Raw genomic sequence first — 71571 nt, 5'->3', positions numbered from 1 at the left:
ACTTTTTTGTAATCATTAACAACTGATGTGTGGAGCCCTCCACCCTCCCCCTCCCCCCCCCCCCCCCCCAATTCAGATCCTCATCAAACATTCATTCAGAAAGGGAGAAAGCAAACATTTACAGCTTCGTGGTCTAAAAGCGTAACAATATATACTCTGTGAAGAAGCAAGACTATGAAATAATAAAAAATTAACAATTACTGTCATGTAGAGCACCGACATTTCCGTTTTGAGATATTTTTCACTGCATAAAGCACTTCTCTCAAATGTCCATTAACGGTTTCAAAAGTGACCGTTGTCTGTCTTGGAGAGGTGTCCGTCTTATAAAGACAATAATCATTTGATTTCGGTTCGTTCAGATTGAAAGTGTGTAAACTGTATATTCTAGTTAAGAAATTCGTTACCAGTAAATCCACTGATACTATTTGTAGTCATTCGGTCAGTCATTAATTCGAAAACGAGATTTTATTTTTAACAAAAAAAAAAACAGAAGTCCAAAGACTACTGCAAAGCTGATTAGAACGTGTATTGCTTTGAAGAACAACATTTTAGCCAGTGAACAGGCCTTATTTTTTTCCCCAAACAGAGAGCCTGTTCACTGGATACAACATGTCGGCTGGCTATACCAGTCTTCTTTACGTTAACAGATGTTACTGAATTTATGATAGGAATTAAATATTATATAGATGGAGAATGTCGCCAAAAAATTAATATTGTTTAAAAGAGAGAGGGGGACATTCATTATTGCGACATCCTCCATCTATTGTAATTGCCATTATAAACTCAGAAACAACTGGAAACTTGTTATCAGCTTTGCAGTAATCTTTGGACTTCTCGATTTTTGTTCTTGATATTTAAGCTGATTAGATCTCGTTTCTAGAGATCCAACATTGACAACCAGCAGGATCATTGTCCACGGTTTTTGCGGTTAACTTCTAGTTATCATTTTATTTTTAACATGTTCAAAAACAGGTGTTTCTTGTTGTTGCTTAATTCACCCGCAAATCCCATTTGAACAAGTCACCCTCATCAGACAACCTTAAAAATTATTTCATTGGCCTTCTCAACCTTTCCGCCATAATGGAAACGACAAGTCCCTAGGAACTAGATTGGGCTTTGCTTTCCTCAATTTTGGGTCCTTGGTCAGGCCTGGTAGCCACGCACTGTATAGACCACTACAGACTACAGTTTTTCGTTGCTTTTCGAAACACCTGTTCGATGCTAAGCCGCTATTGCTAACATGTGATTAGAATAGACCTGAACAACTGCTTTCATGAACCTTTAATCATTTTTCTCTTATTAAAACAAACATGAAATAAGCCTGACAGAACAATGAAATGATGACATGACATTAATTCAAGAAATAGAGGAGTAAACAACTGTTAATGGTGCACAAAACTCACTCCAGAAGCTTTACTCAACATCATATGCCTTATTCAATGTAAAAAAGGTTTGCAATAATTATTTCCAGAGGAAAATAACTGTTAATTCACAAGGATACCGATTTTGTTTTAGGTTGCTTTCTGCTAGTGATTTTTACCTGGGTAAAAAACAGCTATGTTCAACCTATAATTATAGATCTATTTCAGAGAGACCCTGATTTCAGATACGTTTAATTTCACTGGTTTGCCTTGAGAAAAATTTCTTCAAAATGTGAGCGTTTTTTCTATCATGTAAACAAGTTCAGTAGGATACAATTAATTAAACTCATGGTGTAGGTTGGGATGGGAGCCTTAATTATAATTTAAATTGTTTTTGATTCATCAGCTGTCATTTCAAATTTCATACTGTTTCATGGCTGTCTGTTAGTATTTTTAGGAACTCAGGTCTCAGTCTAAAAAGCGATTGAATAAATTCGTTTTTTATCACCTAAAAGTTTAAAATTTGGACCAATATTTCCCGGCTTATGCAGCTGTCTGGTTAAATCCGACCACATGAACCGAAACGCATTGGCTCAACCAAGTTTTAGCAACACCTCATTATCAGGCTATTCACGCGCATGCTCCGTAGTACATTAATGAAAGCTTGTCGAATTTGTCTCAGTTTCCAACAGTAAATTAATGGATTTAATGTGGAGTTAAGAAACAACAAAGTCAAACTGAACAGGTCAAAAAAACCGCGAGAGGTGCCTGTTGGTGAGAAGAGAAAAATAATTAAGGCAAACACGTTCGGCAGATAACAAATTGAAAAAGCAAGATATATCAACAATGCTCCGATTCCAAATGTTCTCCTACTTGCAGCTGCAGCGTATCTCATTTCAGCTCCGCTATTTTGAGCTGTTATAGCTTGGAGAGAAGCTTGAATTTGGTTCGCGTGATGGCGTACAGCTATATAAATCTTGTAATTAAGGGCCGTCATAAGTAAAAGAAAAAAGATATAAATAATTACAAAAATTATGTAAAGAATTTGTGCCGAGATCCACAGTCTCATAAACGATAACACTGCGCTGAAAGCCCACATAGAAATAACCGTCGCAGAAACACGTTTGTGGGTCACAAGTTCCTGATATCTGAGGTGAAGGTAAACAGCTAGGAATCTATCCAAACTTAAGAAAGTTACTCCGAGGAATGAAGCAAAACCAAACAGATTCAGCGTAAACCTTAAAAATTGGTCGCTTATGTTATAAGCTGGATTGTTTTCCGTTTTTTGCTCCTTTTCCATGACAAGAGTCGCAATGTACGAAGGCTGCACCATCAAACCAACACCCAGATCAGAAACAGCCAAACTTAAGAGCAGCGTTTTAAAAGGTCTTGGTAATGATGAGACTTTTGTTAAGGCGTAGATCGTCAAACAGTTCAATGTAACAGCGGTGTAAGATAAGAAAGCGTTCAAAACACAAGTGGTGATGTATGATGAGGTCATGTCCTTGTTATTTTCCATCGTCAGAGATTTTGCAGTTAAACAACATTGTACATTTGAGTAAAGGATTTGAGGCGCAAGGACTCCGCTCGCAAAGCTCATATATATAAAATTCAAATATTCATCGTTTCAGAAGTTACTAAGTCTCCCAAAGTGAAAGGTTTTCGAGCGGTTTGCAAAACTGGCTGTTGTTTCAGTTGAAATAACGAACGGCAAAGGCCACAAATGTTCGGCAGTCTAGTGTTTTTGAAACGTAGGAGATCGAGGAATGAACTAAACCTCTTGGTCCTTTTAATTAATCCCAGTTCTGATTGGTCACTAAACTGCTATCTTGACCTTGCGCTGGTTAATAGTTCATAAAATGGGCTAAAATTAATTTTCTCGGTTCCGTATTGACTGTTAGTCAACTAGCGAACTAACCGGAGACACGTAAAGACTTGAGCAGGGATTTAAAGTTTTTATATCGAATTAATCAACTTGCTATTAAGTGGAAAATCATCCCTTCATAACCCTTCCCTAAAAAGACGGAGAGGGAAAGCTATCACAACTTCAATTAAAGCAGAGCCAAACTGTTCTTTTTTATTCTTTTTTTGTTCTCCCTACATCAACCCCCCGATGTAACATCTTCTCCTCACATCAAATAGTCACCAGGGAATCCGTGGAGGCACAAAGCAAATGAAAGAAGGCCGCTTTTCACGGATCCTCTCAGCAAACAATTCAAACTGAGGAAGAAAAAGAATTTTTGAAAATCTTGACAATTTTTTTGCGGCTCATTTCGATCTTGTTCGATGTAACTGACAGTTAGTTTGTTTGCTTTGAAGATGTGATCTTACAGTTGATTATTTCAAGATCAAAAAGTAGATAACTTTATTTTAATTTGTGCTATGGTTTCTTCCGTTTTTGTGCTGCAGTTAACATGCAAAACGTTTCAACAAGGCTGTCGCGCCAAGGCGTAAAAATAATCGCGACGGGAGTAAATATATAGAGTTTAAATATTTTCCGAAAAAACCTGTGTTCGAATATAGTATTCACAGTCAGCAGTTTAATTAATTAGGCCTGAATGTCTGAAAGTCGACATTACGAACTGTATAGTCTTTTTAATGACTAACTGGAGTTTGGCCTAGCTTAATGTTATGTTTTGCTTCTTTTTTTTTTTTTTGCCCCACTTTGTTAATGGTTAAGCTCAATTATCAGCAGCTGCATGGGTAAAAGGTAGAAACCGAGTTGTCAAACACGTATTTCTAGTTTTAATTTTTCTATTGCTTCAAATAACAAATAATGCCTTTGACACCTGTCATTTACTCAAGTTTCTTGCTCACATTAATGGGTTTTCATTGCGACTTCGCACACTAGTATCCGGATGTTTTGACAAACGGAGATTTTTTCTCTGTTGTCAAAAAAATACGAGTGCACACGTAACTTCTTCAAATCGTTTTCGCAAGTCTACACGAAAACGCTAAAACGATGGAACTAAGATTGAACACCTTACAGGGTACGCTGCGTATGATGTATGACGTCATGGTATCGAAAACATCTGTTTTCGTCCGTCCACACTTAAACGATAAGCCGGCGGTTTTCAAAAATCTCCTTTCTGGAAAGCGTCTTTGAAAAAGATGCGTTTTTGGGGAACGTTTTCACTGGATACGTGTAGAAGGTAGGTCAAACAGCAGTATAAAACTTGTTCTCGTTTTTAAAGAAAAGGTATACCTGTGAACAGGGCCTAAGCCTCCTTGTTATTTGGACATCGCCTAAATAGAGTAATCGAGTTTGCCTGTTTTGATTCAAAGTTGCAATAGGCACGCAATACGTGCAAACGTAAACAAGCCAAGCGACGCGTATGTCTGCTGCGCGCTGTGTCACAACACAGCATTTATCTTCGTTACATACGACCCACAGATAACGCACGGCAAACAGATCGGCAATAGAAAACAAACTTGTTGGAAAAACAAGGTACACTGAGTGAAACAAACTATTAAATTATTTAAATTTTCCCTTTGGAAAATAATAGTCTTCCCAGCACACGGTGTGAATGGTTTGGGTTATTGTCCGGAGTTTGACAATATTTTTGCTCTCAGTTGTCGAGCGCCAAAGAAGATGTCTCGGAAAAGAGGTGATTTCTTAAAAACGTATTGAGCAAAATGACCTCGTAAACAAGGTGAATTCTTTCACGGTCGAACAGTAAAAGGGGCAGAGTCCAACATCTTCAAGTGCAAACCGCGTTCTATTTTCAAAACCCTTGGGTTAATTAGATTAAGTCGTATTCTCTCATACACGAACCACGAAAGAGGCAAATTCCAAAGCTTTCAAGGCAATCTGCGTGACAATACAACTCCTCGTAAGGGCCTGATCGCATGAGCCGGGGAAGCAATGGGCGTGAACAGTGTGTTACCCGCTGTCCTGTTTCTCGCTTGGTTCATTCGCTGGGCAAGCCGGCAACCGTGATTACTTGGAAAATTTCCAGCCGGTATCCCGGCATCACAATACTAGGATCCCAGCTAACCGGGTTGGCTCGGTTGTCATATAATCGCAAAGTTGATTTTTGTTGCGTTTAACTAAGGTGCCGGGATCTCTGCAAAGCAAGCCAGCCCGTCCCATGTAATCAGACCCTTAGTTCTATAGCCAGATTTTACTCCCTTCCCTTGACCTCACCGATTTTTCAAAGCCCCCGAGTACACACACAAAATTTCAACCCCCCCCCCCCCCCCTCCCCCGTCAACGACTTCACAACCCCTTCTCTATATTAAATGAACCTTTGGCCTTATCCATGTTCTCTCCATACAAATGTTATCAAAAAATAAGCGAAAAGCAATCCTAAACAGAAAGACTAACGACGATTAAAATAACTACAAGTATGTTTTCGACTATTGCTAAGACATTTGACAACCACCACTTCATTTCGACACACAGTAACTAAACTATTCCTTTTAAACCAAATTAGCACTTCCACAACAACCTCACTGCAACACCTAAAATCACTTTTGCCTCCCAAAAGAACTATTTTTTGTTACTTCATATTAAATTCTACGAGAAACAAGTTCCTCTGATCAACAAACTACAGCCATTATTTTACCAATTCACGTCCAATATAACTCCACGCCTTCCACTTCACGCATCTCTACCAACTCCTAAAATACACAACGCTACTGCTCTACTCACAAATCCCTAATACGCATAAAAAAAACTTCACACACGCCTAGTACATCGACGCCCAAATATACGCTCCCAAAGAGTATTGTTTGTTTTTTTTATTCACGTCCAATATAACTCCACGTCTTCCACTTCACGCATCTCTACCAACTCCTAAAATACACAACGCTACTGCACTACTCACACATCCCTAATACGCATAAAAAAAACTTCACACACGCCTAGTACATCGACGCCCAAATATACGCTCCCAAAGCGTCTTGTTTGTTTGTTTTTTTTTTAAAAACGTGTCGAAAGCTCAGCATCCATACTAATGTTTTCTTATCGTTGTTTACCGTTTACACGCTCAAACACGTATCTTAGAATTTTATCTTGCGATCGTCTTTTTTGTCAGGCGATTCTCGGATATCAGTTTCCTGTTTCAGAGACCGTTCGCGGGTACAGAAATAAAGAATTAAATAACTAAATATTAAATATCGGCAGTGTTCGATAGGGCTTCTGTTCACACACAAGAACGGTTGTGGCGGCGACGAATTTTGTGATGGAGGGAAGCTGCGCCTCGCCGATCTCAAAAATGGAGCATCAGATATCGGATAGGTTTTTTGCCACGCACACACACGCGTAGTACATCGACGCCCAAATATACGCTCCCAAAGCGTCTTGCATTTAAAAAAAAACGTATCGAAAGCTCCGCATCCATGTAAATGTTTTCTTATCGTTGTCTACCGTTTACACACTCAAACACGTATCTTAGTATCTTATCTTGCTATCGTCTTTTTTGTCAGGCTATTCTCGGATATCAGATTCCTGTTTCAGAGACCGTTCGCGGGTACAGAAATAAATAATTAAATAACAAAATATTAAATATCGGCAGTGTTCGATAGGGCTTCTGTTCACACACAAGAACGGTTGTGGCGGCGACGAATTTTGTGATGGAGGGAAGCTGCGCCTCGCCGATCTCAATAGTGGAGCATCAGATATCGGATAGGTTTTTTGCCATACTTAAGTGTAATGTAAACACCTATTCGGCCCGTCGCGGAAGTAAATCGGTAGAAGCGAGTACTGGAACCCACTGAGACGGAAGTAAATAACCCGGAGAGAGGACTGGAGTTGAGTGCACCAAGCCCTCTCGGCCAATCGTGCCGCCACGATGTTCGATGTGATTGATTGATTGATTGATTGATTGATAAATTGATTGATTGATTGATTGATTGATTGATTGATTGATTGATTGATTGATTGATTGATTGATTGATTGATTGATTGAGTTGAACCACTTGTGTCGCCCCGGCCCGTTGTTTTTTTACACTATACCGGATATTTTTTGGTGGTGTTACGAACATTTTTCCTTTTTTTTAAAGCTTAGTTTGGATTGATTGTCCTATAGCGCTAGCGACCGTGGTCTAGGCTCTCCAAGCTCATAGTAGCTTTGACCTCAGCGTTTTTGAAAACGGTTTGTTTTGTCCTCTTGGTACATCTACATTTTCCACTTTGAAGGGCATTTTCTGAACCCCCCCCCCCCCTCTTTATTTGTTTTACGGCGCATAAAACTGTGTATTACTGTGTAGGGGGCCTAAGTAGTATAGGGTGAGCTGAATTATCCTTTTTGCGGGGAATATAATTTGAGTGCGTTGGATATCGCCAATGACGACACACGATTTGATCTTTATCTCACAAATGCACCCACAACGTATGAAACGTAATAGGCCACTCCACTTCCTAGTTCCAAACCGCCTCACTTTCAAAATAAGGCCAAGTGCACAACCTTTCTTGTGAAAATGAGTTTTATTTGGCTGAGCACTCAACCTCGTTTTGATACCGAGGCCTGGGGGAACTCGGAAATGGCCTATTATAAAATTAGTGAGCCGCGCGTATTCGTTCATGCTGCATTTACTGTCCCGACAACAGTCAAGTGTTCTTCTGGTTTCGGTTCATTAGTTCAAGTTGTGTAAACTGTGTATGATACTGAAATTCATTACCAGTTCACACTATTTGCAGTCATCCTAAAACGGAATTTATTTTAACGGAGATTTTCAAAAACAGGGTATTTCTGAAAGACTTTCGTCCTTGGGCCATCGCAGCCTGAGACTTTTCATAATTCCGTCGCACTTTGTAATAAACTAAAAAAGTGATTCAACTTACTTAGCAGTCTACCACCTCTTTGAAACCTCTAATTTTTCTGGACCCCCCTATGACGCAACTCTTGTTTTCGGGCTAGGATCCATTGTTGACTTCGTTTGCTGTGTTTTGCAGTGCTTTTAAGTAATTTGTTAACTTTTTGCTGTCTTTTTGTCTTGTATTCACTATTTGAGTGTGAAAAAATTAATAAAAGCTATTAAATTACAAAAAAAAACTTTGCTCGTTCATTGTTTAACCAACCAATCCTGTGAGGCTTGTTATAGCTGCAAAGCGATTTACTCACTTGGTACATCTATCTTTTAAAAAACGTGAATGGTGCCCCCTTATCAACGGTGATGATTTCATTAAGCACGTAACTTACGAAAATTGCTTTTATCTCCACTATAGTTTACGCTGGTCTTGTAACTTACGAAATTCTGTTATACTTGCCCCTCAATATCATAAAAAGGTGCTCTGCAAGCAATGGCCACTCGGAATGTATGTATATCACTAAAAACATAAGTGATGTGCTTTGAAACCCGGAAAAGCTTCCTACTTCTGACTAAAATATTTTAGGTGATTCCATAGAAATGCCTTTACTAGGCAAAGGTGTTCATTTACTTACCTACAACCTTTTTCGAATCTATCGTCCCTCTAGCAGTTCTTATGACCCAAATTATTTAAATCATAAGAGTTCCCTTGCGTTCGTTCCAGCGTTTCCTTTGCGTTGGTACCAATCACGGGCCAGTTATTGGTTAAAGGTGCAATTTCTTTGGCTGTTCGATTCTAACCTTTTATTGGTTTACCTCCGGTTATACAAAGGAAAAACGTTCTTTCGTTAGGAGGGTAATGAAGATTACTCTCGAATTGTTTGAAAGACATGATAAATATAAAGGTTTCTACCAAACAAGTCGAGATCAAAGTATTAATTATGGCTTCTTTGATAAACTACTATATATACATAAAATGCTCCTTAAAGTTTTTTGAAATAAAAACGTAGCCCGAAATCAGCAAAACTTTTACAGAATGATATAGAAAGTTAGGTAAGCTTTTTTCTTGAAGAAATTTTGTACTGCTACGATATTTTTCAAAGATTTTAGCGAACTTGACAATTGAAAAATATTGTAATTCATTGTCACTTTTGCCCATTATTCGTCATCTTAACTTCTTATTGCTTTCTTATCATTTGTCAAATGCTGTTTTTCGAAATAAGAAATATAGCTGGATATTTCTTCCCGACAGCGCGCGCTCTCATTGGTTACTTCGAGGTCACATGACATCTAACAATGAAACTGTTACGTTTTCTAAGTTATGTTGCTTGGCTTTTAAAAGCATGCTTAAAACCTCGATACCGCTCTTTCAGCAGATTTATGTTAGTCTGTACGTCGAAATTAAACAACAACAAACAACTCAGAAACGAGAGTTTTTGTGTATTGTCCGACAATAAAAACGGCTGTGAAAACCAAACAAGCCAACATATTTTCATGTCTTGACGGAGATCAAAGTCATAAAAGCGAATGATTGAATGTGATAACTTAAGTTTATTAAAAAGGGAGATGGAGTTACTATAAATTGCAACAGCTTAGTTTATTATAAAGTGCTACACGATTTACTATAAATTGCGACGGGTATTACAAAGTGCGAAGAATTTATTACAAATAGGCCCTTCCACGGTCTTTTTTGTAACTTTTGACATGAACCAGTTAGAGAAAATCCGTCGGCACCACTGGACAGAACGTCTTAAAATTAGTAAAAATTGCCAAGTTTGAAGGTTATACGTCTTAAGCGAGGGAAGTTATAGCTCAGCAAAGTTGAGAAAATTTACACACGTTTGCATGGTGGGGGGTAAGTTTGTTTCCCCCACCATATAACTGTCTGAGAAATTTCGCGACTTTAAAGAGCTATTATATCTTCGTTAGTTTTCAACAGATAACTTTCAAACTTGGCAATTTTACTGAATTAAAGGCGCTCTTTCCAGCGGATTTTCTTTGTCTTGTCCTAGTCCTTTCGGGTGTCGACATCTGGTCAGTTTGCCTGCGTGAAAGGTTAGGTTGCGTGTGCAGACAAAACTGAAAATTCTAAATAAAGGGTGATTAACTTTATGGGCTAAAGTGCTCTTAAGACTATCTGTGACCTCTACAAAATACCGCTCATTTTGCACTGTTGACCTGCTTTGGCAGAGTTAGAATGTCATTTCGTGGGTGTAAAGAGTGTTTTGTTTAGCTAAGCAAAGTTGAGAAAATTTACGTACGTTGGTATGGTGGGGGGGGGGGGGCAAGTTTCTTCCCCCCACCATGCAAATATCTGTGAAATTTCGCGACTTTAAGGAACTATATCTTCGTTAGTTTTCAACAGATTACTTTCAAACTTAGCAATTTTACAAAATTAAAGGCGCTTTTTCCAGCGTATTTCCTCTGACTTGTCCTAGTCAAAAGTTGAAAAAATCGTGGAAAGGCCCATTACGACAAGTACTCAGTAAATACAAGGTGCGATGATTATTACAAATTGCCACAGTACTAACATCACTGTTATTTACAACGATACCGATTTCGTTAATATGAGCTCCTTTTTGCCAGTGTTTTTTGACTGAGGAGAATTTAACTATTTTCAGCCTTAAAGTTTCGATCTACTTTAAGACCTTTTGTCTTTTTGCCTTTAAATTTCTTAAAATTGTGTGAGTTTTCTATTATTAAAACAAGGCTAGTAGGACGAGTAATTAACTAAATATCTAGGGTATCAGGAGGGGATATGAGTATCAGCTGCCATTTTAAATTTCATCCTATTTCTCAGCTATCTGTTAGTATTTTTAGAGCTCACAGCTGTCTGGAAAGCGAATGAATAATCTGTCTTTTATCAGGTGAAAGGTTTTGTAAAAAATTAGACAAATTCCCCTCAAGCAGTAGTCAGGTAAATCCCATTAATAGTTTCATCCAAGGTTTCATTTATTTATTTTGCCATTAACCGCATAATATGCATTTACATTACAAGATGGATTATTTTACAATACATTAAAGATATTAGACACTTCTCTAAATAATTTATGTTACAAATGCAGGTGAAAATGGTTTTGGCAAGGAAGCCTATATAGAAGCCTGGGGCTTATGAGTTATCAACCATAGGATTAATATAGGGTACACCATTTGAATAAAATTAATGTTCCTAAATGAAAAATGGATTATTACAAAAAGGAAAAGAATAGAGGAAGTATTTAGCTCAACAAGGAGAATATATATGTGACTGAGAAAGACGTCTTTTGCCAAACAAACCAATTCTTCTGCTTTGAATTTCACGACTTCGCGAGTTAAAAAAATTAGCACCTTAGCAACACCCCGTTGTCAGGCTGTTCATGCTCTGTAATACTATATTAACTACAGCCTGTCGAATTTGTCTCAGTTTCCAACAGTAAATCAAAGGATTTAAAGTGGAGTTAAGAAACAACAAAGTCAAACTGTACAGGTCTAAAACAACTGTGCTTGTTAGTGAGGAGAGATCAATGATTAAGGAAAGGACGTTTGGCAAATAACAAATCAAAAAAGCAAGATATATTAATAATGCTCCGATTCCAAATTTTCTCCTACTTGCAGCTGCGGCGTTTCTCATTTCTGCTCCGCTATTGTGAGGTGTTATGACTTGTAGAGTAGCTTGAATTTGTTTCGCGTGATGTCGTACAACTTCATAAATCTTATAATTAAGGGCCGTCATAGTTAAGAGAAACAAGATGTAGATAACTACAAAAATTATGAAAATAATTTGTGCCGAGATCCACAGTCTCAAAAAAGACAAAACTGCGCTGAAAGCCCACTTTGAAATAACCGCAGCATAAACACGTTTGTAGGTCACAAGTTCCTGATATCTGAGGTGGAGGTAGATAGCCAGAAATCTATCCAAACTTAAAAGGGTTACTCCGAAGAACGAAGCAAAACAAAACAGATTAAACGTAAAACTAAAGAATTTGACAGTTATGTTATAAGCTGGATTGTTTTCAGTTTTTTGCTCCATTATCATGATGAAAGACACAACACGCGAAGGCAGCACCATCAAACCAACACCGAGATCAGAAACAGCCAGGCTTACGAGCACAGTTTTTAAAGTTGTTGGTAGTGATGAGAGTTTTGTTAAAGCGTAGATCGTTAAACAGTTTAGCATGACAGCGGTGTAAGATAAAAAAGCGTTCAAAACGCAAGCAGCGATGTATGACGAAGTATTGTCTTCATTTTCCATTGTAGATTTTTCAGTTTAAGAACAATAAAGGAAAAACGCCGAGAAGACTGTTAGCCTCAAAAAGCGAAAGGTTTGATCAACGGGCTGCACCGTTTCTGCAATTGAAGAACGAACAGCAAAGGCCACAAATGTCAATCCAGTGTTTTTAAAACGTTGGAGGTTGAGGAACTCCTTGACTTGAACCGGAACTCTATGCCTCGTATTTCACTAAATTTCAATATGAGTAAACCTATCGAACATCCCATTTTTATATTGCTGTCTCTACCAGAGGGCAAGAGTGTCGAATTCCTGTTATGATTGGTCAATAACCTGCCATCTTGACCTCGCACGCTTGGTAAATAACTCATAAAAATGGGCTCAAATTAATTTATTCGGTTCAATTTTGACCGTTGGTCATTTCAAAAGCTTAGATTAGTAATGGTAACAGGACTGAGTGGAGTCCAATTCGGTCTGTAATCATAACTAAAAAAAAAAATTCTCAAATCTGATTGGCTATCAACTGCCCTGATTTCAGTCTTAATAGCTAAGGACAGTTTAATAGGACAGTACGAGACATCACGCGTGCGCTTAAATGGCTTTTTTTTCACAGCTGACAAATTGAAAAAGACCTTGAAATTTCTTGTGCTTTGATTTAAAAAAAGAGCCTTATATATCACCAATTTTGTTAAAGTTATGAGTAACTGGTAACAGAACTTCGTGTCATCCAATTCGGTCTGTAATCATACTCGTGATTAATCAAATCGGACTCCCGCGGATTTTGTAAATCACTCGTATGATTACAGACCGAATTGGACTCCACTCAGTCCTGTTACCATTACTAAATCATAACTATAACAAAATTCTCAAATCTGATTGGTTATCAACTGCCCCGATTTAATAGGACAGTACGCGTCATGCCTAAGTAATTGGGCAGTACGCGCCATCAGGCGCGCGCTTGAAGGCTTTTTTTTTTTCACTGCTAATAAAGAAAAATCTTGGAATTTCTTCTGTTTTGATTTTAAAAAGAGCCTTATATATCACAATTTTTGTTAAAGTTATAATAAATTATTTTAGTAACAGAACTTCGTGTCTTCCAATTCGGTCATGCCATGTAATCTTACTCGTAATTAAACAAATCGGACTCCTGCTAAGCGGTCGTCCGATTTTGTTAATCACACGTAATTATAGATTTAGCCAGGACTAAAAGCGAAGCTCTCTTTAATATTTATAGTTTCCTGAAAGAAAATATAAAATTGAGCAATTTTATAAAGACAGGGTGAAAATAACGACAACGGCAAAAAACAATAACAATAAACCTAATAAGCAAAAAAAACAACCTTGCACGTGCAGCACACTTTTTTCTAATTAGCTAAAAAACAACTTTGCACGTGCAGCACACTTTTTTCTAATTAGCTAAAAAACAACTTTGCACGTGCAGCAGACATTTTTTGTACATTTCCTTGCCGTTCCTTTGCACGACTCAAACGTGAAACTTCTTTTAACTTCCTATTTACACGTTATATGGAGGAAATGCTTAAGTTCCTGTTCACTCTGCTTTTCACGGCCGCTCAATTTCACTTTGGTAGCAGCTAGCGTTTCTCGTTTTCTAACCGCCGCTATATAATTTTCAGGTTTTTCTTCCAACGAAATTGGTCTCCGTTGTTATTTATATCTCCCTTTAGCTCTTTCCATTTTATCTAAGTCAATGTAGACATTAAAATTAAGTGGAAAGAAAGACTCGCTTTTTTTGTTTTTTTTTCTCTCTTTCTTAAAGTCCGGGCGGCCATCTGATTTACCGCCGACACGAGTGAGTTGCTTGAAATGCAAAATTTCACCTCAGCTATAACATACGCCTCCCCCGACGGGCTGACGTCTGACTCCCTTCCCCTTCCCCCAGCGTCTGTACGGACGGGAGCTCGTACGCTGACGTCTCATAACCAAATTTTCTCGGATGGATAGATTACCAAATTTTGTTAGCTAGGGTGCGCCGCTATGATTAAAACGTAAATTAACGAGCCGGAGACTTTAAGTCCATTTATAAGCCCTTCTCTTAAAAAGACAGACAAGGATAGCTATATCACATCTTTAAAACACACCTGAAAACAGAGCCAAACCGTTCTTTTTTTATTATATCCTTTACTTTCCTTAGACTACCCCCAATGCAACAATTTCTCTACATCAAAATAGTCACTAGGAATCGGTAGCAAATGAAAGAAGGCCGTTTTTACAGATCCTCGCAGCAAACAAAATTCATGAGTTATGGTTTCTTCACTTTATCTACAGCAGACAAAACATAACGTTACAACAACAGCTCACAAGGCAATTGCTAAAGGAATCAAGTAGAAAGCTCACGACGGAGTAAACATATCGAGTTCAAATACTTTTCGAAAAAACATGTGTTTGTATATTCGACAGCCTCCAGTTTAATTCAGCCTGAATGTCTTAAAGTCGACATAACAAATTAACAGGTTTTTCTATTAAATGACTAATTGTAGCGTAGCCTTGCGGCGGTTTTAATGTTTTGTTTTGCGCTACTTTGTGAATCGCTTTGTTCAATTACCAGCTGTTTTGTTTTTAGGGATATTTCGACGAGTTTTACTTCATTTTAATTGGTCTTAATTGCTTCAAATAACAAATAATGCCTTTAGCACCTGTCCTTTAGGTTCCTTGCCCACATTTAATGGGTTTTCATTAAGACTCCTTGTTTTGCTGTCAAACAAAAAAAGGGTATCGAAAGCTCCGCATCCATGGTAATGTTTTCTTATCGTTTTGTACCGTCTACACACCGAAACACGTGTCTAGCGATATGCTTTTAGGCTATTCTCGGATGGGTCCGATAAGTAATTTCTGGTTTCAGAGACTTTCGCGGCTAAAAATGTTTTTTCATTATTATTTTCCATTATTTGTGAGGCCAATTTATTTAGTTTTTAAAATACTTGTTGTTATGGTAACCACTTTATACGATGATACAGTAACACTAGTCCAAGCCATTCCAATTTTCCTCTCGGGATTATTTGCGGTCCATTTTCTAAATCATTTGCGGTGTGGGGATCATTTACGACACTAGTGTGCTCGCTTTAGTAGCGCAAGCGATACTTCCGTCTATTCTCACGATTCACTAGCTTGTAAACATATCATTTATGAGTGGCTATAATGTGGCGTTTCCAAAACCTTCGGTTTTGCCCCTCCACATAGCCTCATCCCAATTTTGGGGACTCTAGTTTGGAGAACGCCCTCGAAAACCTCAATTATCGCTTTGGTGTCGAAACTAGACAAAAACACGCAAAACTATAAGCGTTTACAAACGGCCCCACACTTGAAAAGTTTATTTCCACTGACGCTTTTTCGGCTACGCACGTTAACCCACGTAAATTCTAATCACGTAAAATAAAATAGAGGAAGGATAAAAAGTGCTGAGTTTAAACGAGAAGTTGAGCGCGGTTCAACTTTTTACGCTTACATTGCCTCTATTTTATTTGCGAACGAAAATTTTACTCACGTACGCACGTAAAAATTACGCGACACTGGAAATCAACCTTAAGTGTGGACGAAGTCTTAGCGCTCATGTATAATTTAAACACGGCGAAAAGTACTATATTATTCCTGCATATCATTGTTGTGGATTAAGGACACCCCGGCGTAGACAAGGAACGACACGGAGTGTCTTTTGAAGGAGAGCGAACACAGATCTCTCGGGAGGCCGGAAGGGGGGGGGGGAACTGGGCCGTGAAATATGGCGGACTCTCTTACTCTTTACTGACTGCGAATGAGGGGCTGTTTAACGCAAAAGTGGTTTAAATACTGATGCAAAACCAATCAGGGGATAGCTTGGGGTATACATTCCCTTTTACCTTGATATACATGGAACTAATGACTTGCATAATAAAGTATGTTTACTAGTCTTACCGAACTGCAAAATCAGATGCTCCATATTTCTTTCTTACTAAAAGTGAATACAGCTATTTCGAGAAAAATTGTCGAAAAAATTGCACGCGACAATTCCGAAAGGTATTGCGGGTGGTTTTGAGTTCACCGTTTTTCAAAGAAATTTGTATGTTTGCGAGTGCTGAAGGAAAGCAATAAAAGTAAGTTCGACAGCTGCAATGTCGGCAACAGTGTATTGAACATATCCCATATTACCTTTCGAGAATGTCGCGTGCGCTTAAAACAGCTGTATACAGGGGGGGTGGGGGGAGCTACTTCCCATACATACTCTTAAATGAATCCAAACGATATTCTCAAAGGTTGCAAAGGGATCATCATGGGTCTTGCCAGCCGATTTGAGTACTGATCATGCGCATTACGCCAAAAACAAAAGATCAACGGTTTTTGAGAAGGAGCAAAAACATGGCGGTCGAAGGCGGGACTGTTTCTCAGTATTGTATTTATTGATTTTATCAATGTCGCTTTTCAGTGTGTGGTTTCTCTAATCTTTCGATGTCCTCGAGCGGTGAAACGTGTCCAGCACGCGTTGGTTTAAGAATTTACACGGCTGCAGTGACTCTCGCTTGCGTTGTGCAATTTCAGTACCAAAGGACAAATGCGATATGCGAAAAAAGCAAAGAGGAAACAAGACGCCTTATCCTCAAAAAGCAACGATTTCGGATTTAATAAATATGATACATCTCTACAGAAAAACGACACGTCATGTAGCGTTCATTCATTCATGTTCCTTTGAGAGTTCTGCTTGAAGTATTCTTGTTGGAGGTATCTCCAGTTCTTGGTTTACCTAAAAGTAGTAATACAAATCTAGTCACTTCCATCATAGTGACTTAGCTGCTTACAGTTTGGCATAGCAATTTTCCATTGGTAAGACTAATGCTTGAAATAAAGAAAACACAACAGACGTAACCAATGTAAGTGTGAGTGGGTGTGAGTGGGATTTAAGAACAGCTAAGGAAACGTGTGTGATTGGTTTAGCCTTAGATAATGGCGCTCAAGTAAAGCCGTCTATTTGCTCCTCAAGGAAAATCGCTTTTTGTTTTAGAGAAAACTACGTCAAGTAAAAAAACATGTTCCTCATATCCGGATCTAATATTGCTGTCGTTTTTCCCCCAAAGAGGGCGTCTAATGAATGTTGAGGATATGCCTTGGACAAGACGCCCACATAAACTAAGGCCAGTTTAGGGGCAGAGGAGCTCTTCTGGTTTAGAATTTAGAATTTAACTCGGCGATAACCGAATCCACAACGGAAACAAGCAACTTCTTGGAAACACATATGTTGGCTAAGGTTTGCGCGTGGAGTCGCTAGGCTTTAAAAACATGTAAACGTCAAAAATTACTGAAATGTGATTTTTTACAGTCAAACCTCCGCTAATGGCCACCTCTCTTCAACGTCCACTTCTTTTTGTCCTGGCGGACAGTCTATTTGTTGACTCTACTAAGTTTAAACCTCTCTACAACGGCAGAATAACCTCTTAACAACGGCCAGTGTTTTCAGCGACTGACAAAAAAAGTCCTAACTGGTCACAAAACACTCCTACCTCCCCATAACGGCCACCTCTCCACAACGGCCACTTTCTTTTGTCCCCAAGGTGGCTGTTGTGCAGAGGTTTGACTATAAAAACTAAGACGATACTAGGATAATGCTCAGTACTGCTTACCCTAGAGTTCACATACTGATGGAGTAACATCCTTAGCTCAGCGTTCTGAAGGAACAAAAAGGAAAACATTTGTTAACGAGGCTATGTCTAGTCTGCTACACAGCCGTTTTTAGTGTCGTCACGCAACGCTCCTCCCCACAAGCGAGGGACAGGAGTGTTGCGTGACACGCTATTTGCTATCCTTCCACCCTAAAACGTGTCTTTCGCATAAACTGAATTTCAAAAATAATGGTCGCGTTTTGTTATTTAAGAATTTATTCAGGTATTGAAACTGCTTCCTGTCGTTTGTTACAACGCATGGCAAGGATGGACATGGATTGAAACTTAAAAAGGAAGCAAGGTAAAGACAAAAAAAAGAATAGAATCCTGGATTAGCACTAATCTGCTTTCCAGGAACCGGGCCCTGGGTGAACAGAGACAAAGTGGGGTAAAGTTTCTTGTCGAAGGAAACAACGCGACGGGCGAGGCTTGAACCCCGGACCTCTAGATCCGGAATTCGAGGTGTTACGATCGTTCGGCCATACACGCCTCCATTACGTTTTTAGCCTCCCCCGCAGACGTTCTTCGGGATTCGTCACGCGTTCCTGCCCCAGTGGGGCAGGAACGTGTAACGAACCCCTAAGAACGTCTGCGTGGGAGGCTATTACGTTGTTATTTTTGCATTATTTTACGAATTTTGGATTATACCACTGTCCTCACCTGTTGTCTGAGGGCATCTGTTTCTTGTATCAGTGATGCCCTTTCTGTTAACACTGCCAGATATTTCTCAAACCCATCTAGCAAAGCTGTCCATACTCGCTCTTTCTTCACGTCGATTACCGAGGACATCTTTAGCCAAAAGCTTTCGTCAAGTCTGTAGAAATAATCAGAATGATTTAAACAAGTTCATTTCTCATTTTAAAATGTCACGAAATGAGCAACACTAAAATGCCGCCTAGATATTATGCAAACTAAGGTTAAGGATTTAAATTGCCGGTGAGGGGAAATCTCTATTTCTTATAATCTCGTTGGCTTCTCGGAGATTTCCCTGCCACAGTCAACTTCCCAGCTGTTAATCTATTTGATATGCTTTTCCCGATACTTACTGTAATTATTTTGCGTGGCAAAAATAATAAAATAAAATAAATAACCTTGATATTATTGGATTTTTTAGTAGATTATTATTATTATTATTGTTATTATTATTATTATTATTATTATTATTATTATTATCAGTTTGAATTTATTTATCAGTTTGAATTATTTTTAGATAGTTTTATTTTTTTATTAACTTTTTGATGCTTTTTATAATTGTTATTAGTAGTTTTTAGATAGTCATTTTACGACAATTCTCTTTCGTACACAAGAAGAATGTACATAGGGTATATATTTTAAAAATAAAATAAAATAAATAAATAAATAAATTATTATTATCATCACCATCATTATTATAATAGCCAAATCAAGAATAAAGGTATACGTACGTTGTAATTCTTCCAACTTCAGTCCCAAGCTTTATACTTTGACGCTTAGTCTCCCTTGAAAGAAAACAAAAAAGATGCGGTGACGAATCTGTGTTTTTCAAAGTGGAAAAATTAGGATTTTGTCCAACTGAAATAACGACACTTACTTTTGGGGCTGGCGGTTTTCTTGCACAAATTGCCTTAATGATTTAACAACTTCGTTCGGGTGAATAAGTTGTGTCATTTCTGTAAAAGAATTAAGAAAATAAAACATTCTTATTTTACTTCACGGAACAGACCCAGAAAGTGGTGTAGAAACATTTCAACATACCTTAAAACCACCAGATGTATTAGCCTGTAGTGCAGGCGTTTTATTTTCCATGTAAGCGTACATAAAGTATAGTGTATTGCCTTATTTGGGTGGGCCGGAAGCTCTAAGAACGGCTCACAGGATTGGTTTAGAAAACAATAAATAGCCCTAACCAAAACAAAACTAACAATGAACCCCAACTCTGAAACAACAGAGCTTCGGGCCAACAAGAACCTATCAAATTAGAGGCTCTAAAGAGGTTCTGGCCAACAGCCTTATTTGGCAAATGCCATCAGTCGGTGGGTATATAGCCTGAGAAGTTGGCGGTTTAGAGGAGTGCAGATTAACTTCTGAGCGTTGTACTGTTTTGGCGGCGGAGCCGCGAGAAGATTGGGATCAAGTTAACTCGTAAGAAATTATCCCCGAGCATAGACTGTTCACAGTTCCCCATTTTTTCGTAAAATCGTCAGGATCAAGAGCTTACCTGTTTTGGAAGCCATCTTTCACATGTACCGAGGGGGCGAGCATCGGGGTTTAACCGTCTCCATTAAGTAAATTTGACACTCATCCAAGATGGCCGCCCATAACGCAAAGCGCTCGATCTCGACGATCTTACGGAAAAATAGGGGACTGTGATTAAACTACCCCGCGCATAACAATCCCGCTAGCTATGCAGCCCAGGACAGAATAGGGCTGTAAAAAAAACGCCCTCTTCAACTCTGACCATAACCTGAGTGGATGATAGTACTCGCGTGCAACCAAAAACGTCCGATGCAGTTTGGTAACGTATATTTCACCACATACCACATAGAACTTACTTTGACAAAATGAAAGGAGGCAGTTTTAGAACATTGTCTGTTATGCCGAATCCCAAACATTTTTTAAACGGTGCTCAACGGTGGCCTGACAGAGTTCGAGTCCACGGAAAATAGGGAGTCACTCAATCTAGCCTGTGCGCAAAATAATCTTTATATTTTTGTATTTTGCTGAAAAGGTAGAAAACGCAAAACAACAACGGCAACAAAAAAAGCCAAGTTTGTGAACAGGCTAGTTATAGTCGTCAACTTCACAATTGATTGCTTCCTCGTACCTTATCAAAATATTGTAATAAATGCTAAATTTACTTGCTGAATCAGATTCTGAATCGAAATAATTTGCCTTCAGAATCTTATTTATCAGGCTAATGTAGGCTAGTTTGTGAAAAGGCTTGTTACCTTGTAACCTCGTTGGTTTTCAAAATATTGTAATAAATGCTAAATTTTCTAGCAAATCAGATGCTGAATTGAAAAAAATTTCTTTCAGAATCTGATTCATCAAGCTAATGTAGTTCAGTGTTATAATCGTCTACTTTACAATTTATTGCTTCCTCGTAGCTTTTCAAAACATTGTAATAAATGCTAAATTGTCCTGTTAAATCAGATCCTGAATTAAAATAATTTCATTCAGAATTTGATTCATCAAGCAAATGAAGGTCAGTGACTTCAATGACTCTTTTTATACCACTGAATGGCTTTTATCTGTAACCTCGTTGCTAACATTTCCATATGCTGGGAATTCAAGTTATTTCTGCGCTACTTAATTTCCCAATTCTAATTCTGTCTCCTCCTCCTCAGGCCCTTCGAATTTCACTCGGAGGCGAGTGGGAAACTCAAGTGACTGGTAACGAAACGCAAGGGACAATGGGAAGGAGAAGGAAGAGAGGCTACTACTTCCCACCTTCCCTTGCGCCCAAATTTTCATCGAGAGAGAGAGAGAGACGTCTGGGTACGAGGCAGGTTCCCGGCACTGTCGCTTAATAGGGGGCTTAAGCAACGACGACGGTGACGGAAACGAGAACGTCGAAAAAGCAATTGGTTTACTGAGACTAGCTAAACAACATCCTTGTACGTGCATCAAGCTTTTTGGTACATTTCTTTGCCGTTGCTGCACGAGTACGGCGTAAAATGGCTAATTTCACGTTTTGTGGAGGACGTGACGTGACTTTCTTTTCCTTTTTTCTGAACTTTCAGACAGTCTTTCTGAATTGAACTCCAGAAAAATTTGCCAACATTTGACGAATTGAGGGAGATGGAATAAGAGCGAAGAATTTTGAAGCAGGGCGAATTTACTTTTTAAGTGACGTTTTCGTCGCCGTTGCCGTCGCCGTCGCCGTCGCCGTCGCCGTCGTTGTTGGTTAAAGCTCTCCAATGTTAAAGGAAATCCGTGGACACGTTACCTGACAAATGAGCTTTGACTGATGATGAATCACTGGCTTTGTCATCTACGCTGTAAACAACAGAACCTTCGTCATCTTTCTTCTCTGCCTCATCCATCCCGACAGCTTTTTCCTCCAAACTTCCTTTCTCTCCTTCCACGTCTTCCTTCTTCACATCTTTCTCGGCTCCTTGCGCCGCCTGCTCTCCGTCCACAAGCCCGGGAACTCTGTTTAGGAAGTAGCTGGACAGTAGATAGATGTCGTCCTCTGTATCTACACCCATGGCCTTCATTAGACAGGAAGGGTCACTATAAGATTCTGGAAAACTACATACCTATCCATCTCCCAACCCAAAATTTTCCCTTAAGTCAGAGGCCCAAATGTATGGTTAGGGGCTCCTGGTGAAATTTAGCTTGCGTGGCTGGCAGTTTTATTTGGCGAGTGTTGCAAATGAGTGAACCCGCGAGACAAAAAAGAGGAGTCTGCAAGAAAAATGAAAACCGTCCTTTCCGCTTCTCACGGCTTCGCCACTCGCAATAACAATATATAAAAGAACAATATATATATATATATATATATATATATATATATATATATATATATATATATAAAACATGCAAAACAGTATGAAAAAAATGAAGGCTACAACACAGTGTGCTACCATGCCATTCAACTTTGACACAACATGTTGAGCGCATAACACCATAATGAATGAGAAATTGTATATTGGGGGTGTGTGGGTGGGTCGTGGGTCTGGCAGAAGAATCTAAAAATTCCAGACTCCGTAACAACTTTCTTACCGCAAAGATGGCGTCAAGCTTCATTAGCGACTGCTCATCTCTTTCAAGAGGTGCAAGAAGTTTGGTTAGTTTGGACTCCACAAGAAATCCCTGTAAAAAGAATGACAGTATTAAACAGTATTTTAAGCCCTCATACTTATGTTCTTCGCGTTTTACTGTGCAGTCCTTTCCTATTTTTCGGTGGAATGACCTTTAAAATTTTGCATCCGGAAGCTGCTAAGCGGTACTTTTCGGGGGGAGGGGAGGGGTGGCGTGCGAAGGTTTTTCCAAAGAAGACTTTTCAGGAACATGCTCCTGATAATTAATTATCTGTGCACGGAAAACTAGCGTCTTTAAACGTCACCCCGTGTGAGGGAATACGAATTCCGGAACCCAGAAAATGTTGGCTTGTGAAATCTGGAATCCAGTAGCTGGAATCCGGAATCCAGGGCGTGGAATCCAGAATCCAAGACTGTCTTGGATTCCCTTACACGGCGCGATTAACAGGCAGTCTTATTCTTAACATGGGTTTAGGACATGCTAAGAAATTCAAAGAAACCCCCTCACACGATCATAAATACCCTGTTTCATGACTGAACGGCTCAAGAAGACATACCCGATTGAATGGTGCGTAACTACGTAAGTTCTTTTTAAGACGGACACCCGTTGGCTGACCAGCATAGTAGAAAATCAAAGAAAATGGCTGAAAAAAGGTACGGGCCGACTCCATGTGTCCGTATAAAGGTGGGGTTTGCCTTACAGAGAATCGAAGGAAATGACCGAAAAACGTGAAGGACCCTTTCTAGGTGACCGTTTTAGGTTTTTGTCTGCCTTGTAGCAAATCAAAGAAAATGGCTGAAAAACTACAGGGACCAACTCTAGGTGTCCGTTCTAGGGAAGAATGAGGGAATGACAGCAGTTTCAGAAAACTTAGCTCCACCAGGGAGGGTGGGGCGATGTCCCTCACCCCACTTGTGGATTCTGTGCGTATATACTCACTGCCTCATCGCAGATCAGCTCTAGTATAGCCTTGATCGTTTTGGATGACAACCTTTTTCCCTGACCGATCTGTCCATCTTGTTGAAATTCTCTAACGCCTGAGCCTTGTTCTAGATCATCCTCTCCTTCATCTGTTCCAGCTATAACACAAACATGTCAAGTGGAAAAGTAAAATTAAAATGTTTGTCAAACCATTTTACATCATACGCTCACTCTAGTTAACACAACGATGGCTGTGTACAACGATGATGATGATGATGATGATGTTGATGATGATGATGATGTTGATGATGATGTTGATGATGATGATGATGTTGATGTTGTTGATAATGATGTTGATGATGATGATGATGTTGATGTTGATGATGATGATGATGTTGATGATGATGATGATGTTGATGATGATGTTGATGATGATGATGATGTTGATGATGTTGATGATGATGATGATGTTGATGTTGTTGATAATGATGTTGATGATGATGATGATGTTGATGTTGATGATGATGATGATGATGATGTTGATGATGATGATGATGTTGATGATGATGATGATGTTGATGTTGTTGATAATGATGTTGATGATGATGATGATGTTGATGTTGATGATGATGATGATGATGATGATGTTGATGATGATGATGATGATGATGATGATGATGATGATGATGATGTTGATGTTGTTGATAATGATGATGATGAAGTCTTTATTGCAAAATAACACCCACAAGCATACGTGCGAGTTTAAAAATTTATATCAGAATAATGTATACTAAAATACAAGATGTAAACTGAAAAGCTAAATAACAATAAAACGACATCTATTAATAAAACTGATTGCTTGAACCTTTCAGTCCTAACAAGCGGCAAAACTTATACTAATCATGACTCCTGTCTCTTAGTTTCCGCGAACGCTTCATGGGGAGAAGATCATTTAAACAGTGATTGTCAGTGGTCACCTTGTTCCAAAAATCCAAATCCATTTGTCGTATCAAATCAGTTATAGGAGTGAACTTAGCAGTATAGCCATGTTCGACTGCACGCTTACAAAACCTATCTATAGTATCTGAGAAAGGTATTTATTATTTTGCCCAAAATCAAGTCCAAATATTGTCCGTCCCAAATAAAACGTACGAAATTAAACTGCCGGATTTTTGGAGAGTTAAAGTGAGAGTAAAATAGACCTATAATATCAATACTGATGTGACCTGAGTTTCCGACTGCAAGTAGATGTTAGAATAACAATTATAAAAGGAGCAGTAAAGGGTCACCTACGCGATCTTGGGGGTAGCAATGAAAATTAACGTGTATTAAAAGTTTCGTTACTTAAAAAGAGGCAAAAACCGCAAATGGTCCTACAGAGTTGGTGATAAATTGCAAAATTTCCTGCTTTCGATGTGTGTACAAACCCATAAAAATTTATGGCCAATTCAAAATCCGAGATTTCTACAACCAAATCGAACAAACCATGCAGCATTTTATTCGCTTCTTCAACGGCTAGTTTCGTCAATGCTATCAAAAGTCAAAATTTAAGTGGCGAGAGGTAAAATAGCGCGATAAAACACACATACAAGTATAAAAGCAAAACTGTTGGAGTGCTGTACAACAGGTCAATAAGAGCTAGTATCACTCGCAACAGGTTAATAAGAGCTGGTATCTCTAGCAACAGGTCAATAAGAGCTGATATCATCTAACCTCCTGACATGATCTCATGCGCCATCTGAGTAGCTGACATTTGTTTCCTTTTGGGTCCAGCAGTTGACTCCACTGGCCTGTTCATAAAATCTCTGTAAAAGAAGTACTACATCACCGAAAAACAAGCAGCATTATCAAAGCAGACACTAAGCAGTCTTAGCGAGGTGGAAGTAACTCAAAAGTTGACATTACCACTGGGCTGATCCAGGTAAAATTGGCCGAGTTATATTACTTAGCACTTGCTCAAGCAATTTGGTTGAAGATCTTGCACAAACATTCAAAGATTAAATTTGACTTTCTCGCAGAAAGACCCACAATGAAGTTTAACCAAATTTTTTGACTGTAGTCTGCGTGGCAGGCGTTTGAAAGGGAAGGGAAAGGGAGTGTAGAAAGAAAAGCATCACCTCCAATGACACCCAATATTTCCTGAAGTTTCCACGCAAAATTACGCGAACTAATTGACTTTTCAGTTGCCTCCGCTGTGGGGAGGGGACTGAAGCAATACGACTTCCCTAAAAACGCCTGCGCGGGAGGCTACATCCGTTTAAACTGATCGGAGCTTATCTACTAACTTTCCTACGATTTTGCGGAAGTTGAGTTTTCCACATTTTATTCCCAAAATATTGCGATTTTTCTTTGCATTTGCTTTCGGTATGGAGACAAAACTTCCCTTAAAATTTTATAAAAGCACGGCGACTCCATGTCATCGGACTTCGATTAGACCCATCAGGGTAACTAACAGTTTCGAATTAGAAGAAAAAGCCACCTACACCTTCCAAGACGACCAAAGTTCCCCTAAGACATCCAAACAGATAAAAAGCTGGCCTTAACTTACAAGTCACGGAACTTAAATAGGTGATTTTGCTGCAATTGATGACATCGATGGAATGTAGTGAAAATGAGACACAGGCCATTAGATAGTACTTACAGATCCGGGGCTTCCCACGGCAACCCCAGCTGTTGCTCATGTATAATTCTATCCTCCTCTAAAACACTGTGTACCAGTTCCCTGACTTGCTCCTCATTCATGGCCCAGATGTCGTGGAACTTCTTTTGATCTGTCGTTTGGAAATGTCTGAAAAGGAAGGTCAAATAGTGGTACTGTCCTTTATTCCACAAATAGGGAAAGAGTATTGCTCATAGAAACCCAAAATTATAAACGTTAGCGGAGAATATTTTTCCCACCTCGACTTTTTCTGAAGTTCTCTAAACTGCTCAGTAATTCTCTTGTAATCATCTGTAAGAGCTTGGTTGTCTTCCCTACCAAAAAGCCAATGAACAGACACTTAGCCTTCTTAAACCCAAGTTTAAATTATACTTTCCCAAAAACCACTGACAAGTTGTTTCACAATTTTACCTATATTGCTTTTCTTGCTTGGCTAATTTCTGTTTTAAGTTATTAAGCACATCCTGGAGCCTGAAAGAAAAACCACAAAATTTATTATAACAATTGATGATTTGATGGAAGATCGTCTAATAACTTTAACTATCAGATACAGAGTGCACAGAGGGTCAGGACAGAGTGTAATATTCTAATATTATTAAAGAATGGAGACCTAGTGATCTTCCGCTTCTGCTGTGACTTTGTTATCGTGTTTTCTTCATCTCGTTTCTTCAGGACCTAAAACAAGTCAAATAATTTTTTTAGAAATGACTGTGAGTGAACTTGATTATGTGGGCCTGACCTTTTAGTTAAGGGCCATTGTGCAGTGTAAATTCTACCTTGTTCCAGGCGTTCAGATAGAAGAGTGCGGCAGTCAAATGGTGGGGACCGAGTTAAATCGTAAAAGGGGAGAAAAAAAGGAGGGGAGAATTGGGCGAGAGCAAGGGAACGCCTGTAAAAAAAATTCTTAACTTTGAGCACCCTGAGCCTCCCCTTTTCCTATTTCCCCCTCAATTTTTTCCGGCGCTCTACTATCTGAACGCCTGGAACAGGCTATGTAAATTGCAAAGATGTTGTCAGTGTCTGTCTCCAATTCACAGCTGAATTTTATTTATTTTTATTTATTTATTTTATTTATTTATTCCTCCAATTCCTAGCTGATACATAGTTATGTAAATATAACTGAGAAAAATAATATAGTAACAGATAAAGATTTACAATGGAAAAAAACGCGTAAAACAGAAATACAACACTCAAATTGAATTACATTGTATATTGGAAGGAGAGGAGAGGGGCACATCTAGATAAACTAATATTGTGCCCCTTAAAGTTATGTATAACAAAGGACTTAAGATTATTAATAAAAAAGTAAAGGAAAAATGACAACAAAAAACGCGGCCATCATGCTCGCTGACCGCTGACCAAATTCAGGCTTGTTACAGCCACGTAAGACGAAGATTTCCTCAACTTTTGATTATAATGTACTCTTGAAGATTAACATTCTAGAGAGTTTGCGTCCCAAAAAACTAGCAGACTTTCCTGTACGGTAGTCTGTAGTCCCCTAGGCAGCCATTTTTGGTGTTGTTGCATGACAACCCAGTAAATGACTGCAGAGGAGAGTTGTGATAGACAGACTTAAGACTTGTAGATTTTCTTACTGGGCATTACTACTCTTAAAGCTCACTTGCCCATGATGGGCAAGGCTCCAACTAAATCATTTGCAAAAACAAGCGAGCAAATTGGTCCTGGACAAGCCTTAATTCATTTTTTGTTATTGAGCTCTGCTATTTTAAAATGTGACATGATTGTAGGCTAGCAGCAAGCTAAGTCAAGTATCAACTACCAGTATTAAAGTCAGTTAGTAGTTGGAAAAGACTGCAAGATACGAGTGAAAGATAATGCCAGATCGGGAACTCCTAAGGTGGAGTAGCATACCATTTTTTGACAGCAGTACATGTGTATGTTGTAGTACCAAAGTGCAAATTGAACTACAACATGTACACTTTGGACTCACAGATCAGAATTGGAAGGCAGAATGACAGTTAACGCTATTCAACCAAATTAAATTAGATCACACTCTTTAAGCCAATAAACAGCATTTTCCTTAACATCAGAACAGCTTATAATGAGAAACAGGTTTTACATCATTTGACTGACCTGAAAGTTGTATTCAAGTTTTTCTTGGTTCAGCTGGTATGTGGCTTTCATCTGCTGAAGCTGCTGCTCCAAAATCTAAACACCAAGAAGGAAAATAAAACTCACCTTCACTCCTGAGTAGTCTAAATCTATTGAACAAAACTGTTTTTCTTTTGAACTGCCTGTGACACCAACTAAAAAACAAATTTCCCATGCATTCACCACCCTTTAAATTCACCATAATATTGCTTTATATCATTGTGTATATAAAATACATATGGCCATTCCAGTCCTAGCAGTATACGCAAGATGTTTGTCACAGGAACCTAGCTTAGTGGCCTTAGCTTCCATGAGTCTCCTGTAGCTCTGTGGTAGAGCATCCATCCTTGGAGACTCAGGGGCAGTTAGTCTAGTAGTAACCAGAAGGTCCTGTGCCCCCCTCCCACCGGTACTCAGATTTGTTTCTTCCAGGCTGCCTGTGTCACTGATGGAAAAAACAGCTTTCTATAATATGGATCATTACTTGACAAGTGTACCCACAAAATACTTAAATGGAAAGGACAGTAAGGAATGGACAGCAAGGTTGAGCTTTATTAAATAAATTAAATTGTTGAGAACCTCCCAAAATTAAACCTACGGGATACAAGGTAACCGCTACTTCTATTTTGTACAAAAACATAAACATTCATTGTGATGGAGATTTAAATGGCAAACACAGGAGACCCACCTGTACATCCGTCTCCAGTTTGATCTTCACCATGTTGTACTCCTCTGCATCTTGAACCCTCAAAGTCTGCAACTGATTTTCATGATCTTCAACTCTTTTACGGCGTGACTCCATATATTCTACCTACAATATTATACAAAGCAACGAATAGGTCAGCAGCCAGTTGCAAACCTTGGACAATGGCGTGTCTTGGATTTTGACGAAATTTTTCAAAAGAGTACCGGGCCTGTGGAACGTGAATTTCATGACTACAACAAGATTTCCTGTGATGGTGAGTACTGCTTTCTTTGTTTAAAAGCAATGGTTCTAAAGCTATGGATAAGATTTGTGCCTAAATTGGCTTCACCTCTTGTTAATGTAGTATGACGTGACATAAAATAATAATATTGCTACAGTGAAAGGAAAATAATATGACAATTGATGCACTCATACTCGCATTTTTAACTCATCATAACTAAAACTAAAAAAGTGGTGAATCAATAGTACACCAAAATTGTTTTGCAGCTCAGGGGTCACAGACGTTACTTTTTGGGCGAAGAAAAATTGAAGTATATAGGTAATAAAGTGTTGTTGAGGGGGGAAAAAAATGAAGACTGGAAATACTATACGTCTGCATTCTCGGGCAAACCTCTTCCTTGCAATCCAGCCCCTATGAATTTTTACCATTAATACAGTGTGACAGGTGCAGCCCAGATGACTGTATAGAGGCTCATGGCCGGATTGGAGTGATTGCCAACCAGCACGGGAGTGAAAGGAAATGTATAAGAACTCTCAACCAGTACCTCTTTGTCGCGTCTCTGCAGCATGGAAGTATCCCATTTCTTTCTGTTGTTATCAATCAATTCAGCCCTCTCAGTAACAAATGCTTTCTGCAATTTAAAATGCCTTCTTTGAATAAAACCATTTCCAATAACTTTGTTTCTACCAAGCCATAACAATTCTGTTCATGACACCAGTCAGTTACAATGAGACTACAGTTAATTATAATGTAGGTATGCAGTAGCCTAAGAAAAATTATTCTTTTATTAACCCTTTTTAAGTGTATACCATACCCAGTATTTTCTTTTTCATTTGAAGCCTACCGTTTTTTATACTTTTTTTTCTTATTCCTAGGTTTAAATTTTTCTTACTGATGGTATATTGATGGTCAAATCTGTTAAAAACAAACCTCAGTCTGTGTTAGTTCTTCCCTATAAGCTTTTGTTAGCTGTTTCATCTGTTCCTCCATCCTCTCTACCATGAGGTCAACATCTTCAGCCTGATTAACAAGCACAAAATTAATAAATGAACACTGCAACAATGAAATGAAAAAGTAATCACCCCTACAGTGATCTATACATTGATCAGAGAAATTGCAGTTGAGCCTATAAAAGAAATTTTTTTGACAAGGACAAATTAAATTACCCAAAATCAATCAATACAGCGCTAGCAAGGGCACTTTTATCGATAGATGTGCTAAGTTTGAAAGCGACAAGCTGAAAGCTAATGGAGATACATGTATTATCCTGCAAAGTGATGAACACTACGTGGAAATGTTTGTAACACTGTGAAGCAAGGTGCGGTACATGGTAATGCAATAGAAAATCAGGTACATGATAGCCTTGGATATGAAATCAAATAACATGGTTCGTACAACTTCAGACAAACAAATTTCAAGGACTTTTCAAGGACAAGTTACAGTTTTCAAGGACAAAGGTTTATTCAAAAAATCGGCATTCTTTATCCCCCTTTGGAACACCTTATTGGCTAAAAAACATCATGGAGTTATTTATGACTTTAACTTTTTCAGCGACAGTGTGGTTGATCACATTATTTAGTGCTGCTTTCTGCAACAACACTTTGCAAAATGACCAGGTTTGACTTGCAGTTGCATCTGAGGTACAGACATAGCATTTGAAACAGAGAAGAAACAAGGCAACAACAACAGCAACAACAGTAAAGAAACAGAAACAAAATATTGTTCAAGCACAAATATGTTTCATGTAGGTTCTATACATTTAGGCTCTTACACAAAGGATGAGCCAGATTTTCCTCAGCAAAATAATCTAATTTTTAAGAAAAGGGATGCCTGGCATAGACAAGGTAGTGAATTTCAAGGACTTTTCAAGACCTAATAAAGAAATCAAGTACTTTTCAAGGACCTTAACCAAATTCAAGGACTTTTCAAGACAACTACCACAATTCAAGACCTTTTCAAGATTGTATGAACCATGAATAAAGAAATGACCCCCATTGTGATAATAGTTTGGGAGAAAGAAAAATCACTGAAAACACTTCTTGAGGCTTGAACAGTCTTTGCCTTGCCAATCAGTCTTCCGTCATTGAAAATTTCTTCCAGGCCTACATTGTATATATCGAAGGAAGGATCATTTCTTAAACCTTATTCCAAATCTTTACATCATGGGTGATTCACCATGCATTTATTCCCAGTAAGATAAATTATATGTACTTACAGTGCTCTTAGAGAAACAAACAAGGAAACCACAATTTTTTTCTTGGTGTTTTAAAGAATAAAACTTACAGCCTTCTTTAAGTCTTTAACATACTGGTCATCTTTGGACTTGAGTTCCTAGAAAAAATGTATAACAATATAAGAGAATTTTTACTTTAAGGATATATTTAACTCTTGGGTTGGGAGTGGGGCACAGACTTTATAGCTTGTATTATTACAGTGCCAGATCCAGACCTTGAGATAAGGAGGGGGGGCGGTCATCCAGACCCTTAGATGAGGGAGCAGGGGCTGATCTCCAAAAAAAAATTTTTTGGCCCTTTGGGCCTCAGTTTGGTCTAAAATGGGGGAGGGGGGGGGGGGCTGGGCCCCTCCCCTGGATCCGCCACTGTATTATATAGTGATATGCTGTTGGAAGGGATGCATTTTTGCCCTTGCTTCCCTAAACAGAGTATCTTACAAAGGAGAAGTGGAACTGTGTAGTATTTTTTTCAAGGCTCCATTTTTGATCAGTGACATTTCTTTATGAATCAAGTCTCAATAAAGTTTTTTATAGCCTACAGGTTGTAACCAACTTTATCAACAATATTATTATTTAAATGGATAACTAATAAATTAGAAACAAGCTCACAAACCTGCTGGAAATCATGGATGAGCTTGTTCTTTTCATCTATCATGCTATCGCACGCACCTTTTTGTTCCACCAGCATCTACAAGGTACACGTATGAATAAGTGCACCAATCAAAAAAACACCATTCTACACTCTTAGCCCTTTCAATGGTCAAATCAAGATACTGCAATTCTGCTGTTGCTAAATTCATTGTGATTGATACTCACTCCATTTAAGTCCTGTGGTATTTCTTTAGAAAGAGCATATTCCCATTTTTTGGTAACCTGGTAACAGGAGATGACGTAAAACAGTCAGCATGGCAATACACAGCACACAATCACCAGATTTTTGGAACCTTACAACTAAAATTCTAACAAATCAGTGAATCAAAAAGACATTCATTTTTAAATAATTATTCAGCACATAAAGGCTAATAACAAGCTACATGTATAAGTGCACCTTCATAATGTGTTTGTAGAGCTGAGGGTGCAAAAATTCAGTTAGAGACGAAAGAGGTGAAAGTGGCAACTGCCACCTTGTGTTTAGAAATCCTCAGGAAACTACTTAAAAAAACACAAAACATTTTATGTAACAAGACTAAAAAGACTAAAACAAAACAAGAACTTACCTCCTCAAATTTTTCTGTAGCAGATTTTGCCTCTGCTTCCAGTTTCTCATTCCTTAAAAATAAGGAAAAAATAATAACAAAAAATCATTACAATATTGCTTCTATCATCAATTCCTGAAGAAATATATGAAGTCTAATAGAGTTGCAAGTTAAGTTATAAAAATAGTTGTACCACAGGGGTCAATTCTAAATAATTTTTTGTGAAACAATCGAGTAACCTTTGTCTCCGTTGTTCTTCCTCTTCCAATCTCCTCATAGATTCCCTTGCATCAGCTGCAACATGTACATTGGTCACTAGTTCTGTGCCATCAGATTTGAGCTTGACCAAACGCTACAACCAGGAAGTCAAAAAACCATTATCATAATGTAACTAATAATTACCTGTATAACCCAACTTCTTTGAATACTCACTGATGCTGTCAGAAGTCTTAGTACTTTTGCTTGAATTTGCATTTCACATGTTTCAACTCACTGAGACAAAACAAGTGCCAACACCCACCAGTGCCATCAGTTTGCACTTTATTTGCGAACTGATTAAAGCCATAAAATAAGCATCTTCAAGGAATACACTCTTGTCTGTCCCCTGTGGAAATTCCAGATGTAATCCCTCATGCCTTCGAATTCCAATTCTAAGTATCTCCTGCCCCACACCTTCGAATTTCAAGTTCAACCCCCCTCCCCCCAACACTGCCCTTGGAATTACAAAAAGCCATCCGTGGTATGGTAAGGATAGTTTTTGGAATCACCCATTTAGCTGTGGTAATTCACACATTTTTTAGCTTTATTTTCTTTTTTGCTATTGCTTCATTGGCACGAAACAGCTCAAACCCGTATCACTCCTTCAAATCAAGTACAATCAAATAATATTGACTTCACCTGAGTTGGAGAAGCGATACAGAGCTGTCACTGAGATTTCTAGTTGCTCGATATATGCAATTTAATAGTCAGGCAGGATCAAAAATCAAACAGCCGCAATAAAAGTTCTTATTGTTCTGTTTTCCTCTTGTTTCCTTTGAAACTTGCTGGGGAAATCCTTGGCCCCAACCTTTCGTGAGAGCTCTGACAAAAGTTACGCTTAAAACCATCTGCTTATAAGTCTTTAAATTGTTGCTTTGAAAAACGTTTATAAAAATTTTGTCACAATGCTGTTAAGAGTCTCACATTGTGATGGAGCAAATCCTCAGTTGTGGGAGAGATAAATAAAAACTGCACTAAAATCAAATCACCATTAGATCTTACAACAAAAAGCATTTTCCAAAGAAAAAGTCATCACATACGTTAACATACTCTCACGAATCACTCAGTAGCCCGAGTATCAGCAATTGGCGACAAAATTGTTGAGACATTGTACTCAAATAGGGTAACTTCTGAAGCATAAGAATCCACACCCCTCCCCTGTCCCCTCCATTCAAAGTTGGAATGTTTCTTGTTTTCTAAAGGTAGCTCGAACAGTGGCACAACATTGCATGGAGGGGATGGGAGAGGAAACATTATCTTTTCCCTTTTTGAAGTCCGGAAAACGTCAAAAAGTCAATTTAGGTCAAAGTGTCTCAACTCATTTTGTTGCCGATTGAGGTCTCCCTTAGGGCTTAGGGGAGAGGAGATTTTAGACGAGGGATGGGGAGGTAGGGGAGGGAAGAAAGAGGAGAGGTTTCTCTCTCTTGGCTGTTCACTTCACTCTTACTCCTTTTCCTCCAGAAATGCCTGGTACTTAAAAAAATCACTCAGTTCTGGTTCAGAGGCCGTACTTTATGCGTGCCGAACCTAACTGAATAAGTTTGACATGGAGCGACACTGGTGCAACATCTTATTCAGATGGTGCACCGTGTGTCAAGCCTACGTTAAGTTCGACAAAAGTTCAACAAACTCTGGGGAACTTAACGCTTTTCCGCACCAAACTAAAACTGCCGTACCAAATTGATTCAGACCGACGCCGCTCTTTTGCCGTACTTAATTCATCAGTTAGGCTCCGCACATGCACATGAGTGGAGTGGCATCTCAACCGGGCCTTAATGAAATGTTTATGTTCATCAGTATGAGGATTTCCTTGTCTTTTGAGTCATTTTAACGATAAAAGTATTACAAATAAATACACTATTCATGTCAGTCACCTGCCGGCTATCTTCCATTTGTTTTCGACTTTTGAGTGCATCTTTTTCCGAGTCCACGGGCTTCTTTTTTGCGGCATCTTCCCCACTTGCTTCTCTAGACGTTAAAATTACATTAACTAACTTAACAATGGTACGTAATACACATAAAATACAAGTTTAACGGACAAATAAGATAAACTCAAGGCAACCTTTTCGCAGCTTCCAATCGTCTCTGTATTCGTATTCTTCGGGCTGCTATACGTTCCTCGGCAATTGCGGAGTCTACAGATGGGCCTTCGTCCTCCTCTTCTTCATGCGGGTTCATGTTTTTAATTATAAAGAAAAAAACTAACAAATTTTGTCCAAGAGCTGTCTAAATCTTCTCCAACTCTTATTTATGTTGCAGCGTTGCTCTTGGTAACCTGGTGATCTAAAACTAGTGTCCAGTCTTTTTCACAACACATGACCCTGGGTTCCCGGGTTCCAGTGCCACACTGAGTCGCAAAAACATGGCGCCCAAACTGGACTTCGAAGTTATGAATTTTTATTCCTGTTTCGTTCTACTATTACCATATTTCGGTTGATTACCGATTTTATCCTAGTAGTTGTCTCAGTTATTCGCAGCTGTATAACTGTAGAGCATCAATGGAACTGTCTTCTTATAAATCTATGGAATAGTATTATAAAGCTTATTTGGTCTTATTTCCCTGCAAGTCTACAAAGCTACGTAACTCGCAAATATTAGCATTTTAAAAGCTTATTGTTCAAACACTTAACCTTATTGTTCCTGATGTCTGAAGGGGATCAAGCAATGCCTAAAACTAAGCAATCGCTTCAACACACTGGATTCAAAACAATTGAAACCATTGGACGTCTTGTCTTACATGTGGTCCTTCGATTTTGGAGATTTTGTAGTGCGGCAATGTTGACGTTGCTTCTTCTCTACTGGCTTTATGGAGGAGTCGTTAGCTTCTTGTTATTAACTGCAGCCGTATTTGGCGCTTTGTATCATTATCAAGACACCCTTCTCTACTTCCCAGAACAGCCTGTCACATCAAGAGTCTATGTTCAAAATCCAGCAATTCTGGGCTTTCCATTTGAGAATTTGTACCTCAAGACACAAGATGGCCTGAAAATTAATGCTGTGTTTCTCAAACATTCTCCTCAGTTTCAGAGCTCTGTTCCTACTGTGTTGTTTTTCCATGGCAATGCTGGGAACATTGGTCATAGATTAGCAAATGCAAGAAGTTGGTATAGTTATTGTGGTTGTAATGTTTTTCTGGTGGAGTACAGAGGTTATGGAAAGAGCGAGGGCTCCCCTAGTGAACAAGGTAAAAGCATCCAAGACCTAACCACAAAATAACCTTTGTTTTGCCCACAGTTTACTAAATGATTAATTAAAATTAATCAACAAATACCGGCAGATGGTTAATTAGCCTCCTATGCAGGCGTTTTTAGGGGAGCTGGTATTTCATTCCTCCCCACAAGCGCCTGCTGAACCGAGGACAGCATTCCTTTCCCAAGCTTAGCCAATCACGTTGTACTTTCCAAATTCCAGGAAGCTGACCTTGACCGCAAGGTAACCCGATAATTACGCGATCTGCATTAAACTTTGAGAAACCTTCATGACCTCTAAATTATAAATGTTAGACTCAAAGCAGCAAAAGTAAGATTTACTCAGTCAGATTTTAGAATATATTCTCTGTACACTGCATAACCTTAGCTTAGCGAAGGAAAGAAAAGAAGGAAAAAGGTAACTCTAGGGTCATGTTCTGGGTCATGTTTTTACACTATCACGAGCTTATGAGTCGTGTTTAGCCTGTCAACACTTTATTTAAAAACCGTTGATTGGTCACTTACCACGCGAATATAACAATGGAAAAGGAATGTTATCCTCGGTTGAGCAGGCGTTTGTGGGTAGGGATAAAATACGAGCTCCCCCAAAAACGCCTGCGTGGGAGGCTAATGGTTAATGGGTAACAGGTCTTTTCACCTAAAAGTTGATTCGCTGATGGCATTTCACCTGGACCGACATCGGTTCACCCTATTTTTATTGATCATTCCTTAAACTTGAAGATAGGTGTAAGCGTGAAAAGCCAGTGGCCTGGAGTGGTGGGGGGGGGGGGGGGGGGGGCAGTGAGGGCGATTTGGTTTGTGGAAGATTTTTTTCCTGACATACAGCGGTGTAGGATTTTTTTTACCTAGCATTATATGTCATGAAAGATTATTTTTGCCAGGTATTCCCTTGCAAGAATTTTTTCCCCTTGAAATCAGTCTGCAGGATGTTTTTTCTGAAATCACCCATACCCTCCCCCACTTCAAAAGTCAAATGGTCGCCCCCTCATTTGATCGTTCTCAGCAATAGAATCCAAGCTTAACTGAAAAACATCTTTGATATTGAGTTGTGCAGTGTTGCGAGGGTGTTAAACATTGACTTTGGGACAGTAGGTGTTTTAACATGTTCAATATTGTTGAATAGGAAATTGAGATAAAACCCAGTGTACTTCTGAGCGGAAAACCCAACACACTGTAAATCTCTTTGCCATTACTGATCAATTTACCATTGATCCATATATGACGAATTTCAGTGCTTCATTCTTAAGAAATATATTGTTGATTAATTGAAGGTTTTGAGCTGGACTCAGAAGCTGCATTTTCATATCTGATGTCACGCACCGATATAGACACAAACAAGATTGTTATATTTGGACGATCCTTGGGTGGAGCAGTGGCAATTTCTCTTGCATCAAATGAACTTTATCTCGACAAAGCATTTGCTCTGATCGTAGAGAACACCTTCACTAGCATCCCTAGCATGGCTAATCAACTTGTCATGAATGGACTTAGCAAGCTACCTTACTTCTGCTTCAGAAATAAGGTAAACCTTGGTTACTTGTAATAATTATTCTATTGATAGTTTATAGAATGAGATAGTTTTTTAGTCTGGTTAACTTCTGTTCAACACTTTGTTTTAGCCATGATAGTGCACAAAAACTAATAGCACCCAAGCCATATTTAATTGAACCCTTGATGTGTGACTAGCTCTTGTGACTGACTAATACTGGTATATCCCACCAGGCATGGCTAAGTTTTTCTGTGCCACCAGCAAGGTTTCTGGATATCTGATGAAACACTGAGTTGAGACGCTGTTTAGGATGTTTAAGATACTGTCTAACAATTCTAGGTTTGAAATTTTTTGACAACTCTCGATCATAAGAAGCTCTATCAAACAACATGGATGTGATTTTCTTTATTTCTGATCATAAAAGTTGAAGGATGCCTGGAATAACACCTTAAGTATTTTTGATAAAATGCTAGATTCTCCTTAGATATTTCATTGTTTGTCCATGATAATAAAAAGGAAAATTTGACATTTGACAAGAAATCACTTAGGGTCTTATTCCATGCATTCACCCGTATAGTCTGTCTGTCAATTGTTTTGATACGTTTGTGCAGAGCCTTTTCAAGTTTTGGCCAGAGGTGTTATTTCAGTGATAACATTTAAGGATTTATAACAGAAACCAAAAAGCTATTTTGGTAGGTTTATTCCATACATGAAAAAATCACACTAACCATGTTCTGTGACACAGTTTGATTCTCTGAAGAAGATTCGCAAGGCAAGAGTCCCAACGCTGTTTCTATCAGGATTGGCTGATCAACTAATACCTCCCAGAATGATGACGAGTTTATACAAGGTACATCTTAAAAATGTCATTGAAATTTAATTTTCTCATCCTCATCACATGCATCTTGAAATCCTTAAACTTTCTCCAATGCAAAGTCAAATTTCTGCAAGTATTTTTACATAACTTGTCAGAAATTTGATACTTTAAAAGAAAGGTTGATTTTTTAAGCAGAGGGGAAAAAATGCTATCAAACATTTTTCAAATCCAGATAAGAAGTTTAAACAAATTTTTCCAATTTAGAAGCCTTTGAGTACATTTCCATGGTTGACCCCATGGCTTTAAAAGTCCTGGAACTTTTACCGAAACAATCATGGTAAATTATTGGAGGATGCATGGTCAAGTACAAACATGTATGCGCAACAACGATTTACTCTATGCCCAGAAAAATAGCCTCTTTGCTTTCATTTTGTACTTAATATCATTAGGTTTGAATGGTTTTGTTTGTGTTTCTTTCCTAGGCATCAGGATCATGCTTAAAGAAAATGGAATGCTTTGATCATGGCACTCACAATGAAACCTGGCAATGTTATGGATATTTTGATGCTATTTCTAGATTCTTATGTGAGGTATATATATGAGCTTAAAAAAAGCTGCAAAATCTGGATCAGAGCCGATAGGATCTAATCAAACCCTGTCAGTGTAACTGCATTTCTTATCTTTTGTCACCTGGTTAGTTACAGGTGTTGATTAAGCCCAGTCCAATCCAGATTTTGTTGAGTTCTCTTAGAGCATTCTCATTTTGCAGTTAACTTGTTCAAGTTGAAAGCTAACCGTTTATAATAGAGTGCTTAACCCTACCACTGTTCTTAGGTGCTAATCCCTGTATTCAACTCTTTTCACTGGCCTTAAATGGATACCTAGAGCTGGTCCCTGTCATTCCTCAGGCCTTTTTTTTGACTCTCTAAAGGATGGATACTGTAAACTGCTACTTGTCGAATAAGCCCCCAATTATAACCCCTCCAGCATTTTTCAGTACCACTCTACTCTGTGAACACTTTTTAGCACTGCTCTTAACAGTGTCCATCTTGAACAGAGTTCATGTAGGGGTCACGAATGGTACCTCGAAAAACATGGGTCTCAGAAAATTTTGGCAGGATCTCGAAATCTCGGAAGTGTTTTTGACAAGTCTCAAAATCTCGTTTTTGCATGGTTTGTTTTTACTTTTTTTGAGTCTTGAAACTTTTTACCAAAGAGTCTCGGGCTCGGATTTCTAACTAGGATCTCGGCGAGTCTCGGATTTTACCATTCGCCACCACTTCATGTGTTACTCTTCCACCAAACATACATATGTGGCACAGAGGCAGCAAATCTTAATACACTCTGTAATGTAACACTTTTGGTTCTCTAGTGTTTTCATTCGTATTTTTTGTAGGTTCATCAAGCTAGACAAGCTGGAGTTATTGGACCCCCAGTTGGTGACAGCCCAAGTGTGTCTGGGGGAGCTGCTAAACCAACTGTCCTTAATGTACATGGCCGAACTGAAGACATTTAATTGAAATCATCTGGACTTTCATAAAAAGAAAACAATGTCAGACTATTTATCATAGTGTAAAAATGTCTGGTTCGTATTTACTTCTCTGACTGGTAAAAAGTGACTTTAGTTAAAAGTTACAAGGGAGAAGTTCTCTACATCCAAACCCTTCCAACTTAAGTATGAGGATTGTAAATATTTTTTTGGTCAGTAAATATCCATACTCTTGTGCAGAGGTTTGTGCCTTGGCACCCTTACCTTCTCCTTGCAAATTCCCTTTAAAGGGGTTATGTCATGCTATTTGCTATAGTCGTTTTCAAAAGTTGGGACGTGTCTTCACATCAATTGAATTGAAAAACTATAATGGTAAAGTTAGGTATTAAAACTGTTTTCTGTCATCTGTCATCATGGGTGGCAAGGGTGGGTGTGGATTGAAACTTGAAAAGTTGGCCTGCAAAAATCACCAAAAAAATTTATGGCTTGTGCTCTCTGATGAAATTTTTGATATCTTCTTCATAACTCTACAGGAGCATTTTGTGTATCAGTAAAGGTACTAAGTAATGACTTCAGCACAGAAATGATCTAGAACAGCAAATCTTCATGAAATGGCCCCTTCACATATTTTTGTCTTTCTTTCCTGAGACCCTCCTTAGCGTTGGTGTGGATAATCTCCGCAACCACTCAAAACCATGACGCAAAATCTCATGATGTATTCTTCTGATGAAACTTTGGTATTTACATAGTGTACAGGTGACAAACAGGAAATAAACCCCCAGTGTTGGTATGCACAATTTTGGGGTTCGAATGAAAGGTGTGTGAGAATTGCTGCGTGATTGATTGTGACATGCATAGCACTTGTCTATGGTGAAAAGTAATGTCATAGATGTCAAACTGCACACATAAAACTATATAAATTGTGCACATCAGTCATAGACATAGGGCGAAGAGGCCTGCCTTAGCATTTTCTTAAAGGAAGTCTGTGTTTTTATTTAATTCTGCTCTTAATAAAATTGTAATGTATGTGTTAACTCTTTTTGTCATCGATTTCATTGTACTAATGAAATGAAATTGTTTTATTTAACCCCTGGAAATTTTGCCGAAAAATGCCGTTTGAAGCTAGCCTAGCACTATGCTAAGTTCTGGCATGCGCAAAAACACAGAATTTCCCTACATAGTTACTGACGACTGTCTCCTTCACGTGTGTGGGTTTCTTCAAGCAATTAAAGGGTGGGTGATTGTGTACCGTGCATGTATTTACGTCTCAATTGACTGGCCTACTTACTTGTACTTGTTTTTTGGTTGAAAGGTGGTTGGATATATAAGTTATGGAAGGTTGGAGATGGCATTTTCCCCCTCCTCACCTCCCTATAATGTCACATGACCCTTATTTCATTCTTTTATCCAATCTCCACCTGACCGAGGAAAAAGATCTGAGCACAAAGCTAGTATTTTCAGGTTCACATAAACGGAACAATTAACCTTTTTCATGATCGATCAATATACAGCAATTAGTATAAGTAAAATCTAGTTTTCTGTTTTCTCTTGCAAGTTAGAGCTACAGTTAATTTGTGGTACATATAGTTTGCTCCTAAAGAAAAATAAACTTAATACCTAAATCCATATTCAAAGACTCACTTTATTGCTGACCTCTATCAAGCAAGCTTTTATCGACACATAAATTAAAAAAATCGCGCTTGATTGCAGCTTACTCGTATACAACATATTTTAACCTACTTTCACTAGCCACCAAATTTCAAACCGATTTTTGAACAGCAATGCCATTGTGTTAAATAATACATTTGAACTTGACAATTAATTAATTTACTACTCAAGACAGAGGAGCAAGGTAATGTACAAAAGAGCGTGAAACATACAAGAAATTTACATCTGACCTACGGGGGGTGGGGTGAGGCGCTAACTTGCGTGTGTTAAACTAAATATGGGAAGCGTTTTCTATGAGAGCTTCTCTTGGAGACACTCCGCACTAGAAAATTACCCAATAAATTCAAAAGTCACCCTATGAAAATCCTAGTTTTTAAGTACTATCTAAACAGTTCTAAGCCTCTTCGACACAATCGTCAATTACAGTAAGTTAAGCCAACGCCGCGAGGAACACGCGAGGTTTCCTGCGCAAGTTCCTTCCTCGCGAGGAAACTTGGTCGTGCGCAATCTAAAACGTCTATCAATCTTTTTTAAATCTATAAGTTGGAGGGATTAATTCAGCTCGTTTCCTCTGTGAGGATAAATATCCTTGAGACTTGGTTCTATGATAGTTTTAAAGTAATGTTATAGCTGTTATTCATTCAAAATACATCCTCGTTTCTGATTGGCTTAAAGACGTCAATGATTGTACATTGCAAATTAAACCACTGACGTCAAGACGAGACAAGACAGCGGCACAAACTAAACTATTTCGGTTTGAGAGCTAAACTCAAGAAAATGGTGAAGGCGTTCAGGTCTCCGCGAAGACGAAATAGCAGAAATAGTGACTAAAAGAACTCAGTGAACGTAGCCGGCTCTTTGAGGAATATCTACGAGGAAGAAACATCCGTTCACACTCTGAAACTGCCGAGAAACAAGTAAATCAATGTTTTGAACAAACCCTTCGTGGAAGTAAGGATGTTAAGGAACTTGGAAATATTTTAAATGAATAATAAAAAAAATATTGAATTCGGTCTTGTACAATATCTCGGAGGGTGTTATTCACCAACGCCTAACACCCTCCCCGATCTGAATAATTCTTCATATTTATCCTAAACCTTCCTCTTGCCCAAGTCTGTCCCATAACTATCAAGTTCCCATGTGCAAAGACAGCACCTGGCTACCATCGCAGATTAGCTTATTAACACGTGTTATTAAATTACTGGAACTATCCTTTTGGCCCATTCTTCCAGCATACAGCGAACTTTTTAACATTTAGATATTCTCCTATCTTAACCCCACCCCCAAAACATTTCCCTACTCTCACCACCCCCAAATATTTTACAAAGTGTATAAAAGAAAGAAGAATGTCTGTATTCTATTCAGACGCTGCTGAGTGGAACCCAGACTGCCTTTTTCTGCTGCTCGTCCACCACCTCTTGGATCTGGGAACAAATGTTGCTGAGGTTGCCAGTGCAGTGAACTGTACCTAAAGAGAAAACGAAATCATTAACATTGTCACTGTCAACCCCTTGCTTAGTCCCTGTACGGCGTCTTCCCAGGCCTTCTTGATCAACGTATTCTCGGTGACGCATCCGAGACGAAAGGCTGAAATCTCGCTCGGACCACGTGACCCAAAACGCATCGGCCGGGCGCAATAATGAGGCCTAGGGACAAGGCAAGTCAACCCTTTTTAATATAAAATATGTACACTTAAAAACAAAAGCGTAAAAACATGACTATGCAGCGAAAATTTCTGTTTTTCCAAGCGGCGATTTATCGACCTCCAAAGTAACCATTTGAGCAAATACTCGTTTAGCTCTCGCAGTCAACAGTGTCCTTAAACAAAGAAACTTTTTTCCAGTGAGTTTTGAAAAATTGGGAATCCGCTGTAACTAAAGTTACGGTAAAAGGGGCGACAACAACGAGCAACTTGTTTTGTAACGTTGCTGCAAAATGAGTTCAATGGCGATGTTGCACGTTGTACCACACACGAATCAAACTTGTCTTGCATCAAATCAGGTTGCAGGTTGCAAAAAGTTGTTGCAGAACGTAGAGTATTTCTACTTTTCCCAAAACAATTTGTATATGTTGCGCTTCTAACCGGCCCAAGACAAACTTGTTTTGCAGCAAGACAGGTTTGAACGAAGGTGGTGCAACGCGTAACATCGCTTAACACCATAGTACACTACTGGCCTTACCATTAAAGAAGTGTTTATATTCGCGTTCCAGTTTTGCGGAAGATTCAAATAATTCTTTGGCACGTCTGAGACTGATCTTTTCTCTGATGTATCTTCCATCTTTCTGATCCCTGTCAGGAAAAAAAGAGTCATGCTGTGAAGTAAAGTTTGCATATTGAGCCTATGATAAGGATTAGCCTTGTCCTTGTGCGGCGTCTTCCCAGGCTTTATTGGTCAATGCATTTCGGTGACGTAGCCAAGACGACCGGTTCGCTCGGACCACGTGACCCAAGGCCGCGCGGAATAATGAGGCCTAGGGACTAGGTAAGATAAGGATAGGAGTGACAAAGGTGCATGTATGTATGTATGCAATCTGCACTCGGCGGGGGGGGGGGGGGCAAAGGCGCATAACCTGCACTCGGGGAGGGGGAAGGGTGCTTCTTCCCTTTTTCTTTGTTTTTTTTTCCTTTTCCCGTCCGCTGACTTTCGTGCTCTCCCACAAAAAAGGAGAACGCCTAATCGCAGGTTAAAGGCTACATATCACTCGAATTAATCCCTAGACTGCACACACTTTCCTTTAGCGCGACAATGGATTTGGAGCGAGCAACGGCAAACAGTCTGAGTATCAAGCTAGCTACTCTACAAACCAAATGTTTTCGTTTTCACTGTTAAAGGGACGAAGTCATCGTAATTTTGTCCATTCTATTTAGTTTTACCAACTATTCTCGCTAAGGGGGTCAAAGCTATCAAGGAAATTACCGTCTATATGACAAAACGCAGCTTCAGAACAAAGAAATAATGTCTCCCCAGGGCGACCAGTTCCCATTAGCTGAAGGTGGCTAATTTTCGAGACACACCTTTAATTTAAATAATAATTACTCGGCGCATACCCATACAGATGTGATCTAAAAACCCAACAATGTTAGGCAATAATCCATAAATTACAACAACTTCAGCGAATGCGGGACATTTATTTTAAGCCTAGCCTGAGAGCGGGCTTACTTGTGCTAGTTCGAAGAAAGTTTTTTCTCGCATGATGGCAGCTCTGCCGCCAAAATTTTCCCCCAACTAGCACAAGTGAGCCTGCCCGCAGGCTATTTTAAGCCACTTTCATAGAAAAAACGCCAGGATCAAATTCAAGCTGGAGCAAACAGTTGAACGTTCCTCAACAGTCAACTACTAAAAGTAAGTTCTTCATTTTTACGAACCTGATATGTTTAGGAGATTTGAACTTAACAAACAGTATAATAGGATAGACTTGTAAAGCGTGCAGGCGTTCTACTGCAGATGGACTGACATCTAACAAAGAGTGTTTGTCTGTGACTTGCTTGATTGACGCCATTGTAGTGCAAGCAAGTTGATGGCCCTTCCAAGCGGAGTCTACAAAGGTGCCATCTGCAATTCCCTTTTCTACTTTCTCTTGCGGTAGATTAACCACTTCTGAAATCAAGTCAACATTAGAGGTTCAATATAATCCTCCTCCGCAGGCTTCACTGTCCTGTTTCAGAGAACGTGTGGGAGAATGGGGAGAGAACGGGCTCAGACTCCTCACGGTCAGTGTAAGCATTACAATAGAAGTCGCTTGAGAAGAAAACTAGTTCAATATATAGTTACGCAAAATTAAATGCTATGGAACTTAACGTTAACGTAAAAAATTACTTCTTAATGACAAATGTCTCCCCAGCAGTACAATTCAGTCAATGGTACAAACAAATTGCCAATCCGAACAGTTTTCAAAAATTCCAACTGCAATGCGTTTCAAAGACTGTTCACAGTCCCCTATTTTTGGGTGAGATAGTTCAGATATACCGCGTGTTACCGTCACGGCTATCTTGATTTTCAAATGTACCGAGGGTGCGGGCGTCGGGGATTATAGCTCTAGCGGGGGGCGGGGGCGAGAAAAATATAATTTTTCTCGCTTCCTGCCAAACCGCCCCCGCCCCCTAAGTAGTTTTGACACTCATGCAAGATGGCAGCCCGTAACGCAAAGCGCTAGATCTCGATCATCCTACGGAAAAAATAGAGGACTGTGAACAGTCTATGCGTTTCACTCTTCTTTAAATTTATCTATCTGTGACTTCTTTGTATTTGCTATGTAATTTTGACTCAATCTGGTGACCAGTTCCGAATCCCTGAACAAAACTTCAAGCACAAGAACATGATCAGTTTTTTGCCTCTTTTGATTGTAGACACAAGACCAACTGAACACGTAAAAACAGGATTAACAAAACTAAGCATTCAATGAGCGGAAAAAACGCTTCTGTATCCGCGTTTTACATATTAGTACATTTCTCTAATATCCTTTGCAAAACAACATAAACAAATGATCAAATTTCCGCGGAACACATGAAAAAATGGCCGTTAACTCAAATTTGGTGGTGAATTTAAGCTGAGGAACTGACATGCAATAGGTCTACAGCTGCTAACTGCGTTGTAATGCTTAAGTACCTGGTTTACACTGCACAAACTTGTACGGTACTTCCTCACTGAGTTTCTCATACAACACTTCAACCATCGGGCTAAACAGTATAACAGCTCGCGGGATATGAGCTGCAAAAAAACATGTAAGAACGTCAAGGAATCAGTATTTTGTCTTAATCGCGCTTGAAATTGACATAACGTAAGTTACTCTATTCGAATTTACTGTACTCACTGTCCAGTTTTTCCACTGTTTGATATGATGCTATTCCAAGATCTATAAGAAGAGAAAAATCACAGTAAAATTTAGCTGGCTACTTCGCAAAACTACTTTCGATAAACATAGACAGTTTACTGGTAATGACAGCTCCGTATGACCTTTTTCTAAATATTTATAGCAGACTCTTCATACTCTCCACCCCGCCCCCTAAAAAAATTTCCCAAAAAGGAAGAACATCTGATCGCCTGGAAGGTTTCCTGAGATGTAGCTCAGGGTAATCAATTTATCTTTCACATTCACAAACGTTGCGAATCAAATACGCCACTAACTCTTGTAACGATCTGGCCCCGGTTGTTCAAACGTCGGATAGCGCTATCCACCGGATAAATCACTATCCAGCGGATAGCGTAATTGATTTCCGTAATACTTATCCGCTGGATAGTGATTTATCCGGTGGATAGCGCTATCCAACGTTTGAACAACCTGGGCCAGCTCCATATCTAAGATAATAAAAGATATTATTTTCTGAGCTTTTAGTTTGGAAGCCTATGTTAACCTTTTTTTTTTAATCCATAGAAAAGTTACCAGACTGAGACTGTGAAGGTAGCAAGATCTAGAGTGGGGTGGGAAAGAGAAAAGATAGCGCTCCATTCCCCTCTTCACCGGACAAGGGCTCATATACACACAAACAGGACAGACCTGGACAACTGGTTGTGATGCTGGTAGCGGAGTCACTTCCTTCTCGTGAATGATTGACAGCTACGCCATGCGTGCCTTTCTTGCTACGTCGAAAGAAACTTCGCCTTCCGGTGAGTTTGTAATCCTCGCCATGCGCTAATGCCACGCTTCTACGCAACAAAAGCTCCTGCTCAGCTCTGAAAGTAAAACAGAAACGGACCTTACGTCAGTCACTCGCGTGGCGCTCTCGAGGCCTTTGCGTGTTATAATAATAATAATAATAATAATAATAATAATAATAATAATAATAATAATAATAATAATAACAATAACAATAATAATAATAATAATAATAATAATTATTATTATTATAATTATAATTATAATTATAAACCGAAACCGGCAGAAACCTAAGCACGGGACTGACCGAACACAAACGAGCGAGGAAGAATGGTGACGTCAACAATCACATTGCTGAGTACCATTTAAAGACGAAACATCAAATTGACTGGGACTCTGCGACATGTATAACAAACGACTTATTGACGAGATCAAGCAAAACTAACTACGAGAGAATGACAATTAGACTAACAATAGACGACTGTTTAACTGTGACAATAGACGGATCGAAACGCACCAATTACTGATTACGAGTCTTCATAGCCAATAACATCACGGCTTAACTGACAGACGACCAATAACATCGCGACGTAATTGACCAATCAGATCAATAACCAGAGTATAATACGTGATACAACTCACTTTGACTCTGAAGATGACTACCGCACAGGTTGTTGAAACGCCAGTCACTTTCAACAACAACAGTCCTATTCAGGACTACGTTCACCCGGACGATCAAACTCAACCTACTTTTGAAATAATAATAATAATGTAATATTGTCTCTATATAGTTGCAATTTCTCTTCATCCATTTCCTTTGGCGGCATTGTGAAGGTTTAACGATACTTTTTAACTTTAGTAGCTGTTGATTAAGTAGTGTAAAATGAAATAATTTGTTTGGATGTTTTGCAGCTCGGTTGTGGTTTTAAGTAATTTGTAGTGTTAGGATTCAATAAAGGTTGTTAAATGACAAAAAATGAAAACTAAATTCAGTTCCTCGCAATTCCTCGCGCAAATTTATCTCTCGTGAACCTCGAGAAGATATTTCAACGTTAGACTTTGGTGGTTAACCATAAAAACATACTTCATTCTGCTAGGTATCATTCCAATATCTCTTTTCTGTGCATCTTCTTCGTTAACAAGGCACGCTCTCCAGCAGCCCATGTGACCATTGTACATTGTGTCGGTGACAAAAAGAATGTCTCCCTTCTTAAAATTAAGTTCATCTTTTGAGTGCGGTATTCGATCAAAAAGGGCCCTGAAATACAAGGAATACAGTAAAAACCAGCAAGTTAGAACCAAATTTTAAGAATCTGTTAAGTTTAAATTTGCCATTCCCCCACCCCCCCTCCCCATACAAAAACTTGTTTAGCCTTTAATTTGATACTGGTTCTTATTTTCTAAAATCTATCAAAAAATCTGCATACTTAGGCCAATAAGACAAAAAAAATGAACATTTAGGATCCTCCAACTGCCACGTAAGGGTATGCAAATTTTATAGAAGGGATAAGCTGAATACCACTAAAAACAATTAGCTACAATGTTTTTTTTCCTTCAAAAACTAAGAACCTGTGAACCGGCACGTAAATAACCTAAATTTGTGCTAATTACCACTTATCTAAGAACTTGTTTAGGCTAACTTAGGAAAAAGTAGGTTCTTACTCGCGCGTTTTTACTGCATTATGATTAGAACTAGATGCCACGCAAAACAGGTAGGAAAATTGTGAAGATGATTTAGGTGAGTCAGATTTTTTCTTTAATAATAAAAAATAATAATAATAATAATAATAATAATAAAAAATATTTATATAGCGCTTATACTTTTCAGTTCTAAGCGCTTCTTTGTCCCACGTTCGTGACATGCTGATCACTTCATTTTCAGATTTGTTTCACTGAGCTTAAAATTTACCATCTTTCATTCTTTCACCACACAGTGTGACATTGACATTGCTGATCCTAGCAGTATGCAAGATGCGTGTCAAATATGAACCTAGTATATGGCCTCGCTTTCCACGAGTTCTCCACAGCTCAAGTGGACAGAGCGCCCACATGGTGTTTGGGAGGTCATAGGTTCGAACCCTGTCGGGGACTCATATTTTTTCTTTGTCCCACTCTCGTGACATGCTGATCATTTCATTTTCACATGATTTAGATTACCTGACATAGAAGGAGTCTCCTGGTTGATCTCTCAGAGAATTGAATTCTAAATAAATAAAAAGGCAAAAGAATAAACTGTTATTACATTGGCTTCATGGAAAGCAAATTCTCGCCAGTTTATACAGACAAAATACTGTTAATACAGAGAAACATTCTTCATCACCAACAATTTTTTGAAAGTTACACAAAGCTTTTGGAACCATCCGAATCCCTTCATCTGTGGTGACGTTTGATCTTATTTGCAGCCTACAATCATGGACAAAAGTCTTGGGACACTTTTGTTTTTCTGGGTGTTTTCCAATTTACACAGGCCCAACCCCTCCCCTCACCCCACAAACAATGTTGGACGCGTGTATCCAGAACTTTTTCCGGGTTTCAACATCGTATAGGGTGGGGGGAGAGAGAACAGCAAGAAAAATTCGAAAAGGATACACTGCTTTATGAGGAAACCCAGAATGAAAGAAAAATATGCATTACTGTCCCCAGGACTTTTGTCCATTATTGTAGTTTTGATAAGGCTGCAAAACTGTTCCATATCAGCCAGATCTTGGACTAAACTGTTCAAAAATTTTAATAGTGGTTCAGAAACAAGTTAAAAGCAATGGAAATCACCTCTCTCCAAATCGATGCATGGCATGCGCAAATAGAGGAAGTGGAGGGAGAAAAGATCTTCCACCCTTTTGACGCTGGCTACATTGATAAAATACTAAACTTACTTGTGGGATTAAACTGCGCCAGAATCTGGACTGTTTCAGTGGGTTTACATAACTCTAGCATCGCTTGCTCTGCAGTGACTGATGTCAGATCCACACCATTCAGCTGAAAAATAAGGTTAATTAATGGTACATAATGAGGAATGAAAAAAAAATGAACTTTCATACCAACTCAAAGAGGATAATAATTTATTAAAGGGACTATGTCACACATACAATTAAAAAATAAGAACCTAGTCACGAAAAAACCTGGGAAACAAAAATGTTTCAGTGTAATTCTAATACATGACAGACTTGTGGTTGTCCATATGTCCCAAGGTAGGTTGTTGCACAAGGCAAGGAACATAAAAGAGCAATACCCAAGGATCTTTGATGATATCATTGGGGGAAAGAAAAGTAAGGTTCCATCAAAAAGGCTGTGAAGACTGCAGTGTGAAGGTGTCACAACACAGGTAAGAGAAGAAAGATAAGAAGGGGCCATATTATTTAATTATCTTAAAATCAATGCACTGCCTCACAGGTAGCCAGTGCAAATCCCATAATATTGGCGTGATGTGACAGAACTTAGGCTCTGAATCAACAGAGATATTCTCATAACATAGCCCCTTTAAAAATCTCGGAAGGGGAAGAGGTTGCTGATTCTGGACGGCAAATTTCAGAGAGAAAAAGATCACTTTACTATTTCATATTCTTACCTCTAAAATGTGATCTCCAACTTTGAGCCCAGACGAATTAGCAGCAGTATCATTAGGCTGAATTTCAGATACAAAAATCCCCATGGCATTCCCACCAGCAATGCTGAAACCTAATGAGCTTGGACTCTTCGTGAAGAATACATAACGTAGATCTCCAGGAGGTTCGTTATCAATGATCGGTAGAATTTCACCGTTTCTTCTGATTGGTGGAGTGTTGCTGCTTCCTCGTCTCTTTCTGTTGATTGGTGTGCTGCAGGTAGTGGTTGCTTCTGATTGGCTGGATAATGACTCTGTAGTGTCCTTGAATTTCTCCGGATTGAACTGTGCCAGAATGGTGACACTGTTGCCTGACTGCTTCAGAATCATTGCTGCTTGGTCGTAAGTTGCACATCTGAGGTTGACACCATTGTACTACATGGACACAGATGAGTATTATTACTAGTAATATCCAAAGGTTAAGGAGTGCAGGCAAGTTTAAGGCTTTTGATTGGATGTCAAAACGCTTGTGTAAATTTCAGATCATAGACGGTCAAAACACAAGTGATCAGGTAGTGAATAATAGAAGGTAGAAACGTGTGATCAGACTGCGTTCTACACATTTTATTCATTCTTAGTGGAACTCTAAATGAATGATGGCTACATCTGTGCCAAGCATGCATAATAGCAACCTGGAGATTAAGATTACGAGATCCTCCTGTTACCCACAATTATACATTGTATTCACCATCTCTCTTCTCATTGGCTAAGAGCATACAGTTAATTTTGGGAAATCAGAGAAACCCACAGATTACTGGCCTACAGTCAGTTAGTACTGACTAATCTGTAAGTTATGCCTGCATGCATTGCTTGATTTCTGAGAAGATTTCAAGAATGTCAAAAGGTGTTACATGTCCATATTTGAAGAGCATGGTATAATGGTTCATATACCATGATGGCTAAGCCAATCAGAGATCTGGAATTGCATTATCCAATGATTCAGTTTTTAATAATAATATTGTAGTTATTTTCTTCAAAACAATAAAGGGTAAAACAAATAATTAATATTGGATTAGTTTTTTTGTGATATCCAGAATAATCAAATTATTACTACATATATAATCACTCCAGGTGGGTGGTACAAGAGACTTAACAGAGGGCAAGGCCATAATTATAGTAGGTTCATAACAACGACAAGGGTGTTTGGGAAGACACAGGTTCAAATCCTGTCAGTGACTCAAGATTTTGTCTTGCCTCAAGCTTATGACATCACATTTTTCAAAAGACAGAAGTCATTGAGGACAAAGTGTCTCCATTAATCTTTATGCCAGTTCTTGTAAGCTACTAGCAACTCTGGAATCACATGTACCTCTAACAGCTGATCACCGCATTTCAGTCCAGCTTTGGCAGCCACACTTCCCTCATTGACTGAGGAAACAAATACCCCACCCTGGCAGGCAGCGGCGATGGAAATGCCCAGAGTGTCTTTCTTTTCAATGGTCACCAGGCGTGGTTCATAATCCCTGAAAACAAAAAAAGAGGTAACTTCTCAGTTGAAGATGCCTTCCAACATTCAGGAACCAGAAAATTTACATTCCCCAATAAGAAAAACAGTCAGACCTTTTCACAATGGCTGGAAGGGTGGGTGGTAATATAACACCACTCTTTTTTAAAGCGGATACAGCACTTTTTTTAATGCTTATTATAGCATATAAATACAAATCACAATCAAAATGCATTAATAAAACAGAAGTCAAATGTTGAGAACAAAAAAATGTTAATGAAGCAAAGTAAAGAGAGAACAGAACGATACTGTTTACCTATTCAAAGGATCTTCCCCTGATACAGGTGGGTTACTGAAGTCAAATGCAAGAGCTGGACCTGTTTCTGTAGCTGGGACAATAGGAGTTGAAGGAATAACAACAGGGGTGGTGTGACCTGATGAGATAGAGTATGTTGAGCTCACTGAACTGCTACAGTAGCTCGATGTTCCAGCACTGGGGTAAGATGTCACACGTGCTCTTGATGTGGGTAGATTGATTCGTTGAGGTCTGCGTTTTGCTTTTGAAGGTGTGTCATAGTCATACATTGACAAGCACTGCCTGTTGCGGCTATCCCCATCTGCACTATGAGAAGAGCCCTGTCGACTATGCCTGCCTTTCCCAAAAGGGTCTGTCTTTAATCTTGATTTTTTCTTCTTTCTATCACACTGCACCGGTAAACACTGCTGACTAACAGCAGGGAGCCCTTCGCAGCTCTGCACTGAACGGCTCTTAGCGGTATAATATGGTACACTTGTTGACCTAAGCACAGCAACTGACGCAGGTGGTGTTGATGAATTTGGTCGGGGTGGAGTCAGTGCAAAAGGGTCTTCATGACTAGATGAGTAGCGCCCAAAACCAGATGAACCAGGACTGCTTCCTAGGGCAATCTGGTTTTGTCTTGAAGAAGGTGCTGACTGGGGACGGGAACCACGGAAATGTGAATCAGTCTTTTTACGAGTTACCACAGTGTTTGATGTATTTACTACGGAAGAGTCATGAAAATAGTTTGAAGGATAATGAACAGTAGATGCTAGAGGGGGCGAAAATGTGGGCGCATTATCTTCCTGAGAATGTACATTGTCTTCTTCACCCTGCGGTGGTGACGTGATGGCTGACATGTAAGAACAGCTTCTCATTGGAGGGACAGGGCGCTCCTTATATGTCAGTTGCACAGGCATAGAAAGACGTGGTGACTGTGTAAACGGGCTGGAGCGAACTAATGATTTTCTCAACTTAACGAATGCTTGGCTGCGTTTGGTTGAACCCGCAGATGATGCAACAAGAGGTGAAGCACTCCCCTCCTCGGTGGACAAATCACCGCTAGAGTCAGTTTGCTTTCTATTTAACATTTCTGGATTTTCTTCATACAGTGGTGTCAGTGATGATAATGACTGCAACACTGGTTCAGATATAGACTCTGGTGTTGATGACATCTGATCATCAGGCAATGGAGAACTTTTCCCTGAGAAATAAGCAGATGACGACTCTTGTTGAAGCTCGCTTAAACTTCCTGAGTTTGTAATTCGCTCCTTAGTATGCTGAGCCTTGCGACATATGTCATTTTCCCTGTTAATTCTGTCATTAACTTCTTCAAGTAGTGACTGAAGCACTTGTGTTCGTGATGAAGTTGTTGACAGCTTTTGGACAGTGAGGCTGAGAAGACTCGTTGACAAAAGACTTTCCACTTCAGACTGGTTAAGGTTTTCAACAGATGTTCCATTTATCTACAAATAATCAAGTTTATCAAATAAACAGTCAATGCTATCCTTGTGAACAACTCTAGTTACAAATAGCATGGTGAAACCCCACTTGAACTGTGACTTAAACTCCTGGGGAGAGGACTTCCCAGTAATAGGCTAATGGGGATGTGCTGCTGGATGGGGTCACCTTTTCACAACTAATTATTGACTATTAAGGGGTTGCATTTTCAATAGAGTAGCTAAAATGGGGTTGCACATTTTCAAAATTTTGGAGGTAAGAAAATTCTGGTAAGAAGGGATGAAAAATAGAAATATTTTTACTACATTCAGATTAATGAATGTGTCTATAAAGTATATGCATAAGCATAATGTGACTTAGTTGGGATTACAAAAATTACATTTGCCCAAAAGTGACCAAAATGGGGTCAATTATTGGCCACAGAATAGACTACAATTTGGGGTAGGGGATCTGAGAGGCCAGCGGCACATAACCAGCAAAAATGGACCCAAGTAACCCCCCAGCTATAACTCTGCAACGAAAACCTCTAGAGAGGAGGTCTTTTCCTTTGCTGTTCAGTTCTTGTTAGCAACAAATCAGTCGACGCAAGAATGACACCATAACTTGTTTTATCAAATTTAGGGTAATACATAGTAAAAGCCCTCTAGAGCAGTTCATTAACTTCAAAAGTGATAGGTAATGAAAATTAAAAAATTCAATAGTATATTTGACCTTAATTCTTGCTGAGATCTTTCACTAGTGTACGCCCTTAGTAAGTTTATCACAAGGTCATTTATGATAACCCACTCTTGTCAACAACCAGCTCTAGTTTCCACCAATTTAATGGATTCCCAAGGTGGTTGCTCACAAGAGTTTTGACTATAATAATATGCATTGTAACATATGGATCAAGTTTTCCTTTTTGGATTTAAAGCCTACATGCTAAGTAAACAGGCCATACAACAATACCAACTGTTATAATTTTATTCCTAGACTTTCACTCAACTAAACAGGGACAGCCATTGGCTGATTCTTGGTCACATGGCCTTGACTAAAATCAAATGCATTCCGATCGTGATACATTAAGCAATGTACCTCGCTCAGGATACATTACAGCACATGATCAAGGCATGGTGGAAAGTGGCGTGACAGAATGGGGGAAAAACACTGCCAGTTTTCTTTTTTGTGAATGAACACAACAACACAAACATGAAACCTCAAGCTAAAAAGCAACGATTTCCAAAGTTATCCTAAGAAGAGAAACAGTAGCTAGTGGAGGAAAAAGATGCAGATAATATGAGGAAAGTACGTTGTAAATCATTCATTCAGTGGTTTTGAGAATTAAATTTGTGTTGTTATAAGTACCAAGTCGACTGTTTTGATTTGCTCCACTAAAGCGTATTCTTTTGTTGCTGCTGAAATACATTGAATTGAAAGTCTAGAAATATAACAAAAGTCTTAACGTCAGGTCCTTTGGGAAACCAGTTAGTTTTGTTTTCCCTCGAGTCCTGATGTTTCCCACGACTTCATCTCAGAAAACATCAGGACTCTCGGGAAAACCAGTTAGTTTTGTTTTCCCTCGAGTCCTGATGTTTCCCTCGACTTCATCTCAGAAAACATCAGGACTCTCGGGAAAACCAAACTAACTGTTTCCCTCTGGATCTGACATAAAGTGTATAATGTAACATCTCTTCTTACAGTAATAATTTTGTCCCCAACGGCAATTCTTCCCTCATCAGCTGCAACACTACCAGGAACTATGGAGCTGATGTGATTTTCACTGTCGACTCTAATTCCCATCTCTGAAAGACACAACAATGAGGAAAAATCCAGTACATGTATGAAGCACTTGTTATGAACTTTTGCCTTGTTATAAACATTTTTATTCATAGCAATCAACTGAAGGTAGTTTTCTATATCTCTTATACTTTTCTTATTTCACGGAAACGTAGATATCACCTTGCGATAACAAATTTTGTACTTTTATATAGGTATTTGGACCTTTATAGTTATATAGTGTCTTTTACTGAGAAACTGCCATTTAAGGTGACACTTTTATACAGCCATCTATCCAACTTCCTATCTTCCCCACATAAAACAGTTTTCAAAATGTTGCCCCCACCAGCTAAATCTTTTTGATCACATTCTTTATATCCATTGTTATGTTTTCTGAGCATAAAAACTCATATTGGCAAACTCAAAATTCTTTGAAAGATATTCCATAACAATGTTTTTTGTCCCTTTACCTCTGTTGTTTGTCAGCATCAAGCTGACTGGGACCAGCAAGGGTCGCAAACCCGTTGACCTCTTTCTCTTCACTGTCTACAATAACAAAAGATGAAGCATTATAATCAGTTACTGGTGATAATTTCCAGATGTATTGATGGGAAAATGTGTATTGAAGTTATATATTCTGTTCCAGCTATTTTTCCTTTGTCACTGCTAAAAAAATACTAAAAACAGAACGGTTTTAGCAGACAGCTAAATTGATAAAAGTCGATTACCCACCATAAAAAAAGCTGAGAGTGCTATTCCCTTTAATTAGATTAAATTGAAGGGCTAGTGCTTGAAACATTGATGTGAGGTATCAAACTTGGTTGATAAAACTCATTTTTCAAGTTGTTTTCTTTGATCCTGTTAATAAATTGTAAAAGCCAGCGCTGGTACGGTTTTTTCACAGGATCAAGTTACACATATTTTTCTTATAGCTGCAGAAGTTTCAGACAACAACTAAAAATTAAGACTGTTCAGTTTTCAACATAAAAAAATCATAAACATATACTGTTTCAAGCAACTGGTCAGCCATACAATTAATGTAGTATCAGCTACATGTAACACTTGAGACTGCTGCAACAACCACTGTACTCAAAAAGTACAGTAGTTTTAACCCTGATTCTTAATAAAAGAGCAAATTTGGGTCAAATGAAATTCACTAACCATGTTGACAACTTCTCCTCTGCTGATAGCTTGCACTGCAGTACAATACTTGACATTTGTTAAATCGATGTTGTTCACTTTCAAAACACAATCGTTCACTCTGGTGCCAAAAAAAATAGAAAAAATAAACTTATTAGTTAATAAACAAGGAGAGAAATTAGAGACATGTTGTTATATTTCATCATAATTTTTTTTGGACATGGTTAACCCTCTAACAGACTAAAGTCGAACTTCCATAACGGCCACCTCTCTACAATGACCACTTTCTTCTGTCCCCAAGATGGTCATTGTAGAGAGGTTCAACTGGAGCATGCAGGAGCAAACACCTCAGAGTGGATAAAACAGACCACATTTTGACAAAAAGGCATCGCATCCATCTAGGCTGGAAACAGCCATGTTCCTAAAATCAAATCTACATTAAGTGAAACTGTATCAACCCTTGCGTAGGGGTCAGAGGAAAGGAGCACCCAAGGAGAGTATGGGTAGAGGTACAGTCGTGTGCTGTTGAGGCCCTAAAAACCCTAACCTTGTTTAAGACAAAAATTACTCGATTCAGTACCCTTTTTACAGTGCAGCTGGGACACTTGAAATATCTCAGGAATGTTTATTGTGTTATGACCAATCACAGCAAAGATCAGGACATGCGAACTAGCCATAAAACCACAAACTAATTAACATTCCTGCTTGTGGTTCAGTTTTCTAAATGCCTAATTGGCTTTTTTCTAACAACACAATAACATTTCAGAAATATTTCTGGTGTTCACAGTTTTCTCGGTTTGACTGTTAGACAAGAGACCTTATTTCATAACCCTAATTCATTTCATACAATGAGTTAACCAGGGGGTTCTTACCACTTACATAGGGAAACCAGACATTCTAATCAGAAAATACAAGAAATCACTACAGAGGTAGGGATTGTATAAAGTTGGTATCTTTGGGTAAAACGGGGTACCCTTTGATGGGTGTGGCATCCCATTGAAGGGGAAGTACTAATACTCATACAGTACTCGCTTCATAGGAAATAAAAAAAGATAGAGTGCAGTAAAGTGTTGAACACTTAAGAACACTGGAGACCAACTTCAGAGACAGGTACCGAAAAACAACTGCATTTAGTGTGATGTTGGTTTTCCTGTTGCACTTTTAAGACTCAAAAGTGGTCCTACCTAAGCTTGCCATCTGCTATGCTGCCTTTTGCAACATTGGTTATTACAATGGAGCTATCATTGGGGATGGCTGGAGTGTCTGTTCCACCAGCAATAGCAATACCAAGATCGTCATCAATATTCATCTGAAATGGCATTTAATGCTAGAATTAATACATGTATCAAAAAATTAATAGAGTCAAACCTATGATAAACAAACTCATATTTAAGTAAATGCAAAGATCTTGTAGTTTATACTTATTAATAATATAATATTATTATAGAAAGTGGTCGCTTACAAGAGGTTCTCCTGGGAATACTGATTCGTTTTTTTGGATAGGCAGTCACTTAACAGAGGTAGGAACATAAGCTGCACTTTCCACCATATTTCAACAAACCATCCAGAATTTTCATATTTCATAGAGTTTATTATCCCTGAAGCTGTTTTGAGTTGTCTGATTTATTATGATCCTACATTTTAGCTCAAATAGACAACAGAACACTCTTAAAAATGAAAGAACTCACCCTTTCTAAAACAACAGATTCTGTTTCCCATTCCTAGAAGAAAGAAGACAAAACAACACAGCTTTAAGTAAACACTACTGCAGCCAGACAAAGCACGCCCTTACTGTGACTGAATAACTAACATTTCACACTGTATTACTATACACAAAAGGTACAATGAATACAGGGCTCTGTTGGGGTGAATGTTCAGCAAGCGACATGGTTTAAAGGAAGCATCATAGACGCCCTCTCAAAAAGAGGGTATGATATGTCTGTAGTCTGAATTTCAAATACAGTTGTTTTGTGTTCTGGGGAGTAGGCCGTATCCCTGTTGGTATTGAACCAACCTTCATGTCCTTTATCGCCATTTCATTGAGTCTTATGTCACTGTTTGAAGGTCATGTCATTTGCCGCAATTTTACCCTAGAAGCACTAGTCCAGAACCACTTGTCTATCACATTACGATAAAATTGCGAAAATAAGCCCCTCCATGTATAAGCCCCCCAAACTGGTAACGTAAAAAACCCTTTGTTAAAATGTCCCTCCAAATATAAGCTCCCTAGGGGCTTGTACTCGGAAAATTGCTCTCAAATACAAAGTAAAACAAAGCAAAAACAGTACATTTACCTCCACCTATAAGGCTAGCCCAATTGATTTTGAAACGCAAATTTCCCTCCATAGATAAGCCTCTCTGAATAAAAGCCCCTCCAAAAATAAGCGCCTCAACAAGGGCCTTTGAAAAATATAAGCCCTGGGGGTTATTTTCAGAATTTTACAGTATTTTACTGCAATTCCGGTTTAAGAAGAATGTGAAAATTCATGGAAAAGTGTTTCTTTATCAGGAATGAAAATCAGCAACTGAGGAGTGTCAGGTAATTGACTAATGCCCCCCCAAAAAAACCTCCTCTTTCCATCGCAAAAGATTTACTTTCCAGATCAGGCGCATTTTCTGGTTTATTAACTTTTCAATGCTTTACTCTCCAATAGGCAAATACTTACTACAGAAACAGGTAGACCGCAAATTCAGACATATGCCTGGCAGTTGATTTTGTCGCCAAACATATGTCAAGTGGTTTTGTTTGTCAAATCAAAAAGGTGAACTCACGTGGTCACATTCCTGAGCATTTGGTAGGCCAAGTTGAACAATAGGGTTCTATATCAACCAGAAAGGACAAATTTATTTGCGGAGAGTCAATCGAGGAAAGTGCTTTTGGTTGCAGCCTTCAAGTGCTTTTTAACTTTGATGTGCAAACAAAGAAACCAGCAACTGACCATGTGAGTTCACCTTTTTAGTTTGACAATCAAAGCCAAGTGACCTAAGATGATAAAGTCTGATGCCAAAATCAAGGGTCACAGGAACAGTCAACTCTCTCTTAATCCTTTAAGTCCCAATGGTGACCAACATCAATTTTCTCCTAATGATATCCATACATTGTCAAGAGATAAGGCTATGAGAATTAATAAAATGATCACCTAAGAGAAAACGTCTTGATCTTTTACCAAATTCTCTCAACACATTCTTTAATAAAATGTAAGGAGATCAGTTTGGAGAATTTGTATGTGTTTATTGTAAAACGGACACCTACAGTTGGTCACTCCCTGCCTTTCTTTACCCCCTTCATTTGACTTTCTATGAGACAGACATCTCTCTAAGATGGACACTTAGTGCTGGTCCTAAAAGGAATCCTTCTTAAAGAGAGTTGACTGTATTGTTGAATTCACGGTCTACATGTTTCGGTAGTGGTCTTCTTTCAAAGAGCAGCAGTTCATCAGAAGTTGCTTAGGGGCTTTACTCCAGTCTCCCCTTCAATAGAGAGGAGAAGTCGTATTTTTTGCCGTTATCCTTGGCGTCACCGTCATCATTAGTTTTGTTGTCATCCAGAAAAAGTGCTGCCATGGTAACATGATGTCACACTTCTCTTATCTTTTATAGAGAGATGCATGAAACCTAGGTTCTAAATGTAGATGACTATGGATGTAACCTATCATTGGTATGACTATCTATTATACATTTTTTTAAAACCAATGTGTAATCAACCACAAAAAATTTTGCAGTATTTTGCAAGATAAAATACCGTATTAACTTTTGGGTGCTCTAGAGAGCAGAAAGATTTTGACAAGTAACAGAGAACTTACGTTGGAATCAGTGTCAATGGCAGAATCTCTGCTCGACACAAGTTCCTGAGAAAGGTTGCCTTGCTTCAGCTGGGACTCAATATGCTGTCGCAACTCCAAAAGCTCAGCCACAGCTTCACTATGTTTCCTTCGAATATGATCAGATTCTTGCAAAAGTTCAGCAAGGTCACTTACAGCACGATCGCGCTCTCGTTGCATCTTGTCAAACCTGATTTTCAGAGAGTCCCTGTCCTGGATAACCTTGTCCCTCTCTGTTAGTGCCCAATCTCTTCTCATTTTCACAACTTCAACATCATGCAATGCATCTGTTAGTTCTTTGGAAAGAACTTCAAACTGTCTTCTAAGAGCTTCAACTTCATTTTCTCCTTTTAGGACAAGCTGATGCTTCTGTTTGATCTCAAAACATTCTTTCAAAATTTTGTCCCTATGGATGATTGCTTCGCTACGTTCTCTGCGTGCAACATTCCTTTCCTGTTTAAACATTTCACAGTCTTCTCTAACTTTGTCTCGTTCTTTGACAAGGCTGTCTTTCTCTAGTAATGCCTGGCTAAGCCTTTCTTTGAGCTTAAGTGCCTCTTTAGCAACTTGTTCCCTTTCTTCAACCAAAAGGGACATCTCTCCTTGTGTGTCGTCAAAATGATTCTGCAGTTTTGAATAATCTTTTTGTAAACTTTCATTTGTCTTTCGCATATCGGTAAGCTCATCGTGAAGTTTTTCAATTTCTCTATGAACTGTGTCTCTTTCACTCATTACCAACTGATACTCATTCAAAGCGGCATTCCTCTCCTCTGTTAACTTTGTAATATCTTTTGCTGTTTTCACCTGAAGAGACATGACTTGGTCACATTCTCTCCGAGCCAGATCATACTGCTGTTCCAGTTGTTGTTTATCTTGGAACGACTTTTTAACCACAGTATCACAATCCTTCATCGCTTTTTCATACTTTTTGACTGCAGCCTCAGATTGTTGTTTAAGTCCATTGCGCTCTATGATAAGAGAATCTCGCTCATGAATTAAGCCATCAAATTGTATTTTCAATGCAGAGTAATTCGATTCCAAGTTTTGAAAACTATTAAACAGATGGTTATACTCTGACCTGAGCTCACGATGAACATCTTGAAGGCTTTCATGGTCTTTCTGATGTGTCTCATATTTTTCAAAACTTTTATTTCCTGACTGGCTGTTTAGATACTCTTCGTATTGTTGATTGTCTTTCATTTCAATAAGTTCAATTTTTTCTCTTTCCCTCAACAAAACAATTTCCTCGTACTCTTGTTTGAGTTTATCACGTTCAAGGTTCATCTCATCAACCCTTCTCTGCAAGGTTTGAAACAACATCTTATACTTTCTACTGTTTTCACACTGCTGACAAACAGAATCATATTTAGCAGAAATGTCAGAATGTTCATATCGTAACATCTCTAGCTCTCTCAAGTTATCAATATATTGTTTTTTTAGAATGTCATAATCATTGTCTCTTTCACTTCCTTGAGAATTTGAGTTACCCTCCATGTGTAACCGGTCACCAGTTTTATGATCAATCATTTTTTTGTATGCATCTCTCTGTGCTTCCGTCTCATGCAACTGTGCTGTAACCTTTTCCAAGTCACGCTTAACAGCCCTCAACTCGTTTTTCAGGCCAATCACACGATCTTTACAAAGATCATGACCAGTCATGCTTGTGCTACGGCCTACATTGACTCGCCGAGATGGACCAATGCCTAGCGGTAAATTAACAAAAAATGTTAGTATCTGTAAAGCAACTGTACCTCTGATGTGAATCAAAAGCAATCATCATTGTATACAGCCAGATGATGCTGGGGATCTTGATAATGATTGTGAGCAGCTAAACAGATATTCATTCTACAGCTGTTCATAAGGAAGAACAACATTTGGGATGAAACTCAAAAACAAGTTGTCCTTAATCTTGAAAAACAAGTTGTTTTTGTGAGCGCTTCATACTGCCAAGTTTAGCTTACACTTTAGGGTCATGGTCAATGACTTTGATTGATTAACCAATATAGCAGTTAAATATATTAATGTATAAAATGCTCAACCACAGTAAAAAGCCAGCTCATTTGCACAAAGATCTGTCTGTGTATGAGCTGCCAAAAGTTCACACAGAAAAGCAAATATCAAATTAATCATCGGACCTGACGCTTTTGAAAAACAAGCCATCAATATCCACACTGCACATTGGGCACCCAGAGAATTTTTTTTTGGTTGCTTTCGTGTGAGCCGTTACCCCAAAGTTGGGAAATTGGCCAAAACAATTATGCTTGTTGTAACAAAGGGGGATCGAATTTTGCCTTGGGGGAAAACATTCATTAAAAAAAACAAACCACTCTTTCATAATTTCTGTCTTTTTTTTAATACAAAGAAAAGCATGTTTTTTTAGGTACTTACATTGCATGTGGCGAGTAGTGTCTTCGTTGCCATCGGCTGTTTTCCCTTGATCGTTCCTGATGTGTTGCGAAACTACAAGAGTAAGACAACAAATCGACAGATGACATATCAGCCATTCGATTCATATGACGTGACTGTTTTATCAGCAGAACACATGCCATCACACAATTTTAAATTAAAATTATATATGGGATCTTACTTTGCTGTACACAAAATTTGATAATTTGTTGCTAACAATGCTGTGGTAGATCTTTAGAAAAGCCTTTTCTCACCGAAAATTTAGCTGGGTAAAATTTTTCGGGCATCACATATAAAGCTTCTCATGTAACAAAAAATATTGAAGTTACCTCCGGAAAACGTGAGATCATTTGTCACAAAATAAAGGAATCGTGTGCTTGTACTTCACAACATCTGTAAATTTTTTTCTCGAAAATGACCTAAGGAAAATGTAACCAAAGAAAACAACGAAACCCTTTGCGTGCGAGGCCACCTACAAGCATAGCAAACTTGCCACTTTCACGTCAGCGACAAACAAATTTGGATTTCCGCATCAAGCATTTTCTATTAAATTTTCAGTTTTAAAAAAACAAGAAGGACAAGAAGGTGTATTAAACCTATTAGAGTTAAATGAAAAACGGTTATAGCCGACTAAATGAGAAATAAATATAAGAAATAGCGCTTTCGCTGGAGAATAAAATCACCACCAAAAATATCCCACGCAGCATCCACACACCAAACAGCTGCTTCATAAAAAAGTCGTCAAAACAAGATTACACTAACTGTACCTTAATGGCTAGGAACACTTGTTTTCGATACCTAAAATAACCTCATCTGGGAAAAGCAATCATTTCATGCGAGCAAGAAATGTGGAGTCATTAAAAAAAAAAATCCTAAAACGCTGACATGTTTACATTAGCCGTGAACGTTTTTACCTGATGTTGGAGGCTCTACTCCGAGAAACATACAGTTTAGCATGTACGGATATGTCGTCTCCAAAACAACACAGAATTTCTTGAATGTCTCATGGTCCTTTCTCTGAATGACATCCAGCAAACGATCCACGCGTTGAGCAGGATGTTCGCTCTGAATGGATTGTGCTTCCTCCGCGTTGACAACATGGCTGACTACCAAGGGCGACAAAAGCCTTTCCACCGTAATTGCACGACGAAATTTATCCCGATGTCGTTCGATTAACTTTTTATACCCTTCATCCATTGTTAAATTATCAAACTACTGCGTACAATTCACATAGCTTAGCAAAAACATTACTTAAGATGCTGTTGTTTGCAAACTCGCGTTCAGGCCCGCCATGTTGATAGACTGGAGCTTTCAATCTTTGTTGATCCCCATACTCCAAATATGGCATGTAAAGGAACGCCGCGCACGTGATCGAGAGGAACAATCGATGATTGTTCGACCTCCTGACTCAATTGTGCGCGAGGTATAAGTACTTTACTAAACAAATGGTGTCCAAAATTTATTTGTTTTTTAACCTCTACAGACGTTTCACGAAAACAACACTAACATGTGGATAGGAAAGCGTGCGCCTAGCTTCAGACGCACGTGAACGAAAACAGGAGCACTTGGTTACCGGTTCTGTCAACACTTGCCACCAAAGGTTACGGTGTATCGCCTGAGGGGAAATGTCATGTCTTTCTTCGGGTCATTTAACCACAACCCGCCTTAAAAACGTGACCTCAGACAGAGCATATATCTTCCACTCCCGACCTTTTTATTTCCGGTTAGTGAAGAAAAAAAAACTGTTGTGTAACAGCGATCAAGCGCAGATTTTTGTGCGCGAAAGTGAGGAAGCCTCAAAGCCTAGTGAGGCTAATAGCTTTTTTTTTCTCTCGCCTCTTGACAGTCTTGGCGCTTTTCACACTCACTCCGACTTTTCATTCGGACGACTGCGCTCATTTATGGCCAACTCAAGATATTGATGTTTCACAGTCTATTGGCAATGAAGGGGCAGTGAAGCACGCACAAAAAAATATTATAATTTAAGGCCTTTAACCTGAATTCAGTGAATCCCTGGATTGAATCGACCGAGGTAAGTCCGATCAAACTGGTAGCCTGTTCCAGGCTTTCAGATAGTAGAGAGCGGGAGAAAAATTCACGACGGAAAAAAAAAACGTTTTCCCGGTGTACAACTTAACACGCTCCTCACTTAGCGCCGCGCTCTACTATCTGAACGCCTGGAACAGGCTATCAAACTGGCTGAGTGCTGATCCTTCGGACGGAGAGATAAATTAAAAGCGCCCAGTCAAGAGGAGATCAATCCTCTCCTGTCCGGCACAGGTAGCCCATCAGTTGCGCGGGCATGCGCCGTACTGATGCGGAGCCACAAGAATGGCGAAACAGTTGTCCACAGCTACAACCCCGCTCTGTCTTGGGTTCTTTCGGTGTCGTGTTGATGCCTTGTAAAGTTAACTTTCACTTAGTGCGATCAACTTTGCAGAATTCAATGTGTCTACTTTTTGCTGATCAGTTTTTTTATAGATCTTACCTTCTGCGGCATATTCGTTTGCGATCCTTCGCAGTTTTTAAAAATGTCAAGCTCAATAGCCTGCGAGGAGCTGGCGCAAAAAGGGGAGTGGGGAGGGGGAGAAAAGCGCAAAAGGGATGCCAATCGCAAATCCCGTCTCCCTTTTCCCTCCTTTCCCCTCCGCTGTTGACGCATGAAGTTCGAAATATGACCATCGCCACTGTTGTGCAACGCCTGAAACATAAATATTTGTATGGAGGAAAAACAATTGTTACTGTAGCTTACAAATGTGTCTCTCTCGGTCTCATCTTTCTTTAATGAGTCCTTTAATCCTTTCCAAACTGGTTCCCGACAGGAGCCTATCACGAACAACTACATCAAATGATATGGGCTCGGGAACCGCACAGGACAAAAGAAACACAGAACTTGGGGGAGTTAAGGAGATTTTTATTTTAATCACGTTTCACATTCGTACTACAGTAACAATCGTTTCCCCCCGTACAAATCCCAACCTCGTCCCTAGGGCGCTTCCAACACACTTCACCCTGACATGATCTGAAAAGCAGTTTTGGAAGGCCAAGTTCAAGAAATTCTTTAGGAGACACAGTTTTAAAGTTCATAAAATTAAACTTATCAAAGAACCGAAATAAGTTAAAAAAAATTCTTGTCATATTCACATTAAAAGATTAATGCATAAGTGGTTTAAGAAACTGCAGAAAAAGGACCGACCTGGCTCCCATCTTCCCATATTAAAAGTTTGGATTATTGTTGATGCCAAAACATTTGCTACAATTAAAAAGAGTTCTCAAACAACAATACGGTTTCCATTCAGTAACCAGTTACCAAGAGAAAGAAAATTTTCGAAATATTAATTAATTCTGGACAATTCAACTGCCGGTGTGATTTCATAATTGATTTAATATATACAGATCTGACGACTTATATATAATTAAAAAAAAAAATAGCCCTTCAATGGGCATACAGCATGAAACAGTCAATTCATTATTTAAGCCCTGTTCCCACTACGACGTAGACTACGAGTGGTCCCCCATTTTTCCTCAGGGATAGTAGAGCGAGCGAAACGCGGGCGCGCGTGAAAATCACCCCACGAGAGAAAAGGCGACAGGCTGCGGGGAGAGAGAAAAATGAAGGTGAGGTGGGGTGATTTTCACGCGCGCTCGCGTTTCGCTGGCTCTACTATCCCTTGAGGAAAAATGGGGGACTACTCGTAGTCTAACTACGATGAAAAATAGAGCTTGGTGTTTGCAAAAAAAAAAAAGAAAATGTTGTTATCACTTATTTTTCGTTTTTGCAACCTTGTTTGCATGTGAGACACGTGAAATTTTTCGTATAACAGGAAACGTCATTTAAAGGAACTTTGATACTTACATACTTTATTATTACCTCCCCAAAGGGGCTTTTCAGGATAATGTTCGCGAAATAAGATGACCTGACGAAGGATTGGCTGTGCTTGTCAAGAAACAAGGGATTTTGTCGCCTGACCAAAAACTGTAGCCCTCCAAACATTCTGGACGGCTTCTTTGAAGTTTTGGCGATTGGTAAGTGAAAAAAATCGTTCACACCAGGATATATGGCTTCTAGTCTCCCTCGCAGCCGTTTTTAGTATCGTCACGCAACGCTCCTCCCCGAACCGAAAATTTCAAACCCCAAAAAATCCTTCGATCATCCCCGTCACTTGAAATCCTGAGTACCCCCCCCCCCCCCGGGGGTGGGAAACTAACTTTTCTGATCTCTTCCTCAAAATCACACTCCCATTTCTCGAAATCACATTCCCCCAAAAAATTTCAATTAAGGTCTTATTTCCATTGACATATTCCAGTACGTTCTAGCTCGGCACTCACTTTAACAAAGACAAGAACGCTCTTACAGCGCCTTCCATCCCGCTTGCTTGGAGATTAGATTGAGAAATGAGGAGGCGATGAATTCATGAACAAAAGTGCCTTGTTTAGGTTGAAATTATCCTTTCCAAACGTTTCGGGCCTGGTCCTTCATCAGTGGAATTACCAGTTCGTTGAAACCGTTGCTAGGTATAAATACACGAAAATTCAAGGGCCTCGATTCCAGTGAAATTAAGTCATTGTCAGAGATCAAAAAAGTGATTTACATGGCACGTCATTTCAATCATCACCGAAAATAAGCCGGATGCTCATCACAAGACTCATTTGCATACAATGAAAGTTTATAACACCCGACCATCGCAGTTTTGCTAATTAAGATTCTCATTTTTTTTCGACCACTCAGTAGTGTTCACTTGTTCCAAAGTAATCAACCCTTTCAGGCGATAGAATTCGTGGATCAACATGTTTCGGAAAAGTTCTAAATTTCATCTTTCCTAAGCTTTCTTCGCAAAACATGCGTGGCTTCGATCACGCAACGATTCTTAGTCCCAGTTTCCACGTTCTCCGCTAGGAACGCCTGGCACAATGACTCCCCTTTTGTGTTCTAAAAACGAGTTTCAGATGATGAGTCTCACTGCTTACGCAAACGAGACTAAAATAAAAAACTTTCTGTATTTTTCTGATCACTGCTTTCGTAGTAATACAAAATAAAATAATTCCAATCTTGTATTGGAGCTTCTTCCCTTCTTTTCATTCCTTTGTTGGAAGCTTGTCTCATCTGCCGAAAAAAAATCTTGCTTTTAATTCAGATTTCCAGCCTGTATATTGCCTTTGTCAAATACTGATTCGATTCATTTAAGGCAAGTCGAAACTGCTTCATTCGGACGCAATGCATAATTGGGTTAAGAAGAGAATTGGAAATTACGAAAAAGACGCCTGTAAAATGAACAAAGTATGCTGAATTTGAACTTATAACGAAGGTTGAAATAAACATCCGAGAAATTATTATAGGCAAATAACAAATTGTTAAGCAAAAAAATATAGTCGTTGTTAGTTTCAAAGCGTTCTTCTCTCTTAAGAACTTCTCTCTGGCTTCCACCGAGACTTGCTGTCCAGCTATTTTTTTCTTGTGGCGTCGTGTTTCGTAATAAAGCTCAACTTGACAGGAGAAGATAGAGGCAACGCATAGGAATGTTAGGCCAAAGTCAAATTGAACGTACTTGTTGTTATTTGTGAGAAACGTTGAAAGCACGGTTATTGTCCACAAGAGAGAAGAAACACCAATCAAACGAGCTTCAGTGACCGTGATTTCGTAGCACAGTGAATGTTTGACGGCAATGTACTGCTCTACGGCTTTTACCTTAGCCAGGTGCAACAATGATGTGATGCCTAACAATCTCAAGGATGCTCTAGAAAAACTTTTTAGCACACAATACGAACCGGAGATGTTTCCTTGCAGTTCTACGATTAGCCAAAAGATAAAACAAAGGCAGACCGATCACTTCCATAAACCGCATCAGTGGAAGACAAACAAGCAAGAGCAATGTTAGACTTGATTCTCACCTGGTTTTTAGTTTTCACGGCAACTATGATCAGTGCATTCAAAACAGTTGTGAGAGGACAGGTGATGATACTGATGACTGTGATGAAGACAAGCCAGCAGTAAACGTCCGAGGATGTATGATTCACAGTTCCTGGCGAGGTCAGTCCACATTCGCGACCTGTCCTCGCTGTCTGTGAGGCTTCACTTGAATTCATATCTTGTTTTGCTTTGATAAAGCGGTGTTTTGCTGTTATCATGCGCGAATAAGCTGTATTGATGATTTATTTTTCATTACGTGCTGTATATAATGATAGGAATGTTACGAATGAGGAACTCCTAGAGAAGGGAAGACTCTCTAGTCTTAAGAACAGACGGTTACAAGATATACTAATTTTAATGTATAAGGTTAAAAATTCACTAGCTCCAGAGCATGTATGTAATATGTTCTTTCAGCAAGATAAGCATTATAACTTACGAAGTGATTTCCTGTTCCAAGATATAATACTGTTAAGTATGGCAAGCACAGTATCAGATATTTAGGCCCACACATATGGGGCAAGATAAGCCAGGAACTACGCAGTAAGACCAGTCTTCAGGCATTCAGGAGAGGGGTGCGTGCTATCAATGTGCTTGGCTTGCTGGACAGCACGTGTGGCTGCTGTGCATGCTCATCTTAGGGTGGTGGGTATGCATAGTGGCTTCTGCTGTCTGGCTGCCTGGTGTGTTGGGAGTGTGCTCCCCTATCCTCTATTTAATTCGTCTAATTTAAATTTTCTAGACTTTTAACTTTCTGAATTTTGTATTTATGTTTGAATGCTGCTTATATGTTTGTCCTATAGTGTCTGTTTGTTTGTCTGTCTATCTGATTGTCTGTTTTGTCTATCTATTTGTTTGTCTTTGTTTGTTCCCTGCTTGTCCTACTGTTTGTCTGTAATAATTTTATATATTGATGTTATTTTTATATATTAATGATATTTTAAGAATATATTTTTAACATTTTTAATCTTATATTATATTCATTTTATTTATTTATAGTGTCCACAGTTAGCTTTTAGCTAAATACCTTGACACTTTAATAAAGTTTATGTATGTATATACGTTATTTCACGCTTGTATTTCCTTTGCATAGATAGAGTCAGTTAATGCGTTTGTTTATCCTTTTTAATAAGCACGTCACTGACGGAAAGTTGGTCTTAGCAAAGTGTTCATCACTAAAAAATCTTTTTAATAAGAATTTTATTGTTGCATCTAAACCATAAAAGCCACCAATCCAGTCGGTCAAGGAAAAAAATGACAAAGGCGCAGTAATTCTAATGATAACGACGCATTAGAAAATAAAGCCTAGTTTTGACTTATCATTTTAGTTCTTTGATCAAGCAATTGTTTGTTCTCGGTTCAAAGTAACTTTACTGAACAAATGAAAATAGCAGTTTAACAGTTTCAAAGAAGAAAGGTAATGTTGTTAGCATGCGTCGCGTTTTTGCTCAAGAATATCATGTCCCTTTTTATGACGTGGAGTTTCATTAAAATAGCGTACAATGGAAGCCGAGATTGATGGTAGATCATAATGCGGCCATTTGTGGAGATATAGGATTTCGGTGGCATCTATATGAAGAATGAGTGGAATATTAATGCATTAGTTTAAGCTATTTGGTTATCCAGTGCACCAATGCAAGAGTTGGCGGGGGGGGGGGGGGGTACAAATGTCAGTTGTCAGTTAATATTTTGGCCATTTGTCGTTGTCAGTTAAATTATTGACCTTTTGTCAGTTATGATTATTAATAACTAACTATGATTGTTAATATTTATGAAACTTATTTGTTCATTTTTGATCCGAAATTTAGCTAAAAAAATGTGCCTTACCAGGATTTTCTACACTGGGGTCAACAGGACCCATAGAGAAGCTAAAAGGGGGTAACGGGGGAGAAAAGCAGGTCACAGTATATGAGTACATCCTTCAAGATGGCGGAGCTTCGGAACGTATCATTTCACACATGAGCAAGCGCAGAAGTCGCCATTTTATGGACGCCGCTGATTGGGTGTTTTCTAAAGTCGCCATACCAATTAATGTTTACGTACGTTTTTTAAATGGGCGTCGCCCAAATAGTGTAATCGAGATCGCTCGTTTTGATTCAAAGTTGCAATAGGCACGCAATACGTGCGAACGTAAACAAGCCAAGTGACGCAAATATTTGCCTCGCGAACGACTCGTACAAGGTAAAAAGCATGCAAGAAAGAAAGGTCCCATAGCGTCTTGTTTCTTTTTTTTGTTTGTGTTTGTTTTCCCTCTTTGCGTCCTTCGGACTCCTTGGGCTAATTATAGTGCGGTATTTCCCGAATGCCTGCAATGCCGCGGTCTGGTAAGAACACTGTAAAAGGAATATATAACGTAAATTAAACATTTAAAGCGAAAACTGATGCAATAGTACCTTAATTTTTACCGGTTTTGCTATTGAAAGCATTCCAATTGGCCCTCCATTTCTCAAGTCTTG

The 71571-nt window shown here is 38.9% G+C and overlaps 4 protein-coding genes across 6 annotated transcripts; 1 reads left to right on the top strand and 3 right to left on the bottom strand.

Annotated features, from left to right (window-relative positions):
- Window positions 1-1965: 1965 nt before the first annotated feature.
- LOC140945199 (melanocortin receptor 5-like) lies at window positions 1966-2880 on the bottom strand. The gene has a single exon (XM_073394252.1). It carries the CDS (start codon window positions 2878-2880, stop codon window positions 1966-1968), a length of 915 nt encoding a protein of 304 aa, XP_073250353.1.
- Window positions 2881-16901: 14021 nt separating this feature from the next.
- LOC140946417 (dynein regulatory complex protein 1-like) lies at window positions 16902-35277 on the bottom strand. Of its 2 annotated transcripts, XM_073395531.1 has the most exons (24): window positions 35080-35277; window positions 34892-34985; window positions 32999-33111; window positions 32781-32832; window positions 32380-32436; window positions 32177-32251; window positions 31614-31661; window positions 30261-30350; window positions 29875-29961; window positions 29093-29215; window positions 28387-28461; window positions 26903-26967; window positions 26704-26763; window positions 26532-26606; window positions 26275-26421; window positions 25347-25438; window positions 23652-23791; window positions 22674-22763; window positions 21895-22159; window positions 19537-19615; window positions 19391-19444; window positions 18627-18780; window positions 17928-17972; window positions 16902-17053 (listed from the first exon to the last, which is right to left on the bottom strand). In XM_073395531.1, the coding sequence occupies exons 1-24, from the start codon at window positions 35193-35195 to the stop codon at window positions 16985-16987; spliced, it is 2265 nt and encodes a 754-aa protein (XP_073251632.1). In that variant the 5' UTR covers window positions 35196-35277; the 3' UTR covers window positions 16902-16984. The 2 variants fall into 2 exon arrangements, with proteins under 2 accessions (XP_073251632.1, XP_073251633.1); XM_073395532.1 differs by lacking the exon at window positions 34892-34985 and having other exon boundaries at window positions 35080-35219.
- A 93-nt stretch (window positions 35278-35370) lies between these two features.
- LOC140946796 (protein ABHD13-like) lies at window positions 35371-41423 on the top strand. The gene is made up of 5 exons (XM_073395906.1): window positions 35371-36201; window positions 37498-37748; window positions 38461-38565; window positions 39015-39122; window positions 39929-41423. Exons 1-5 carry the CDS (start codon window positions 35661-35663, stop codon window positions 40046-40048), a joined length of 1125 nt encoding a protein of 374 aa, XP_073252007.1. The 5' UTR covers window positions 35371-35660; the 3' UTR covers window positions 40049-41423.
- Window positions 41424-41643: 220 nt separating this feature from the next.
- On the bottom strand, window positions 41644-64518 carry LOC140946876 (disks large homolog 5-like). 2 transcript variants are annotated; one of them, XM_073395979.1, is made up of 20 exons: window positions 64125-64518; window positions 63193-63264; window positions 60787-62507; window positions 58672-58704; window positions 58168-58292; window positions 57005-57104; window positions 56314-56389; window positions 55766-55869; window positions 52646-54093; window positions 52195-52348; window positions 50850-51260; window positions 50158-50260; window positions 49442-49487; window positions 48369-48542; window positions 47186-47361; window positions 46502-46543; window positions 46297-46398; window positions 45057-45288; window positions 43870-43979; window positions 41644-43157 (listed from the first exon to the last, which is right to left on the bottom strand). In XM_073395979.1, exons 1-20 carry the CDS (start codon window positions 64405-64407, stop codon window positions 43051-43053), a joined length of 5619 nt encoding a protein of 1872 aa, XP_073252080.1. In that variant the 5' UTR covers window positions 64408-64518; the 3' UTR covers window positions 41644-43050. The 2 variants fall into 2 exon arrangements, with proteins under 2 accessions (XP_073252080.1, XP_073252079.1); XM_073395978.1 differs by lacking the exon at window positions 64125-64518 and having other exon boundaries at window positions 45057-45285; window positions 63193-63337.
- Between the last annotated feature and the right edge of the window lie 7053 nt (window positions 64519-71571).

This window comes from Porites lutea, chromosome 8 (genome assembly GCF_958299795.1).
Source record: "Porites lutea chromosome 8, jaPorLute2.1, whole genome shotgun sequence".
NCBI lineage: Eukaryota > Metazoa > Cnidaria > Anthozoa > Scleractinia > Poritidae > Porites > Porites lutea.
This window is presented reverse-complemented; position numbering and strand designations above follow the sequence as displayed.

Coding starts and splice junctions, on each gene's coding strand:
- LOC140945199 (XM_073394252.1), bottom strand. CDS start 2,880: ATGGAAAATAACAAGGACATGACCTCATCATACATCACCACTTGTGTT.
- LOC140946417 (XM_073395531.1), bottom strand. CDS start 35,195: ATGAACCCGCATGAAGAAGAGGAGGACGAAGGCCCATCTGTAGACTCC. Junction 32,437..32,780: donor CTACAGAAAAATTTGAGGAG/GTAAGTTCTTGT, acceptor TCCTGTTACCAG/GTTACCAAAAAATGGGAATA. Junction 30,351..31,613: donor TTAAAGACTTAAAGAAGGCT/GTAAGTTTTATT, acceptor CTTGTTAATCAG/GCTGAAGATGTTGACCTCAT.
- LOC140946796 (XM_073395906.1), top strand. CDS start 35,661: ATGTCTGAAGGGGATCAAGCAATGCCTAAAACTAAGCAATCGCTTCAA. Junction 38,566..39,014: donor TGATGACGAGTTTATACAAG/GTACATCTTAAA, acceptor TTTCTTTCCTAG/GCATCAGGATCATGCTTAAA. Junction 39,123..39,928: donor TTTCTAGATTCTTATGTGAG/GTATATATATGA, acceptor TATTTTTTGTAG/GTTCATCAAGCTAGACAAGC.
- LOC140946876 (XM_073395979.1), bottom strand. CDS start 64,407: ATGGATGAAGGGTATAAAAAGTTAATCGAACGACATCGGGATAAATTT. Junction 49,488..50,157: donor GGCGCAGTTTAATCCCACAA/GTAAGTTTAGTA, acceptor TTATTTATTTAG/AATTCAATTCTCTGAGAGAT. Junction 43,158..43,869: donor ATATAAACACTTCTTTAATG/GTAAGGCCAGTA, acceptor TTTTCTCTTTAG/GTACAGTTCACTGCACTGGC.